Source organism: Zeugodacus cucurbitae, chromosome 3 (assembly GCF_028554725.1).
Source record: "Zeugodacus cucurbitae isolate PBARC_wt_2022May chromosome 3, idZeuCucr1.2, whole genome shotgun sequence".
NCBI lineage: Eukaryota > Metazoa > Arthropoda > Insecta > Diptera > Tephritidae > Zeugodacus > Zeugodacus cucurbitae.
In genome coordinates, this window is record NC_071668.1 from 30,213,859 (window position 1) to 30,285,947 (window position 72,089).

The 72,089-nt window shown below is 34.1% G+C and overlaps 6 protein-coding genes across 6 annotated transcripts; 5 read left to right on the top strand and 1 right to left on the bottom strand.

Annotated features, from left to right (window-relative positions):
• Positions 1-800: 800 nt before the first annotated feature.
• Positions 801-9,563, top strand: LOC105219368 (uncharacterized). The gene is made up of 3 exons (XM_054228023.1): positions 801-838; positions 8,609-8,822; positions 8,891-9,563. Exons 2-3 carry the CDS (start codon positions 8,613-8,615, stop codon positions 8,984-8,986), a joined length of 306 nt encoding a protein of 101 aa, XP_054083998.1. The 5' UTR covers positions 801-838; positions 8,609-8,612; the 3' UTR covers positions 8,987-9,563.
• Positions 9,114-28,672, bottom strand: LOC105219370 (WD repeat-containing protein 75). Its single transcript, XM_011195467.3, has 11 exons — positions 28,221-28,672; positions 27,781-28,164; positions 27,607-27,714; positions 27,267-27,399; positions 26,770-27,180; positions 26,526-26,704; positions 25,413-26,466; positions 25,207-25,348; positions 24,965-25,125; positions 24,698-24,901; positions 9,114-10,121 (listed from the first exon to the last, which is right to left on the bottom strand). The coding sequence occupies exons 1-11, from the start codon at positions 28,310-28,312 to the stop codon at positions 9,654-9,656; spliced, it is 3,336 nt and encodes a 1,111-aa protein (XP_011193769.1). The 5' UTR covers positions 28,313-28,672; the 3' UTR covers positions 9,114-9,653.
• LOC105219369 (uncharacterized) lies at positions 19,109-22,772 on the top strand. Its single transcript, XM_011195465.3, has 2 exons — positions 19,109-19,916; positions 21,782-22,772. Exons 1-2 carry the CDS (start codon positions 19,818-19,820, stop codon positions 21,902-21,904), a joined length of 222 nt encoding a protein of 73 aa, XP_011193767.1. The 5' UTR covers positions 19,109-19,817; the 3' UTR covers positions 21,905-22,772.
• Positions 28,673-30,394: 1,722 nt separating the features above from the next.
• LOC105219365 (malectin-A) lies at positions 30,395-32,415 on the top strand. Its single transcript, XM_011195462.3, has 2 exons — positions 30,395-31,068; positions 31,273-32,415. The coding sequence occupies exons 1-2, from the start codon at positions 30,694-30,696 to the stop codon at positions 31,852-31,854; spliced, it is 957 nt and encodes a 318-aa protein (XP_011193764.1). The 5' UTR covers positions 30,395-30,693; the 3' UTR covers positions 31,855-32,415.
• Positions 32,416-32,649: 234 nt separating this feature from the next.
• On the top strand, positions 32,650-34,259 carry LOC105219364 (leucine-rich repeat protein 1). Its single transcript, XM_011195461.3, has 2 exons — positions 32,650-33,372; positions 33,438-34,259. The coding sequence occupies exons 1-2, from the start codon at positions 32,800-32,802 to the stop codon at positions 34,119-34,121; spliced, it is 1,257 nt and encodes a 418-aa protein (XP_011193763.1). The 5' UTR covers positions 32,650-32,799; the 3' UTR covers positions 34,122-34,259.
• A 28,408-nt stretch (positions 34,260-62,667) lies between these two features.
• Lip1_0 (lipase 3) lies at positions 62,668-69,236 on the top strand. Its single transcript, XM_011195460.3, has 5 exons — positions 62,668-63,623; positions 63,711-63,888; positions 67,787-68,148; positions 68,215-68,373; positions 68,492-69,236. The coding sequence occupies exons 1-5, from the start codon at positions 63,375-63,377 to the stop codon at positions 68,882-68,884; spliced, it is 1,341 nt and encodes a 446-aa protein (XP_011193762.2). The 5' UTR covers positions 62,668-63,374; the 3' UTR covers positions 68,885-69,236.
• Positions 69,237-72,089: the final 2,853 nt, after the last annotated feature.

Below are 72,089 nucleotides of genomic sequence, written 5' to 3' on the forward strand. Positions count from 1 at the left end.
ATGGCAGTCGAAGAATTATCGTGCATTATAAATATGCTCCGCTTATAAATCAGTCGATTGAAAAATTAAAAATGTACGAATGAAATGTATTTCATTCGACTTATAGTACTCATAAACTGTCACAACTCAATAAATTATCCTTGAAAACGACAAAACTTTGAGCGCAAGATATAATCACTTTAATCTGAATTGGGCATTTAAAAAAATGGGTGAAAACGTATTGCAGCCTCTAAAAACTGTCAAAATCGCTCTATATCTTTCCCTAACCCGTGAAATCATTATATAAATAGAATATATGTATAACATTGGTACACATACTTCCCTAGCACCTATATCCCCAACAAGATGTTCTTTCCTATGGGTAACAAAGTTCGATTGTTATATTTACTGTTGCACATACAGTATGCAAAATCCGTATTCGTACACCCCTAACTGATACCTGTAATCAATAATACAAATCAAAATTAGTACTTAGTGAGATATAATTTTTGTTTAATAACTTTGTGCAATCACCTTTGCATTGATTTCCACAACTTTTTCGTAAATTTTGGGTATAACTTCTGGCACTTCCTTTACAAAGTTGTTCACGTCCCTAATATTGTAAATTTTCAACCAATTTTTAACGATAGACCATAAATTTTCAATAGGGTTTAAATCTGGGCTTGGCGGTGTTGTTTTTAGGTAAAATGGACAGTAGTAGAAAATCCAAAGACGATATCCCGCGCTAAATTTTTGGGGTTAATATTTCAAAATATAATTTCATTCAGTTCACCAATCGCTCAAAGAAGATTATTACCACAAACCGGAAGAAAAGCTCGCACCGAAAGCATTGGCGTTGGTATTAATGAATTAATTTGCCTTTCAGCAAACATTTTTTAAACGAAGATATTATACATATACAAATCCATGAGACCAACCACCATCGATTGTTTTCTTAAATTTGTTTATTTAACATTCAATGAGCATACTGCAATTGGTTATTTAGGGTTTCACCTTAACCTAATTGTAAATCGATTACAATCAACTTCGCGGTAATGTGAGTAACATAACAATCGTTAGGTCCGAGTTGAAAAATATTTTTACGACAAGTGTCTTGTTGTGTGTATTTATGTTGTAGCATGTAGATTTAGTTGACCGCAAATTTAGGTAAAATAAAATCTAAACAAAAAAGTAACTGAAGAGCAAAGCTAAAATGCATTGCGAACTGTAGATACTTATGTATAAACAATTTAACAGCAATCGACATTCGTGGAATACACAGTTAGTGATTGCAAATTGACGTTTAATGTTCGCTATTTGTCACAACAACAATGCTGCGGTACACACTACACAAGTCAATTTATATATAGACATAATACCAGAAGTGCCCAAAGTGGCGCAAAAGTCAAGTGAGGTCGCCGAATGTTTACTTCGGTGGCAAAATAGCTAATTTATTTGTGTTTTCCGACATCGCCAACAAATGCTATTATGTATTTTGGCTGGTAGGCTTATAAATGTTAAACAACTTTGTGGATAATTAAGATTCAGGGGGTGATAAAATTCATAAACAAAGTTCGTACTTTGCTGTCATTTCTTTGAATGAGAATGCGTGTAATTGAATAAGACGGGAGCAAACAACACATTGAACAAGCTCGTTGTACAATAAAACTATTTGGTTCGACATTATGCATTGACCTTGCAAAACATTTTTAAATTTAAAATTAATTATTCACCAAGCTTTTGGCAGCGGCTGAAGTCTTCAAAATTCACTTTGCATTTGACAAGCCCGCTTACAATAAAAAATTTACTTGCGGGCTCTTGGAATTTAGTACTTAGGAAGGTTGATATATCGTCTTGTCCACATTCACCACCTGACCCATTCGCTTCGCTTCCTTATCCAGTCTGGAAAAAGCAGAACTAATGTTGCAGTTGTTGCTTCCAATGACATCAATATCATCGGCGTACGTCACCAGCTGTACACTCTCATAGAAGATTGTACCTTCAGATTGTGGGGTCTCCTTTTTTGTGAATTCGGCAGAGTACATTTAGGTTCCAATCGTCGGAAATTCTTTCGTCAGACCATATTCTGCAATGAAGCTGATACATACACTTTATCAGTTCTTTGAATAGCTCGATATAATAATTAATATTCGAATTTCTTCATGGTCAACTTAGCTCAATTAACAAGTGGTCATACTTTTTTTAACATTTTAAATTAAATAACAAAAGAAGAACCGATGAAGATCAGACAGCGTCATTTAATATTATTGAGATATCTTGTATACTGATCACTTAACGGATGGAATCAATTTCGGTATTTCGATCTACCGAATGTCCGGCCAAAATCGGGTCTATACTACCTGATATACGGATTTTTTAACTTCCGGTGGACTTTATATTGTGTATATCGGTTCGAATATATAATGTAATATAATACGATTGCTGCTATATATATTTCTGGCCTAATAATGAAAATAGGAATATTTATCAACGAAAATGGTTTTAAAATATTCTCCATCAAGATTTATATACTTTTGCATGCGCTCAAACCAATTTTCGAAGCACTTTTTTGAGCCTTTTTTTGAGCGATTGTCAAATTGTGCGGGATCTAACGAGAACAAACCTTTTTTACGGCCAGGTGTTCATGCAATATCGAATGTATGCTGGTGGGAGAAATGCATAGGCAAGCCTCTATCTGAAGGTATGTTACATGACGGTCGTGTATTATCAGTTCACGTACGGCATCGATGTTTTCTGGCACAACGGCTGTTTTTGGAAGACCTTCACGGAATTCGTCTTTGAGCGAGCGTCGGCCACGATTGAATTCGTTGTACCAGTTTTTCACAGTGCTATAGGATGGTGCTTCATAGCCATACAAAGATTTTAGTTCATCGATGCACTCTTGTCGCGAAAATGTTCACGAGTTAATTCCATTTTTTGGCCGAGATTTTTTTAATTTCCTGTAAATAAAACAATTCACTATTAAATGACAAAACGTTCTGAGTGATGTTATGCTAAAAAATGTCAAACTTTCCAATGGGAATGTCAGATTGCACCTGGCAACACTTAGTGTTGCCTAGGCCAGAAATGTATATAGCAGCCCTCGTATATATATAGAAAAATTAAGTGAATGTATAATCTTGGATATACTGTATCTTGATGCCGAAAATGAGAGATACCGGTCCTGGAATTACCACAGTACACCCGAACTTAACATTTTCATACTTGTTTTATTTAACAGTGAATCTCGATCAATACTCGGAGTCTATAGAGTAAGAGGTTTACAAATATTAATCTACTGAGTTTCCTTCTGTTAATCGATACTTGTATATTCTTACCTGTCTTGACTATTCTAAGTTATTACAAACAATCCTTCCTCTTGGAATGCCAAAATCTCGTAATACTCCTTTAATAGATAATACATAGATTATTCTAGATTTTTTTAAATATGAATATCATGATTGCTTTTAACTAAAGGGGGTTTCAATAAGAGCGCTACAAAAGTTCTTTATTCCTGTGAAAGTACATTCGATGCCCTATGGAACTCATTGCTTTGGCATGGCCACCACGGTCACGCTGAACCCAATTTTCGACGGTTTTCAAGCATAAATTTTGCTGCAATTTCACGTTCAATATTCGTTCGAGGTTCGATTGTGATATTCGCTGTGTGGCTTGTGGCGCCGTCCTGTTGAAACCACATATTGTCCAAGTCCATATTATCCATTTCGGGCCAAAAATATTCAGTTATCATTGAGCGGTAGCGATTCCCATTCACAGTAACGTGCCGGTCTTGATTAACACGGAAGAAGTACGCCCAATAGCGCATATTTTACTTATTGACGAAGCCGTTAGCCTCATCGCTACGTAGGACGTACCGCTCTTAAAGTTGATTCAATTGACTCCGAATTTCGGTCCTAATTTTTAATATTTTGGATCGTATATCTTTCCATGATGAAATGGCAAAATTAAGAGAAATGTGAAAAGAGCGGGAAAAAATATGACGTCGTTTGCTGTCCCTATCGATCTACTTTTGCAGCGTCCCTTTTGAAAACCCGTTTATTTATATGGATGAGTATATATACATACATATGCTCAATCACCTTCCTATAATGTAAGAAACTTTTTTAATTACTCACGCACTAAGGCGTCTGTCATAGTAGCTGTGGCATTGTGACAGTAACCAAGAAAGTGACAATTACATAATCAACTCGTTATTCAATATTCGCATATATATACATGCGTACGTATATAGAAAATGCATATTTGTCCATATCTCTTTGCAACAAGGAAACCTAACAATGCAGTAAGTCGACAAGTGCTTAGCGTCTGGCGAGATAGCGTCGGTCATGCCACCAATACCTGTTAAACGAGTGGAAATGGCAACCGGCATCACTTGCCACACATACTTTTTTCTTTTCCGCTGCAAAATCGAATTATAATAGCGAATGCGAGTACAACTTCTCTTTCGGACTTATTGGCCTTATGACAACAAGTTGCCGCTTGTCACATGACATGCGATCTGGTTGCTTTCGCATGACAACTTGTTGCACGTGACTCTGTTACGCATGAATGTGCCACGCAGAAGGAAGCCAGACGGTAAACAAGTAATGATCTAAAAGATGACGTTGGATACAATCTTTCTCAAGTTATTTGTCTCAAAGTGAACACCGTGTAAAACTGATGTTTAAAAACCCCGTTGATAGAAAAATAATGAATTAATGAGAGTTAGAGGAACTTTGTGCGCGATGGGTGCCTCGTCATGAAACAAGGATTCTTCATTACAAACATGAGACCAATCGACAATCCATTAGATGGTTGTTGCTCGGGGAAAGTCACCCAAAGTCTGTCCACAAGATTTAGCCAGTATTTTTAATTTATTCACATGTATTATGATATGTATAAATACGGATACGTTTTGCATGGTGCTCGGTTGATATCGCGTGCAAAAGACATGAACCTTTCTTACACATTCTTCATGATAACCCGACCATTTCAGCAAACTTAGCACAACTTATCTATTCTCAATTCCAACATGGTTATTTGGATATATCTTTCTTTATAAAAATTATACGTAAAATTATTGATCATCGAAATTCTTCATGACAACACATCTACTCTCAATTCCAACATGGAACTTATCGACTTTTCAAAAGCAACTTGAAGTCATTTTTGCACCCTGCTGGCTCAAAATATCCACTAACAGAAAACGTGTACCTACCCATATAACCATTCATGCCATCATCATGTTGCCAACTTGTCTATCAGCTGACACAATATCAGCCAGCAACGTACAGTTCATCAGCTGTTTGGCAAGGAAAATCTATTGCCTTAATCAGCTGAACAGTCAACAGTGTAAATATGACAGGGAAGTGACTTTAGCTTTTGGTCAACATTTGGCTAGCTGACATGCAATGCGGAAATGTTTTGTAGCAAAACCAAACTCAAATGCTATTTGCCTCAATTTTTTGTCGAATGAAAACTCGACTATTCAAATATTTGCATACGCACTGGTATGAAAGTAAATACATATGCCAAACGCTGTAGAGTTTAATAGACACATCACATCGAGATAGTATAAAAGTGATACCCCTTATTATGTACATATTTTAGCAACAGTACCCACTGATGCATGCCACACTTGAAGTGAAAACGCAATTTTGAACACTTGTTTCTTCAACTGCTTTCTAGTATGTCACACTCTGCTAAGTTTATTTTTATAGTTGTTCCATTGTTTTATGCGCCAGTTGCCGGCTTTCGACTGCGGCGCACATGTAGTGCACCCTCAATAATGTGAACTCATTTATGTGGGTTCGTATTCACTTTTGAGAATGTCTTACTTTCATAAACATACCGTTATTTTTAAAATCCCTTTTCAGGTAATCTAAGATTTCCAGTTTAACTCTTAATCACAAAACTTTCTGTAGCTCCTACAGTTAAAGCTATTAAACCTCCACGTGCCCCTACTAAAGGTTATGAATTTATACTTATTTTAATAACTCAACTCAAAACTCTAAAAAGGGAGATCATTCCAGACCTGTTCACCGTTTAAATTGTTGAATACAAAGTTTTCATATTTTCGAGTTTTCATATTATGCTATGTTCACAATACCGAGAGTGCACTGTTCATATGTGTGTATATATGGCTATGAATGTAGGTAAATTGTATTATTTTTTCCGGCGCTTTGTGGCTATTGTTCTTTTTGTTTTTAATAATTGTTTGCGGTTTACTTAAGTGTCACCACACACAACAAACAATATATATTATTAATATTAATAATTTAGATGTGTCTTCATTGAAAAAAAGGCAAAATCAAATGTGCCCCAACGTCAAATCTACCTCACCTTACCCTACATATCTACATTGTCGGCAGTGGTGTTCGCACAGTGTTCTAGTGCAGGCTTACAAATGAATTCTTTAAAGAGCCGACACAACAAAATTCTATTTAATTTAAGATTTAATAATAGGAATCGCACCTCCCAAGCTTTCGTACAAATTTGCTTCCATAACTCAAACCTCTGTAACGCGAAATTCTCCATAACTCGAACTCTTAAATTGGAAATAGAATTCAAATTTCATAGAAATTTCCTTCCATAAATCAAACTTTTCGACCAGGGCATAATACAAAATTTAGAATTTTACTATCAAGGAACAATTTTAAAGGAGTCCCTATATTTGTATGAAAGCGAACAAAGAATATGATATTACACTTGTGAATTCCATAAATCGTGTAACAAAAGCATGAGATACAGACGTCATAAGCCAACAATAGCAAAGTGCAACAAACAAAATTATAGAATACATGTTTTAATGTATTTAAATAAAACTCTTTTCTCGAAGTCTCTCTCTAACTCGTAGTTTTTTTGAGGATTATGGTTATTCGAGTTAGAGAAGTTCCACTGTATAATAAGTGTGTTAGCTACAGGACATCTAAACCAGCCTTCTTGATTAGCATATTATAATTATTTGGATAATAGACAAAATATTTATGATACACTCAATATTTTATAGCACTTTATATAAATCTAATATAAAACAAGTAAGGTAAGGCTAAGTTCGGGTGCAACCGAACATTTTATACTCTCGCAATTTATTGCAATATTTATATTAAGATAACACACAATTTGACCCATATATTCGGTATAACGTACAATAGAAAAACGAAAATCATCATATGTGATATATAAGGGCTGAGCTCATTTAATTTGGCTAAGATATTTCATATATTACCAGATTTATAAGCTATTAAGTCCAACGTATTTTTGAAAATCCTATAATTAGGTATATGAGAGCTAGGGGAAGTTATGGCCCGATTTTAACCATTTCCGGAGCATTGAAAAGTGATAGTCCGATTTCGACAATTTTTTCACAAGTGATGCCATGGATCATATAAAGTATTTGTGTAAAGTTTTATTTCGTTACCTTCCTTGGTTCCTTATGTATATATTATAAAGTGAAGGAATAAGATGGAATTCAAAATTGAGTTATATGGTAAGTTGTCGTGGTTGTGAACCGATTTCATTCACGTGTCATCAGTGTGCCAAGAAAATATTATATACCGAAATTCATTGAAATCGGTCGAGTAATTATTGAGATATGGTTTTTGACCTATAAGTGGGCGACGCCACACCCATTTTCTATTTAAACAAATTTGAGTTGTTTCAGTGTTTTTGACATTTTCCATTAGTGATTTAACTCACTTTTAGTAATTTTCGAGATTTGCGGGCGTTTCCCACTTTCCCAAAAAAATTACATCTAAATATGCCCATTCCTAGTGAGATGCTTTGTACCAAATTTTACTTTTCTTTTACTTACTTTTGTTGCGAGAGTATAATAATATTAAGGTTGTCATTGTTGCGTTGTTAAGAAATGTTTTTAGCTACAAACTTGAAATGGAATTACATACTTATGTGAAACAAGACAATATCTATATCTACGAGAATACACCAATGTTAATGATTTAAACTGAACGATTCAAAGACAAATTCCGAGAGATTTGTGCTCATATAAATCTATGGATCTTGTTGAATGAAAACGAAGCAGTGAATTATCCAGATTTGCTGGATTTGCCTGGCATGCCGCCGTATCATTTGCGTCTCAAAGTGGGATCTTCGTAATCTTCATGCGCCGATTGTGTAATGGAACCCAACTGATTGTGACGCAGCTATCGAATAATGTGATATCTGCAAGACTTTTGAAAGTGACTACAAGGGGGCAGAATAAAGGGGCCTTAATTCCACGAAGTTCTTTGAGTTCCAATGATTTGCCGCTTCAGCTCAAACGTATTTAGTTCCCTATCAAACTTGAATTTGTAACGATAATCACCAGGTCACAGGGACAGTCGCTGGAAGTGTGTGGCATAAATCTGTAAATGGCGTGTTCAAGTGTTGAAACCCCATCTTCTCTGTACATTTACGCACCGGAACCATAAAAAATTAAAAAAAATCGTAAATAAATGGTTTTCAACACAATATAAATTCAACTTACTTTTCACACAGAGCAACCTCTGAGGTGTCAGCTAGTAATATATGTTATACATTTTTGATACATTAAAAAAAATGTTGGATAGAATATGCTGAAAATTTAAACCAGACTTTAAAACTAACACTCTTTAATTTGTATATCTAATAGGTTTATGCAGCATAAATTCCTTTTTTGGGTTGCCATTCTACTCATTGTCACACTGACGTGGGCACGCCCCCAGCGGTATGCACATATCGCCGTAATCGAAAATGATGCATATGAACAAACCTTACCCAACTCGCTGAGAAACCCTTTCTATAAGACGCCGCGAGTGCGAGAGGCATTAGCCAAATCAAGCTGGTTCGGACCGGGCGAGGAGCCAGTAATTAAATGCGCCAAAATTGATTACCAATTACAATTTTATGTTTTAATGAATAATTCTACTTTCAGGTATATGATCGACAGGCGGAAAAAATACCACGCGCCGAAATCTATAACGTCCTCTCACATGCCGGGCTCATCAATCGGAGAGGAAAATTAATTTAAGTTGGTACAGTGTGTACTTATACTGTACAGTGTGTACTTATACTCGTAGTATGCATCCAAGGCTTGCAGGCAAATTATGTATGTGTAAACAGGGGGTTTCCACCACACGAATGCCATTCAAAACAAATCATGTTTTAGAAACGTAAAATTACGATTTTATTACTAAGTTTGCAATATTACTTTTCATTTGTTAAGCAAGTTACAACTGCCTTGGTGTTACTGACTCTTATTATATTTGTTATTAGTGTTTTTTATTCTGTTGTAAGCGCGCACATGGAAATCTATATTTTACATAAATAATATTTTTTAACAAGTGCGTGGCTTGTTTAGCTTAAGGATTCGTTGACAACAAACAAAAAAATGTATGTGTTTAATATTACAGCGGATTTACTTTAAATTTTAAAAATATTTCATTGCAGTCATTAACTTTAAGTATTGCCCAGTTGCAAAGTAAGGCAAACAGATTCCTCTTTCGAATGTTTACATTTACATATTATACATATATAGAATTGTATATATTTAAACTGGATTTAAATAAATTGTTACTTAGAAAGAACTAAGCTTTTAGATAATATTACTTCTGCACTCTTTTTAATTTATCAATAAAAGTTGGTTTTAATTTGATTCTAATATTTCACTTACTAATCCTTTTCAACTAATTATAGTTTCAAAACTCTAACTCTATACTATATGCCGCAATGCGCTTCAGCTGTGACTCGTTGTCGTGTCTCTGCTGGGCTAGAGAATTTTTCGCCGCGTTGGCGCTGATTTCTTCGCTTTTCACAATTAAACTTTTACGTTTCTCCAAAGCAGTTGCCTCATCAATCATCTCGACATCCTCTTCATTTGTGGTTGTGCGCTTCGCTGCATTCACTTTCACTTTCGCCCCTTTGTCATCCTCTTCGTCGGCACTTTCGTCATCGTCCGAGTGACCGGCATCATGTCCATTCATAAAAGCAGTCGCGCCACCATTCAGCATTTTCCTTCTATTATACAAAGGTTTGTCCTCCTTCTCCGACGTCACTTCTTCAGTTGCATTCTTCTCTTGCGAGTCTGCAGATTTTAAGAGAGACTTTACAAAATCGGCAGCGAGCAGACTTAGTGGCGGCATTGTGTGTGTAGACATGTCAATTAGCTGGAAAAGAAAAGAAGTTCCATAAGATTAAATATATTTTATACATATTCGTATAGGTAAATGTATTTCATATGTATATGTATTGATATATGTGAGTACAGTGGTGGCCATTATCATATGCAACTAAAACACGATTTTAGAAAAATCATGTATATCTTACCATTAAACTTGGGAGACTGTTGATTGGTAATGAAATTATTTTAATTTGGTATTTTTACTATTATTTAGCGCCTATAAATCAAAAGATTTGCATTCTTAAAAAAAAATACGAATACCATTTTGATTTCACCTCTTAAATTACGTGGACAAAACATATGCAACTTTTTGGAAGCAATAGTAAAAAATAAGTTTTACTAATATTTTTTTACAAATCCATTGTTTTTTTATCACTTCACGACATCTTCTTGGCATTTAGGCAATTAAGTTATCAAAGATTTTCATCAGAATCGATTTTCAGGCTCTTTGAAGTCTACCTAAAAGTTATCGGTATTTTCAATGTTAGTCCTATCTATGCGCCTTTTAATCAGCTTTTACAAGTTCTCAAAAGGTTTTAGATCTAGGGCTATTCCAAAACATTGATAATATTTGCTTAAACACAAGATTTGGCATATTTGAACGTGTCCTTTGGTTCGTTTTCCGGTTCGACCACCCAACACAATGGCATTTCCTATTCAGAATAAGGTAAAATTAAACTTTTTTAAATCCATTTGTACTCGGACTGACTCATAATTTCATAAATTGTATATAATAGCCCAACTGCGTTAGCAGAAAAGCAGTCCCACCATTACATGGCCTCCACCATGCTTAATTGTCGGGATCATATCTCTTATGGAAAGGACATCGCACATAGAACATTCCATCACTGCCTATTAAGTTGAATTTTTACTCATCGCGGAATAGAATCGTTTTCCATTTACTGATTAGCCAATTTAGATGCTCTTTAACGAATTTTAAACACTTGGCTTTTATCTTTAACAAATCCATCGGTTTTTATACGGGACGATAACCTCATAGTGAAGCTTTTAGGGTCATGTATTGGTGTCGGGCTACTTTTCTGCTAACGGAGTTAGACTATTATATAGAATTTATTGAATTATGAATCAGTACGACTACAAATGCATTTTACAAAGTGTAATTTTGGTCTATTGTGAGTGGGAAATGCCATGAAGTTGGGTCTTCGAACCGGAAAACGACCCAAAGGACACGTTCAAATATGCCAAATCTTGTGTTTAATCAAATATTATCAATGTTTTGGAATAGCCCTAGATCTAAAACCTTTTGAGAACTTGTAAAAGCTGATTAAAAGGCGCATAGATAGGACTAACATTGAAAATACCGATAACTTTTAGGTAGACTTCAAAGAGCCTGAAAATCGATTCTGATGAAAATCTTTGATAACTTAATTGCCTAAATGCCAAGAAGATGTCGTGAAGTGATAAAAAAACAATGGATTTGTAAAAAAATATTAGTAAAACTTATTTTTTACTATTGCTTCCAAAAAGTTGCATATGTTTTGTCCACGTAATTTAAGAGGTGAAATCAAAATGGTATTCGTATTTTTTTTTAAGAATGCAAATCTTTTCGTTTATAAGCGCTAAATAATAGTAAAAATACCAAATTAAAATAATTTCATTACCAATCAACAGTCTCCCAAGTTTAATGGTAAGATATACATACTTTTTCTAAAATCGTGTTTTAGTTGCATATGATATGGCCACCACTGTACGTATTTTGAAGTTTTGACATTTATTTATTTAGCTTTAGTAAACAAGTGCCTGAATATACTGTGGTTTACCGAATTTAAGGACTTTTTAACACCTCCCCCCTCCTTGTCACAAGTTGTCACATTTTGAACTCAGCCCCCCCTGACGTGACGTCACCCATTTTGCAATTTTATGGATTTATCATAAATTAAAAAAAGCAGGTTATTCTATTTATTCTTATATTTATTGAATAATCTTTAATAAAATTAACATTTAGTTAAATATTAAAGTACAGAGACGACGAATGACTAGTCAAGAAATAATAGATACTTAATTATGATGCTGCGTGATCGGCGTGGTACAGAGCAGCCAGTCGTCCAGCACCCAGGAGCGCAGCAGAGCGGGAAACGATATTGCCCTAAATTTTGAAATGTGATGTCACAAAGCTTCTGAATGATAACCTCCCCCCCCCCCCCTTCAAGGTGTGACGTAATTTATGGTCACTCATTAACACTGGTTACCAGAAATTAAAAATTTATTTTTATTTAAAATTACAGTCCACGCAACTTTGAAAATCATGTATTTTAAAGTGTTAATCTTCAAATTAACAAATAATACTAAATGGATCAAAGTTGCAAAAAAATCGGCTCTATTTTCAAGGCCACCAGGATATGCTTTAAATGAACTACTTACAGTTACTTTATAGTATCTGCATCAAAATGAAAGGAAACCAGATTCGAATTTTTAAATGGAATTTTATTAATATAATTTTTATTACAAGAATAAAATTTCAAATATTATATTTCGAAACCTTAATTTGAAAAAATATATGGGCACTTTTCGTAATGTAATTTGGTATAATCAAAGTGTATTCAACAAAGTGAACCAGGTATATGACATATCACAATTTTTTACCCGAATGTGACATGTTTGTTGCCATTGATTTAACCCATACATTTATTCAAAAATTCAAATTTTGAAATTCAAAAGTAAACAAATTTCAAACCAAAAAAAAATATTTTTTAAATGAAAAGAAAATGCCGAATACTTTCTGATTATGCAAAACAACTCATGGAAGCAATTTACTAATGTTTTGTGCTCCAACTGAAAAATTGCAAACAATTTTATCAATATATATTATATTGTTAAAGTTAAAAAAGACGGGTTAATGTAAACAAATACATGTATTGTTTACTATTTTATTGTCAAAAGCGGGTATGTCAAATACTTAGTTCACTTTGTTGAATACACTTTGGGTATAATAATACATAGATATTTCGAAATAAATGTATATACATACATACATTACATACAGGTACATATGTACATATATACAATATTTGAAAACAAAACTGTTCGGGTCACTTTACATGCAATTCCACCAGCGCAGATTACGAGAAATATAATGTACGCGAATTGATCGAAGGAGACTTTTATTGCAACCAGATTATTTAATATTAAAACACAATTCTAAGAAGTCAATAAGTGCATTTTTTGCTACTCTGCCATTAGATGTTTTTCGCTTAGAGTCGGTATATTGAGAAAAAATCCAATACAAAAACAATTTGCGACTTAAAATAAACAAATCCGCTATCAATTGCAAGCAATTAATTTGGGGGCGCACCTGGGAGCAACTAATAACAACCATATTGACAATAATAAAAATATCCGGGAAATTAAATTGTTCAAAGGTGCAAATGCATTATTTGTGAGAGAGATCGAAGAGTATATATAACGAAAGTAAAAAAACAGACAAATTAGAGTATTTTGTGATTTCAATTACTTCTTGTCTAACGAACTTCTATAATTATGGTATTTAATTGGACTTTGAGGTTTCAAGTTTCTGTGTTTTTTGTGAGTCGGGCAATTGACTGATGAGAAGTTTTGATTTACATATGTTGAAATTAGATTGACATTGGAAAAAACCGATTTAAGATTGCCTAATAACGAGAAAAGGAGAAGTTCTGGAGGAAAAAAAAGATATAATTTTTGTGTTGGTTTACCAAAAATAAATTTAGTACTAAAATTTACTCCATTGCATTGCCGTGACTTACTGTGACTTAGAGCAAATTGTTCCTGAACCTAACCCCTCCTCATATGCTGGTAGGTACTATAGCCATAAGACTTTACTGGTCTTGATGATACCAGGACTTGGAAACAGCAAGGTGATAAGCACCCGAATATTTGGGGATCATCGGTTTAAAACTTCCAATTGCTCTCCATCCAAGAGAATATATTACCACACGGGTACACTTTGAGAAACGATTCAGAATAGTTCTGATAAATAAGAGGTAATTGGAGGATTCCACTCTCAAGGAATTCATAAGTAGAAGCATCCAGCAATGGTACACGGACGCGTCTAAGACAGCAGATGGTATGAGTGCCTGGCTAACTGAAACACGACTCAAAATGTTTGTGCCCATGAGACAATTTCCCAGCATCTTTCAAACAAATGTGCTGACGTCTTATTGGACAAGAACTACCATGGTGAAGGGATAGCCATCATCAGTTATAGTAAGCGGCTTTCCAGGCAATATCATCGTTTGAAATACATAGATTCGGGCTGGTAAGGGACTGCATTAAAAAACTTAACAGGATTAACAACAGCAGTATAACCTTAATCTGTGTACCAGGACATAAAGGTACACGAGGTTATGAACTTGCGGACCAACTGGCATAAAATACCGCGGCTGCCAGGCCGGTAGGGCCGTAGCCTTTCATTGCAGTTGGACATAGAACAATATAACCGAGAATATTTTTTATGGAATAAAATAAATTTTTTGGGACGCATAAGAGAATCACTGGTTAAACTTTTGCATGTAGCTTATTAAAAACAAGAACTTTCTAAACTTTGGACAGCTTCACAATAACAAATATGTAAACATGTTTGTCATATTCGTCGAAATAAATATGTATTTACACAAGTGGTAGATAATTCTAAAAATACATCAAGTAGCAAATTAAATTGTTTTGAAGCTGTCCAACAGATGTTTGGAACATTATAAGTAGACATGTAGTATATTAGATTTGCAAGAAGGAACCGATGAGTAACGGTTAAAGTTCAAGAAGTGATAGTGGGCGATAAGCCTATCAGAACTCACACGTTCAATTTTTATTGCTTAACTATAAATAAAATATATTTTTAATAAATTTCACTTTGTTTTTCAATTACACTGGATCACAAATTTGAATTTGTTTTTTGTTCCACTGATGTCACTATCCAATTTGTATGTGAAATGGCTCGCTGATTTCGAAAATCGAGTTAATTTTTTTTTATGGATACGTTTTTGAGATATTTGCAATTTACCGTTATTTGACCAAAAAAAAAGGTGTCTTCATTTAATCATGTATATCTCTCTGACCAGTTGAGCAATCTTACTGCAAATTATAGAAAATAAAAGTGAATGAAATTTCCTAAAAATATTGCCTACTTCATTTTCGCGCAAAGTCAATGTATACGTATATGCGTATGTAGTGCGTAAAGTAGGGGTGGGATATCTAGCTATGCGCTGTTTCTGTTAAGTAAAAGGTCAATTTTCATGTCGTTTTTAGTTTTTATAAACTCATTTATTTATATATTCGTAATATATATTAAAACAATGTGTTATTTTTGTCTAAAGTTGCTACATTTTTGAGCACAGTTATAATATACCGTTGCAATTTACAGTGGGTCTCTAGGCGAAAATTTAGTGCTAAAAACATTGAACTGAAACGCGTGTTTTACTCAAATTTATTTTGTCCCTAATTATGTGGCCGCCAGTGTACGTATACATTGACTTTGCACGACTTGGATATATTTATTTGATCATGTACAACTTTCCTATTTATCCATGGATTTTATTCATTGGTAGCTTAATTTTTTATAAAGAAACAGGACTTCATATAAAATAAAAAAAAAATTAAAAGATATCTTTTGTTTTAAAATTTTTTTCTTGCCAAAGTTTATTTTTTTTCATAAAAAAATTTAAAAACTCGAAGTAATTAATCAATTTCTCAGAAATTATAAGGCTTATGGAAAAATGAAGTAGGCAATATTTTTAGGAAATTTCATTCACTTTTATTTTCTATAATAGATTGCTCAACTGGTCAAAGAGATATACATGATTAAATGAAGACACCTTTTTTTTTGGTCGAATAACGGTAAATTGCAAATATCTCAAAAACGTATCCATAAAAAAAAATTAACTCGATTTTCGAAATCAGCGAACCATTTCACATACAAATTGGATAGTGACGTTCATGGAACATTTTTGCTGTAAACCAGTGTTATCAATACAATCAATAAATATGCTTGCTGAGTTCTACGCATGGAGAGTTGAAAGAACCAAAGCTATTAAGAAGCCAACAGTGCAAGCGAGCGAAACATTTTATTATAAACAAAAATTACAAAAAAAATATTAATGTAAAATTAATGTAAGCGATAGCAAATACACTTTGAAGCGATAAGGGTTCAGGAAAAAATCGTTAAGCGGGAATGAAGTGCACACGAACTTTGAGAAAATTGCCAGCACTCGAATTGGCCGGTTGCTGGTTAAAACTGGACTAATCATGTTGGCACATACGGAAGCTGTTGACGGGCGCACAGAAAAAAGCTGTCCAAACAAAAAACGATGATGCAGACGGCATTACTGGGGGTCAACGGCACAAAGACCCGAGTTCGGTGCGGGTATGGGAGAGATTTCGCTTATGGAAATGTATGTAATGAAAACACGACTGAAAAACAACAAATCACTCACACATGAGTCAGCCTAATTAAAACGAAAACGCAACAACAGCAAAGAAGACCACACAATATGCACTTCAAAGTATAACTGTATAATAAGGTAGGTTTACACATAGTGGCGATATGCTCGCCAACCCCACAAATAAAATAATTAATTTTCCAAATAGACTTAGTACGAACCGGCTATCAAATTATCTATGTATGTATTTCCCCAATCATTTGTAGCTGACTAAAAGTTGAAGACACTCTACAGTGAGCAGAGGAGAAATGCCTTGACGACACATTCAAATGAGTAATGCTCATACTTTTATTGATGATGAAAAAAAACGGACAGCCATAAAATGCGTTTGACCTGCTATATAAGTAATTAAGAACAAGCTCAAGCAAGTCAGGGACTGCAGCATTTAAATAGTTAGCTGGAATTACAATTACAATGACCAGCAAAAGCGAATAAAAATGGAAATATAAAGTCAATTATGACGAAGATATGCGTGCATCTGTTTGTTAACCTAGCTGTTCCGGAATATACACCATAGCGCCGTCGCTTCGCTGCAAAGAGAATTGTTTTTGGTTTTGTTAGCAAATACACGCAGGCTATTAGTTAAACGAAAAAATGATGACAAACTGCGTGTGGTGTCAAAAATAAGAATATATTGACCATAAACCCGCTAGTAATCGCAAAATGTCATGTGCTAAACACATAGAAGACGACAAGCGACGAGCGACATCTGTCAAATATTAAAATACACGCGTTCTTATGGGCACAGATTTTTTGACAACAGCACGACTTCACGACAAAAGGGTTGAAGTCTTCGCTGTCGCCAAATTAGAAATGTTTCTAATTTTGCCGACGACAATGGCCGCTGTAGAGCTGCCACTAATAAGTGAAATGTAAAATTATTCAAAGTTCTCACAAGTATGACGTTATTTTGCCAGCAGAAACCTAAAATAACTTTGATATATCATTTATAATAACAATCGATTATTTAAAACAAATAAATCGACCATTTTTACATTTTTTGCACAAATAATTTCACTTTAACCTAAATATGTAAATTTTATTGAAGTGAAAGATTTTAATACGGCAACAATGAAATTGCTGTTTGATATGTCGCTGCCGTCTTCAAAATGTTCAAGACGCTGTCTTCAAAGCGACATTTGTGATCAGCCGTCGCTACGTCGTGTCGTGTCGTCGTCTTTGTGTTCAGCACTTCACTGTATAATCAACAAAGAAGCACAAACGACAGTGCGCATAGAATATTTCTTTGAAATATGCCAAGTCAAGGAGAAGCATTCATGTATATTTTAGTCCAGAAAGTACAATCTTTACTTAAGACACTTAGACTGAGGGAATCCTCCCTACTGGTTATCTGTAATATGGGACATTCTAGTATACTCAGTAGGTTCCCATTCATAACCTATAATACGTATTTTTATAATCCAGTAGAATTAAATATTAATTAAGCTTTCAACATTCCCTCTCCTCTATAGAGGAGTGGGATATGGACGAGATGGATAAAGACATCTATGCGGACGGATCCAAACTGGATAAACGAGTGGGAGGAGATGTCTTTTCATCAAAGTCTACCAGATCACTGTAGTGTCTTTCATGCGGAGGTTATTGCAATTAAAGAAGGCCTTCTTGTTTTGACACAGATGAGGCTTATAACAAAAAACATATTTATATTCACTATAATGCCTGGAGCTATGTTGCCAGATTAGATATCATGTTTAGGCAACTTGTAAACACCTAATCGACAAATATGTATTAAAGTTGGCTGAGTCTCAGTGGAAGGAAAAAAAAGGAACGATATAAGAAGTCTGGTAGGAGTTCTAACGGGCCACTGTTTGATTAGCAGATATGCCTGCAGATTGGGGATGATAACAATAATAACTGCAGAAGCTGCCAAAAATAGAAGAAGAAGAAATTGTAAAACATTTTCTATGCGGATGCAAAGCTTTATATAGGAAAAATGGCAACTATCGGTCGCGGTTTCCTTGAAGATATATTGGAAGTTTCACAGATAAAACTTTTTAAGTTAATTAAATTTATCAAGAGCACTATTCACGGTTCAATGAGAACATAGTAATGTGAGGGGGTTCCAGTCCCGGTGGTGCGTTATTCGACAACTAGCATACTTACCTACTTAAGGAATTTAAGAAGACAAGAATGCGACTTTACCAGAAGAAATGTCTCAGAAAATATCACCAGAGCTTTATCAATTCATTCGTCAATATCGTTAGAAATTGTCGAATTTAAAAGACATATTTTATACATTTATGTGACTACTCTTATATCATAATATAAAGTAGGGAAAAACATTGAAGCAGCTCCCACTGACAAAGTGATAAGCAAATAAACATGTTATGGTTGCAAAATATCGCTGAAGTACTGCGATCCGAACGAAGTAAACAAGTGGCGAAAACAAAAAGAAATCTTTTTGAAAACAACATGGTGAAAGCACAGAAACAGAAACCAATGAAAACCGATTTAAAATTGAAAAAAAGAACTTCGTTTAAGCACATAGAAGAGAAAAACATGGATGCAGTGTGTTGGCTATTTACTGGCAGTAGTGCTATGCAACTCACAGCTATTGGAGCTTAGATCAGCGAATATGCAATTCGCTATAGTTGCCGCCGCAGACTACCACAGCACGCGTTACAAGGCGCACTTACTGCCGCAACGAAGCATCGCTTTGGCGAACTGTAGATGTCGATTGTGGAGTAGAAAGCAGGGACGACAGTTATCACCGCCGTCGTTCTGTTCGTCGTGCGAAGAATGCGAACACCGCTGCTCGCATATAAATGAGGATGCAGGCGACACCATGCCCGATAATTTCAAATTGTCATTCGCACTCGCCAGAACATACACAAGACCAAACGCGGCACACGCGGCGTATGAGCAAGCAAAAATTAATAAAGAAACTACTTAAAACGAAAATAAGAGCGCAATCGGTGTACAGTTACAGTGAATAGCATTAAGAACTAACAATTTTACAATAAATAATCAAAAAATAATTATTTTTATAGAGGAGAAGACATTTAAAAGTAACTGCAGAAAATTGCAGAAATCATCGAGTTGCAAAAGCGGTGCACAAGTGTAAAGAAGGAAGTGAAAAGATTAGTCATATTTTTAAATAGTACACAACAACAAATACAACACGAGGAATAAGTGCAATAAGTGCTAAAATTTATTAATATTTTTCGAGAATAGTTAACTAAACTATTCAAATTCAAAAACAAATAAAAACTGTAAATAAAACAACGGAAATGCTACCAAAAATATTTCACAAAATTGTTATTGCCGTGCTGGTTTTATTTGTGCTAATGCCAAGCAGCCAGTGTGGACCGTTGCCAAAAGTGGATGAGGTAAGGATTTTGGTTTGAGAGTAAAAAATAATAAAATAAGTTTACAGCAGCTTACTATCGTGCTAACAAATGGACATAAATGAAAAACTACTTGTATTTAAATAAATATTATATAATTTAATAAATATTAAATAATAAATTGTACCATTGAATGCAAAATATTTGAAAAAAAAACAATTTTTTTTATATAAATTGCAAATCAACATTCAACCATAGGAGAAAATTCCACCTATTGTTGGAAAATTCTTCAATTAGCAGCTTTCATTTAAATTAATTAAATGAATTAAATAATAACAACAATATTTAAGCTGATAGTGATAAATAAAAAAAGTGATTTAATATTTTTCATAAAGAAATTTAATGTCAAATTATATTTTTAAACTCTTTATAGTTCTAGACATAAAGCTGATTACAGAGACAAAACTGTTATCAGTGGAAATATACATTCATGACCTTCATCATTCCTAGTTGTACATGATTAACTTATAAATTGACAAAAAAAGACTTATTTAAAAAACGTGTCGCACTAAGGCACAAGACAATAAATAAACATAATAATAATGAAATTGAATTCAGAATTAAAATTAGAAAGTATGCATACATACATATGGATGTACATATATAAATAAAACACAGGCCTACATATGCACATAAATGGTTTGAGATGGTAAAACATATATATAAGTAAATACGGAACACAAACATACGAGTATTAATTTAGGATTTCATTTCGGCGCCCAAAGATTGCACAATAAACATTATAATACTTGCAAGTGCATAGTACAATAACGGTATATACTATTGTAGACTGGTTTTATAATACCAAAATACGTAACCTGTACTACGGTTCAAGAGGTTCTAACCTCATGACATGAAATAAAATCACCGATTTACAATAAAATCTGTCAAACGTGATGGTGCCAAAATCGTGATATTGAGTAGCTTTACACATAGGGCTGTTGCCCCATTCTCTTGATGGAAGGCGTCAATGAACTGATATCAAAAAACTGTTTCTTAACGGAAACCAACCAATTTAAGAGTTTTGTCGGTTGTAGTGAACTAATTTTGTGACGGACGACCATTTAAATGTTGCCTGGTTCTCATAGTCTATATGCTTAGGAGGGCATGAAGGTCCGTTAAAAAATTAAATATTTTCAATGAAATATGAATTATTTTATTAAGCATTAAAAATATTTGCATTTACATTTTTAAAATTATCTCGTTCTACATGGAAAAGTCCTCTTTTTTTGTGGAACTAATTTTTGAGTTTATTTAACATAACCGCGATATAAAATTGTGTTTACCTTTAATTGCAACAAATGGGCTGTGGAAATATTAATACATAATTACTGATTAGATTCTGTAAAATTTTTAATTATATTATCATTTTTATTATTGAAAATTTAAAGATTCCGTTTGTCCATGAGCTCACTCCTATTATTTTAAGGGCAACTGTATGTATTTGTGAAGAACTCTTCCTATATACATACATATGTATGTAAGCGTAACACTAGTTTAAAAAACACCAGTACAAAAAAACATTAGAATATAGGCCTATCACATGACTTGAGGCACGTAGACTAAACGGCCACTTATTTAAATAAAAATCCAATTATATACATACATATATACATTGTACATATAAATATAATTTTGGATATATTAGAAAATTCTAGCGTGTGCACATACCTGTGCACATGTACAAATGTCCAAATATATGTATGTCTGTATGCCACGTGCAACATTTGTTTAGAAAATGTGTAGCAAAATAAAAACGCTGGCAACTGTTTGTACACAAATGAATTTAAATTAACTTTCGCAATTGAATTAAATTCTATTTTATGTTTGGTTGTATTTCACTGTAGCAACAACTTTCGAAAATACCGCAATGGCATTGTTTGCGCTACTTTAAACACGATTTGTTGATGATGCGCCGCTGCCGGCATTTGCATGTGCCAACGGCTCCTCGCTCGGGTAATGTCAAATGAGTTCTAATGTTCGGAAGACCCTGGCCTCCACCACCAACACAATGGAATGGCTTCGTTGCGGACTAGTTAGCTGAATAACTTAAATGAGGCATGAGTACGATTTGTTTTGTATACCATAGCGGAGTCATATGATTATCACACAATGACAACAACAACAGCGGTAATACCAGTCGTAAACAGATATATGTATAATACTTATGGTATATTGATCAAGGATTTACATTGTTATGCACTCAATGGTATGTTCATATGACAAAAAAAAACTTGCGCACCCACTGACTGATTTTCAACCAAATATACATATATACATATGTATGGTATATAGAGTAAGCGTGATTGATCAAGATAATCAAATATACGGAAGTGCCGGCAAAAATGTATAGATTATTTAATTTTGTTTAAATCTCTCATTTTGATAATCAAATGTTTAAACAGCACACTCACAGCGTCTACCGTGTATATGTATGTATGTATGTAAGTACATATACACACAATCCATGCACATAAGGAACTGTTTTGCAGTGGTCGAACTCAGGAAATTTCCTCCAACTCAATGAGACTTATTATAACGATATGTAAACATGTACACATGTATTTTCAATTAGGTTTCAGTGGCATTGAATCAAAAATAATTTCCTTATGTGCATCGCTTTCAACTAAGTAATAAAAAAATAAATATTAGCAATAATTACAATAATTTTAAGAAAAATTCTAAATATAAAAAATAATAAGCTTAAGCCAAATGTACTTCATATATAATGATTATACGTACACATGTGTACATACATACATATAAAGAATTGTTCTTTGAATTTTTTAAGCTTAAGATTTTATATATTTTAAATTTCAATAAAATGAAGAAATATTATATTTTTGTTTTACTGGTTACTTAAATTAGAGGTTTATAAGTAGCAAATTTAAATAAAAATTTCTAGTTTATGAGTCAGAAGTCATCCAATTAAACAAAATGATGATTATTAGTAGTTGGCAATAAATGAAAAGCTGAGCATGGATCTCTATAACCAATATAACCTCTTTTGAAGTGGAAATTTATGTGTGATTTAGGAACCAATCTAAGCCGATTCCAGTAAGTAGTCAGTAGGTTGAAGTCACGCCCGAGACATACATAATATAAAATTAAGTGTAAGTAAATTTAAACCATTTTTATCTAAGCAAGTTTGTGTCAACCATACTGGAAAATGTCATAATTAATGAATTCTTTGGGTTATCGAAACGTATTGGTTAGATCAGGACAGCTAAAGGCATGGGTCCATTGTGATGTCAAAATACTCCGGAGTATGGATCGCAAAGAAGACCCTTATGTATCGCCGAAGCGTTTTGAGTCTATCATACATTTTATGAGGCAGCTAATTTCAATTCCGGACAGTGGAGAAGAAAATGACTTACAGCCGATTTCACAAAATTTTTTCATTGAGAATTAAGTTATATTTAACTTAAATTCTAAATTCAAAGAAATTAAAAGGCATGGATGTTAGAAAGAAGAAAAGCAGATTTATGTAAACAAAAATTGTATTTATTTCTCTAAATGGAAAAAAATATTGAAAATCAGCTGATAGAAAAACGTAAACATTGTTGCATATGACAGTATTTAAATAAAAATCAAAGTGTATTCAACAAAGTGAACTAAGTATTTGACATACCCGTTTTTGACAATAAAATAGTAAACAATTAATGTATTTGTTTACATTAACCCGTCTTTTTTATCTTGAACAATATAATATATATTGTTAAATTGTTTGCAATTTGTCAGTTTGAGCACCAAACATTAGTAAATTGCTTCCATGAGTTGTTTTGCATAAGCAGAAAGTATTCGGCATTTTCCTTAATTCATTTAAAAAATATTTTTTTTAGTTTGAAATTTGTTTACTTTTGAATTTCAAAATTTGAATTTTTGAATAAATGGGTTAAATATGTGGCAACAAACATGTCAAATTCGGGTAAAAAAAAATTAAATGTCATATAATTAGTTCACTTTGTTGAATACAATAGTGTATGTTGAATACACTTTGGTTGAATACACTTGGCAAAACGAAATATTTGTTTCGTAAAACCGGCTGTTAATGTTTTAACCTCGCCTTTTTACACACTTTTGGAAGTTTGCGTCTGACAGGATTTCTAACCTCATCGAATATGATTTCGAAACGGTGTAAGTTCTGATTGTTAACCAGTAGTTTGCATGGGGTCCAATGAAGAGGAGAATGAGTGAAATATGGGTTCACGAGACGTGTAAATCAAATTCGAATCGTGTAAGTGGAATTCGATATTTTAAATACATATAGGATACGGTTATAGCGTTTTATTTTCTCAGTGAAAATGCTGCCTTTTTATATTTCAACATTATACAAATACTGCGTTACCCCTTTGAATGTGTTCCATTTTTTACATGATAAAAGAACAATAAAATGTCTTCCTATTATGCTGTTCAACTCTCGCTCACAATTTGAAAACCGAGTACAGGGCAGAATAAATGTTTCATTTTTTAGTGTCATAGGGGACTCCTTGCATGCGGACATATGGCTTCTACGAAAGATGCCAACAGAAACTGCTTGTAGAGCACTTCACTATGCTCTTTAACAGGAAGCATACAAGCCTTGTTGTGAAAGTGCTCGACCGGAGATGACCTATGACTGCCCGAAGTGCAGTATTCTGACAAGCCTTAAAAAAATTGCTAAAAAAGGATTTTTTCGGCTTCTAACGCAGACTACTGCCTTAATATGTCTATCACAAAATGTAAACCAATGCACTTTTATATAGTATATTAAAAATACTCACCGATTTCACAGCCAATTTGCTTGAATTACCGATAACCAGTGGACCGATCGGTTGTCGTGAACTGGTCTGCATATCTGAATGTTGTTGTGTAGCAAAAGTGCCAAATGTACTGTATTGCAGCGCTTGATTGGCCGGGTTGCTAAAGGTAATTGGGGGCGGCGCATCATCGTCCACACTATCTGGTACAGCCAAGTAATTAATTTCCTGAAATCAAAATATAAAAACATAAGTAAATATATATATGTTATATGCAATGCCTTAATTCACCTGGTCTTCTGTTAAAAAGTATAATGTAGACATTGCCTGCCAGTCGACATTAACTGAACGGTTCTTGGGATGTCGCCTAGGGAGCCATGACGCGCCGTACAAACGAGGCAAATTACGACGTTGATATATGGGTAGGGGCACATTTGGTTGGAAAACGTGCACTACAAAATATTTAAAATTTTGGAGAAATTGTAACACAATATTATTCAAAATTGTCTCTACTTATGTTCGTTGTAACTTACATTCGTTGTACTTTGTAAACGCGGCACACAAGTTGCTGATTGGGTCGAAAGCGAAATGTTCGACAGATAGCTTGCACGCCGCATGTAAACGTAGCGTAAGTAAATTAAACACTAAAACACGCCTCTCTGTGCAGACAATGACCTGAAAGCAGAAAAACATTTGCTTTTATATGAACTTTGAAAATGCGTGTAAACACTTTGCTTACCAAATGCGCCCATTCTCCAGCAGCAAACTGAACCTTTGATATTTGAGCAATTACTGGGTCAAGGTCGCCAATATCTTCAATCAGATCTCTATCGTCTGATTGTTCGGTCGTAGTAGTGTGATCTTGTGTATGGCTGCCGTTTGTGAGAGGCGCATTTTTACAATCATCTCCAAAATTGAGCACCTCCATCAGTGGCAGTAGTTTCTTTTGCACCTCCTCATCATATTTGCTTCGTCTTTTTTGATATTCGTACAAACGACTCTTAGCCTTATAACGTTCTCTTGTACTCATACGATTGACTTCGTTTTCCATTTCACGGAAACGCTTTCGTTCTCCCGCCGGTAATATTGTATCGTACAAATAGGCAAGTAAACGTTCGCGCCCTTCAGGACGTATATTTACTCGGATACCTAGCCGCTGAAAGAGCAACACTTTGTGGAAGAAGTTCAGCTCATGCATGTCCATTATTTTGTTGTACAGTTGTTTTCTCGTTGCTTCGTCAATTTCATCCGCCGACACTTCCTTGGGATTGAATTCAATTTTTTCACATTTCTCAGCGAACTTCTCGAGTTCCTTTATGATAGTTTCGTCATTCTTTTCTACAAAGTCATTGAAGAGTTGCAACCACCTTTTCTGTTTTTCTGGCGTGAATTCATCTTTAAGCGGAGACTCCTTTCCTTTGGACCGTAAGCTCACTTGTATGTGTGGCGCAACGCCATCATAACCGGGAGGTGGTGTTAGCGCCGCTTTTAGTTTTAAGTTTTCAGCTCTATATATACACAGCGTGTTGCCATAACCTGCCGCAAGTACTGACCCATCTTGTGAAAATGAAATCGATTCAACAGTTAAGTTGCGGTAGCATGTCTCTGCTACACAACACCAAACTTTGCCTTTGTTATATATATTATCCGATTCCTCAAGCGACCACATCTTGATTTTATTATCTTCACCGACGGTGGCACACAACAAATTATTCACTTGATTTGAACTGGAGAATTCGATGGCTTTGAATCCACCTTCATGCGGCAGCTCTATATTTGTATTTAATGTGTAACTAAAACAATAAATTATTTAGTTACATTATAACAATCTAATTAAATTCATATTGCTCACTTTTTCGCAGCCTCATCATACTTCCAGAATTTTAAACGCAACTCCGGCAAATGTTCGTTGTCGTTGAAAACCTCACCGGTGGCCATCCAATCGATATTGAACGCAGCCTTTGTCACAATTATGTTATAGAGCACTTTATCAGTCTCCATAGAAAGACAGTTTTGCATCACAATGTCAATCTGCAGAAAAATAAAAATTCATTAAATTGCAAAATAAGCGCAACCAAATAGACTGGCGCACTTACGTTATATAACATGTTTTTTGTGTATGCTGAGTAAAACTGCAAATGCCCGTATTTGCCATTTAGCACCAGCGTGTTTGTGCGCGGATTTAAACGTAGTCCGACCGGAAATTTAGAATTACCGGTTTTATCATTTTCCATGTATGTGAAGTCCTGTAGGGTGCTTATCACTTGATTGTCCGTGCCAACGAAGTGTACGCCATTATCTGCTGTACAAACAGCAATTTGTGAATTATCATCATTGGCAGCAAGATGACAAATAACAGACCCCATGCGTGGTAGAAAATTGCGCAAATCTGGGCGTTTAGTGTTCCAATACACAAGCACCGACTCATAGCCACTGCTGTAGAAACCTGCACCGCTGGGTGTGAACGCTATGCTGGAGACAGCGGTGTGGTGCCAATGGTAAAGTGTCTGCAAACAATTAAGGAGATTAATACATTTCATAATTTTAATTATATACCAAGTCTAAGACTAAGTTTCAAAGGTTAAGCACTTACAGTCTTCACTGAACTCGGATTCATAAACTCTCGCCACAAAAATATTTTGCCAGTTTCGTCACCTGTTATTATCGCTTCTTCAAAAGGATGAGACCTAACGACCGTAATTGGAACATGGTGTGCGTTAAATAACCTGCAAAGGGAAAAAATGTAATTTACGTGTACACATAGTAGTATCACAATTCTCAAAAGCACTAAACAAAAAATTATTCTATTCTCTATTTTATTAAAATAGAGAATCAAATCAAAAAAAAAAAAAAAACACCATGCAGCCTTTGCTTAAATTGTCATAAAATAGTTATTGAAAACCTTTGAAAAGTATATAAAAAATAGAACTTACCGCCTCCATGACCAGGATTTATAACTAAGGAAATATACAAAAAAACCTTGTACTATAGCGATATACTTGAACTTCTTTGTGTCCACTGCAATAAGTGGTTCGTCGGACCTGTATAATAAATAAATAATAATAAAATAACAATATTCAATAACAAATATAATTTCACATACTTACAGCAATTTCAATTTACATGGTACGTTCAATCGTTCTGCGCTGCTTGTATCTACAACAAACCACTTGACTTGCTCCTCATCGGCAGTGCGAAAAGTAACAAATGCGCACGCTGTTTTGGAATTGCCGTATAAGTTTATGAGGTTAAAGCTTAAGATTTGTTCATCTTTGTTTAATTTTAAATCTAGTGTCTCTTGAAGACGACCACTTTGCCAAAACCAACGAAGTACTTCTCCTTTAGTTGTACATGCAACTAGCGTCTCACTGTCACGCAATTCCAATTCCATAGACACTAGATTACCATTTCCTCCTGAAAGTTTGCGTGCTAGCTCACCGGTTACCGAAGAATAAACCCGCACAACATCCTTGGAACGTATAAATATAAATCTACAATTTGAAAAACTTTAGAGTTGAAACACTTATTACACGTTTTTATAACTCACTCTCCTCCAGGCGCAAAAAGAGGCGTGTGCTCAACAAGATTGGCACCGGCCAAATATTGTAGTTTAAGTTTATCAAGTTCGTCAAAATCCATTGTTTATATATTTTTTAAACAGGAAATATTTTTATCACTCTCTATAGTTTTTGTAGCCAAGTTATCAGTTCACACACGTCTTGATCTTCCGCGTTGTTTGTTATAGCGCAATGTTTTGCTGCTGTGTCTTTCTAAAGAGCTTGTTGGCAACAAACCATTACCTTAAACACAATAGGAGTGGAAATACAGAGCTCCAACAATTTGCCAAATATTTATATTTAAATTAATATAAATCTTAATTTTTAATAGGGCACTTCCACTGTTGTGCCGCACGTGTTGAATCTGTCAAATCACAGTACATACAGTAGAAAACCTTATTCGTGGGGAATTCTCGGTGGTAAGATAGCTGCCATCTTGGACAAACGCAGTGCTGTATATATTGAGTACTTGATTTTAGTAAAACTTTAGTTATAAAATAGCAAATATTATGTATATAGCTGTCTTATATAAAGCGAAATTATTTATTTATACTATATTTCAATTATAGAAGATTTTAACATCAATGTGTGCCATATTATTGCAAAAAAAATATTAAATGTTGATGAGATATTTCATAAGTGGTGAGAATAAAATACAGCTCTCATACAAGTACTTCTCTGTGGTACGTTATTTTTGGCCACGTTTATTTAAACTTAACTGGCACAAAATTAGCAAAAAATCCATTTTTGCTAGTTTTTACTTAAATTATTACAAACAATTATATTTAAAATACTTTGAATTGCACAGCTTGGAAGTACACAATAGTTTTATAACCTTCAAATGATACGAGGTTGCCTCCTTATTAAACATTTTTAAAATAAAATATGTCATGATCCTATTGAATAGGCATTTCAAACCATCGGGTCCAAGGTAACAAGAATCAAAATCGTCATTTAATACTAATATACGTTTTTTATGAAATTTATAAAAAGCTCAAGAGCTTTTACTTGAGTTTGACGAATCCTACACTTTTTATTTTGTAAAAGTATAGGCGTCTTCAGAGATCTATCCTTTCTCGAATAATGTTAAAGACAGCAAACAATTGTGCATTTTAAAATATTCATTATACATATAACCATATAAATATGAAAATGAATTTCGCTGAAGGAAATCGTTTTCAATTATATCAATTTCCATACAATGTCTAATAGATTGCTGACTATCTATGGAAGACATTGCCAATGCTTAAAAAGTTTGCCAAGAACTATCTTGAACCAGACAAACATACTCTTTCAAGGTTATTTAGTGAAAATTATTCAAATTGTTTAATAGTAATATTAAATCTTTTAAAATTTGAAAGCGCCAAATACAGTGTCACCAACTCAGGGATGTATTTATTTTAATACAATATTTAAAAATTAGTTGAATCGCGTTATACACTTGTACATAAAATATAACTAACTTATCAATAAGTAACACTTAATACCACATAAAATTAAATAAATATCCGAAATAATTTAAAATAATTCCAATAATAATGAAAAAATTTATTTTATTTAATAATTGTTTAAGTACTGTTCATCGGACTTTAAAAGTTTTGTGAAGATTAAATGCTAGCACAACACCCTAATTACCACAATTGTAGCAAAAAAAGCGTAGCACACAACCCAAGTACGCCTCGGTGGTGTGTTAAAAGATGAAAATTAATGTAAGAAAAAAAAGGTTTTCTACTGAATATACTGAGTGTCAAATGGCACAATCCATTGCATGTGTTGTGCTACAAATTCGCTTTCATATCACATGGGCTCTAAAACTGTTTTGAATATACCGCATTTACGTTTTTAGTTTTAATGTCAGAAATTAGTTTTCGAATGAAAAGTGAAAAAATATTATAATTTATGATAAATCACCTTATTACCACTCTGAATCCAGTTTGATTTACATTTCCAATAAACATCAATATCTTTTAAATGAGGTCATCAGATGTAATGATATTTCATTAAAACTAATTAAAAAGCTTTTTCATTACGGTAAGGCTTTTTATTTAACTGAAATTGTGTTATTAATTTATTAAGTACGTAGTATTTCTTATATTTTCAGTTAATTTTTTAATACTATCCGATAACTTTATATCGATAACTGTAGTGTAGTCAAAACTGTCAACCACTAATATTGTATTTGAACAGCTGTTGCCTGCGTGGGTCATTGATTTTTTTCGTTCATATAAAAGTACACGCGAATGGGAGTTAAAAAACATTATAATATTTTATAAATTTGTGCACATTTCTCACAGAAAACTCAATGCAAACGCAGTTCAAAAACGTGTCAAAATTCGAGTGAAACATTTGAGAAATTAAGCGGTACTTTTAATGATTGTGAGAGTATTAAGCAATTGACAACAAAACTAATTGCGGGCTCATTGTGTATACGTAGCAATTTATTTATAACACAATAAATGTAAAATGCCTCCGAATTCTACATTAATCACTCCGATATGTTTATTGTATGTGTGTGTGCTTCTGACCTGCTTTTGTCCAAGTGTGGTGCTGGGGAACCTCAAGGTCATTTATGCAGTGAATGCTGGGGGTCAAGAACATACTGACAAACATGGCATACATTATAGTGCCGATCCTTTGCATGGACGTATTGGCACAGCTTCCGATTACGGTAATCACCTGCTATTGATAGGACGTGTGCCGGAACAAGATGAAGTGCTTTATCGCACTGAACGTTATCACACAGCAACATTCGGCTACACATTGCCAATAGACGGCGATGGCGAGTATGCGTTGATAATGAAATTCTGTGAAGTCTACTTTAATGAGCCAAATAAAAAGGTAAACTACGATTGATTATCAAAATATTACATACTTGTTATTAGAATATGAGAAATCAAGTGGGCGTTTTCTTTTTAGATAGAAAGTGTTTTGCATAAATCTAGACTGAGTAATAATAACTAACTTATGTATATCACGGCCAGTCTTTGGATGTATATTGTTTGCGGTTTGTGGTTATAATTATTTCTTTTTGTATAATTCAAGGTTTTCGACGTAGTCTTGAACAACAAACATACTGTAGTGAGGGAATTGGACATATTTCATCAAGTGGGTCGTGGTACTGCTCACGAAGAGTATGTTTATTTCATAGTCTCCAATGATCGCCTTTACTACAAAGATGAACAGTCAGACATCCGGAATGGCGTAGTGCGCCTTGATTTCATTAAAGGTCATTATGATAATCCAAAAATTAATGCATTTGCGTTACTCAAAGGTGACGTGGCAAATATCCCACGATTGCCTCCCACATCGGATGATATTCTCCCAATAGATGCCGATATGGCAGTTTTTAATGATCGCGTTTCTGCGGAGGGTGGTAGCAGTGAATTGTCATCAGACCAAATAACGGACAACCAACAGCGTAGCAGGAATGCGGCTTCCTCAATAGATGATGATATATTCGATGAAGATGAAGATAACGAAGAGGAACCATCCACAAAAAGGCGTAAGGTTAGTGGTCCACGGCAACCGGACCCATACTCTATGGATGATTCTTCAGTTATGTTGCCAGTGTTCATAGCGATTGGTGCATTTATACCGTTGCTATTTTGTCTCTGCAAGTTGTGATGTGTTGTTGAAGACTATCAATTACGTTGTAGACGTAAATTATTAAAGACGAAATGGTTCGAAGTGGAGCGTATTTGTGATCTACGCGACTTCAGTCGACTGTCGCATATACTGAAGTCTCTCATTTGTTGAAACACCGAATATTTTTTCTAAGAACAATAGCTACATATAAGTTCTACAAATGTTTAAATGTTGCATCCTGATCTCCTTGGCGTAGTTTTTTTGACAATATTTTCTTTTTTTGACACATTTGCTTTAATATCCTGTAATGCTTTTATTATTTTGAATTTAAGGTATAAATATAAATTTAACGTATAAAAAAGTTTTTGGTTGTGAAGTATAGAAATACGTACTTATTTTTTTATGCGTTATCAATAAAAAGGTCCACTGCTCAATGAATGTTCAATAAAACGCACATTGTGTTTTAACATTTCCTAGTTTATTTTTCCTAAAAAATATTATTGTGAAAATTTAAGACTAGAAAATAATTTCGAATTATAATAATATATTATAATTACAAACCTATACTTTAATGAATGTGTTAGTTAAAGAAATTTTAAAAAATAAATTTGTGTCAAATTACAATACATCTTTTATTTTGTTAGTGTGCGCAAGTGGGAATGTATTATTTTAAAATACCAATAACAAAGAACATTATTTTGTTATTAGATATTTTTAAATCTTCATGTTTGATTGATAGTAATTTTCCGCATATATTTTTATTAAATGTCTCATTTGATATTCACCTCGATTGATTTCGTCTTATTTAGTTTGTAGTTACTTTACAACACTAATGAAAATAATTTCACCAACATAAAGTTTGAAGGCCATTGTAAATTGTTCTGATACATCTGGAGCACAAAAGGTAAATAATTCGAGGAGAGTCGCAAATTTTTAAAGCAAGAATTCATATAAAATATATATCCAATGTAATTTACCTTAAAAATGAAAATCCTTTGTGAGACAGTCGTGCAAGATCGTGTAACGCAACGTAATCGTTCACCTCGTTACGTTAAATCCACTCTGGCAGTTGGATATAATAATTCCGCCAAAGATGCAGAAGGAAACTCAACAAAGCAATTAGAAATAATGCATTTCACACCACAGAATCAAGCGGGAGAAAGATTTAAAGTAACTAATAATATTGAGAAAATATTCTCCAAGTTTCTGCGAGATGGCAAAGTTACCATTGGATTCAAGGAACCAGCGATAAATCTAATGATAAACTGCGATCCTATACAGTTGAAAGGTTTCCTACAAACTATAAAACTTGGTTTGGAGGGAAAGGACTCAATAAATTTAAGACTGAATATAGCAGCTGCATCGGCTATACCACAACGCTCCAAACCACAGGAAAAATTGACGGTTTTGCGTCGAGGTGATTATCCAGTCAAAGGGTTTCCACGCACATTGAAGTCACTGAAAATTTCGAACATACAGCTGCTGAAGATATCCTTTGAAATTTGCTCTCTGCGCAATATGACTATGCTTGATTTAAGTGACAATCAAATTTCTAAAGCAAGTAGTTAAATGTTTTTCTGTTCATTTATTGTTTAAAATAATTTGAGTATATTTTACAAAAGGTGCCGCGTGAGATGGGACGTTTATCACTTGTGTCTTTTACCATTAACAACAACCAGTTAGGTACAATTAATGATTGGGAATGGTTGCGCGGAAAAGAAATACGTAAATCACTACGTGAATTAGATTTATCTGCAAATGAATTAAACTATTTCCCACTTGACTTAATACGCCTTGAACAGCTGATTGGACTTAAATTAAGCAATAATAAAATTAAACGGTTACCGTTTGGATTTCGACGTCTTCGTAACTTACGCAACTTATATATAGCTTCAAACTTGCTAACTTCATTGCCATCGGATTTTAATCAAATGTGTGTTTCTGTTCTCGACGTTTGGGGAAATAAATTCGGAATGAAGATGGAGCATAATTTAAGTGGAGCTTCTAATATACTCAATTCTTCGCCACTGTGGCTTTTATCAGCACGAGCAGTTTGTCAAAATAAACTGCCTTATTCAGCGGGTACATTACCTTGGTTGCTCCTCGATATCTTGGCGGAATCACCGCTTTGCGCTTGTGGAAAACTATGTTTTGACACTCCCATTTATGAGCGTGCTGTCATGGCTACGCTGGATTACGTAAAGACTTTGGTTGTCAGTAGGGAGCACTTAATTTATGCTGATATTGTGTTGTGTGGGACGAACTGCGGAGGACGGAAGCAAATGCTAACTTATGAGCATTCTTAGCAGAGTAATGATAGTATTTAAATTCCATTAAGGTATTTCGTTTCATTACGTTGTAGAATTCTTGTTAAAATTGCTAAATTATTTGAAAAAATATTATTTTTATTTTCAAAAATAATAAACATTTCCTTACAAATCTGATGTAGCTTTTTTAAGAAATTCTTATTATTTAAATTTGCATTCTTCTGAAAGAAGACGATACGAAACATCGTAAAAAGCCACCATAAATACATACACACTCTCATTGTTTTAGTAAAATCAAAGAGTACAGTTATTCCGTCTAGTGTTCAATCAATCCATTACGGAGTTTACATATTATGTTCTCCTTTCTTTGGTAATTTACCTCAGTGTTAGAATCTATTTGCTATTTTTATCTTGTTCTTATATTGTGGCTTGTCGAAACCAACGGTTTGTAGCGAGAGGGAATGATTGTCTAATTTCGAAGTTTTCAAAAATATCAAAAAGTCGGAACAAATTTAATTGTAATCAATTAGATGAATTGCGAGATATGAAATTTCACCTTCTCGTTATTGTTGCCGCAGAAACTTTCCCAAAAAAAAAAATAAATTAGTAATGCTGTTGATTTGACAGCCTTAGACCGGTTAATATCCAGGTCCGTTCCAGTTTCTTAAACGCGAATATTTTGAAAGCTATACTATTAACTATAACTATACCATGTCGTATTGATAAAATTTCTGATGTTTGGTTTAAGTTCTGATGATATGAAAGAGAATGAGAGAAAAACCCGAACAGAGTTGTCGAACACAAATTCCTTGTTTGAACGCAATGGGCGACAGCAAAAGAGAATCGCAACAGGAGTAGACTCGTGTAAATGCGCACAAAGGAAACGGTACTTTTTTCAACTGTTACGCAAATATTGAATCAAATAAGGAAGGTCTAAAATAGAATAGACATTTAGAGTCTATGTCTACGAAAACTCCATCAGTCCCAGCACTCTTATGAATTCCAATATGGTGCTGGGAGTCGATGCGTTCCTCAGTTGGGTTGCTAAGTCCCAATAATTTACTCCTACTTCTGTGAAGTGCCACATATTCTAGTAGACCAATCTCATACTAAGAGATTGGTTTAAGTACCGCTTGGTTGTCACTTATAATAGCAATGTGTTCATTCTGTTACCTGCGTTCAATGTTTAGCTCGACGCACCGGTTAATTGCATAAGCTTCTGCCTGGAATATGCCATTGGCACTGAATGTTTAATGCGCGCCATGCAATGATACCTGTACCGATGCCTTCAGATGTTTTAGAGACATCAGTGAACCAGTGCAGAGAGCACTTTTCAAGTAACTACTCAAATGCAGAACTGTCCCAGTTACCTATACTAGGGTGATTTCGAATTTCCTAACAAGGTTTGAGATATCATCCCTCCACTGATCTCCATCATATTATGGGTTAATATAACCTTACCGTTACCATAGCCATCTGCAATCATATGCCGAATTGTTTGGTTCGCACAGTGCTTAATCACTATATATAGCGGTGTGAGGTCCAGGATTGCCTCTCGTGGTCAATGATTTCTATGGGTAAACAAGAAGGTCCGCAATGCCAGAGCTCCATGACGTGGTAAGGCTACCGCTACTTCCCAAGGCGGCTCGGTGTTGGGGAGGCTCAATTAGAATACAGCCGCATTTACCTCCTGGCTGCAAACCATCCAATGAGCACCGAAGTCGCATAACACCCTGGATTAGGAGGTGGCAGCTCTTGGTCATCGCCCTCCCAAGTCAGTTAAATAGTTTTGGCAGTTTTGGGTGTTGTCCCGTCACCCTAACCACTGCTATATATATAACTCTATACCAACCAGTTTCCTTTTATGTGGTGTTACAAACAACCGTTGTATGTAACACCCAAAACTAAACGAGTTACATATAGAGTTAATGAACAACGCAGACAAAATGGCGAAAAGCGAAAACATATTAAGTACCATAATTAAGCCATAAATATAGTTATAAAAGTAAAATTTGGTACAAAGGATCGCACTATGAAGTGGAAAGCCATATCGATCAATTACAACGAAGTTCGGTTCGTAACATTATCTGGGCATCCTTATACTATAGTTTGAAAATTAGCGAAATCGGTTCACAACCACACCTATTATCCCTAAACCCCAATTTTTAGGTCCATATGATTCTTTTCCTTTATAATCTATAAATTAAGCACCGGTGAAGGTATCGAAACAGAACTTTGTACAAGTACGCACGGGCGATGTCCCTTCTTAAAATCTTCGAAAACGGACCATAAATGTTTTAAATAAAATATTCGTTTACCCCCGAACTTAGCCCTTTCTTACTTGTTACGTTATACACTTTTTGATTCTGGGAAAGAGGAAACAATTATCGGTGTGCCATTTATAAAAATTAAAGCGAAATATGACCTACGTACTCCTTTCCATACCAGCACATCAACCACATTTTAGACCACGTTTTTTGTTTGTAGCATTCTTCAAAATTGTTGAAAGGTTGGGTCAATTCCACACCTTAAAGTTATGGAAATAACTATAAATGAAAGCGATTTATTGTATTAAGGATCCTTCTGCAAAGAGAATAATAATGATATTCTTCTCAGTCTTTTAATTTGATATTTATCATAGAACTTTGACAACTTTGAGTAGTACGAATAGCATTACTTAAAGATTGTTTAAGGGGTAAAGTTTTAAGGAGCCAAACATTTCAATTGGGTCAACAACAAATAAACGCCTTTGAGAAGACAAAGCGGAATATAGTATCCACCTTAAAGGTATTTTAATGTTGAAATCTACATAGTTTAGTAAAAACTTGTTGAAACGTTTTGAAAGATCTCTGAGCCGAACACTTAACCAACATGACGGAACTTTTTTTTATGTTTTGTTCGACGATTTCTGTTAATTTCAAATAGATTAAGGTTTATAGGCAAAATAAATATTTTGCAAGCTTAACAAATAGACTATTAAGGTATTTTGGGATTATGTTCGGAATATATTTGCAGGTAGAGAAAAAATAGCGTGCATTATACCGTTATTAAAAATTGCAAAAAATCCGCTTTTTTATATTTCCAACATTTTTTCATAGACACAAGCCAAAATTTTCACTTGTAATCTTTTCATTTTTACTGGAAATGGGCTCCGAGCTCCAGTTTTAACTTCATTTTCATGTCATGCCTTTACTCTCTCCGTTATTCAGCTTTTTGTTTACTTTGCATTGCTTACATGCCATACAGACATACAAACATACATGGAACATAGGCACATGGCAGATAACTGGATATTTTTTATGATTCTAAGCATATGGAAAATATTTTTATGAGCGGACATAGCGGTGTGTCCTTAAAGTGGACGTTTGTAAGCTCATGATATAAAAATAACAACAACAAATAAGCCTGCAAGCTATTGTCAAACAAATTTGATATTTGCAAAACGATTCCAAGGCTTCAATATTCTTCCAATGCATAGCTGTATCCGACATTTTTACATACTAAGTTATATGTAAATACACATGGGCGTTTGTGGAGGTGGTGATCTAAATAATGAAATCGTCAGTCGGGTCAGCTAGTGCATATACATATACATATACATGTGTATGTATTGACAAATGGAAATCAAAAGGGAGCATTGGCAACACTGAGCTGCTTGTAGGTAGCCTGCTGTGCCAGCAAGGCAACTCGCTTGCAGCCTTGTCCAGTCAGTACGAAAAATTCATTTGAGCAATAAAAATAATAATACCCACACTCATGAGTCATGATAAACAGCTAAACAAGCATTGAAATGGGAAATCTACTTACATACATGTGTACATAAACTCGAATGTTAAGTGGATCAGTGTTTAACGATACTAAAATGTGTGTTAGAGCTTTACACTATGTGACGATTACGGTTTTGACTATTTTCTTATGAAATATTCTCAAATTTTACTATCTAATATGTATGTATGTGTCAGAAATATTTTAAACTTTAGTTATTCATACGTCACGTACGCTAGTACTTAGAAATAAGAACATTGTTGAAACACTCTCGAAGGTCTTCAATAAAAGGTATTTTCAAATCTCTCTTCACCACACTATTGATTAAGCAGTATTAATTGAAAGTAAAAGAAATGTATAAGCCTTACTCTTCTACTAATTCGAAAAACTCGAATTCGAATATTTGTTTGTTTGGTATCGAATCTTTTAAGCACTACATCATTGGTCACCAAGTTCTGCTCAATATTTTTTTTCTTAGGGACATATACTTGATTACAATATTTGTATAAATATATAGAGAATCCGCGGGGAAGCAAGGGGCCACAATGATTTTGTGCTACCCTCTTCATTTGAATGCAATTTTGTTGGACCTCCGATATTTCATTGTCTAAATTTCTTCTCTTGATTAGAGCGGATCGGCTTTTTCTTCGGCTACCTTGTGGATTACAGTAGATCGCGTTCCGGCTTGCAGCCTTTGGATGTCGGAGGATATAGAAGGGTTGACTACTTTTTTTCGTTATGGCACCAAAGATGTCGGCTACATAGTCTAGTCTTCGAACTGTCTATTACGGTATCTCGGTACCAAAGCGTTCGATAGACGTGTGTTGATAATTTGCACGATTATTTTATTTACCATGCTACTCAATACCGTAATATCACGGTGATCGATGATACATAAAGGTGATGGCACCTTTTTTTTTGTGTTTTAATGTTTTAAGTTCGGTTATAATTTCTTCCTTGCTTGGACAGTCTGTTAAGATTTGTTCATCTACAAAGTGCGTAGTAAGTCAGAAATGCATTATATGCCTGTGGGTACTGACGAGATCATACGGGTGTAACATTCTTCCCAGACCCTTTTTCCCTTAACTTTTTGGAAATGGTTGCTACACATTCCCTTGAAGAGATTTTAAGTGATCTACCAGCTGGGTGATTGTTGTTACTGTTGATTAGTTCGCGCACCACCTTATTCAAATCACTACTACGTTTGGTTTCAGCCACTGATTGGAAATCCTTTGTCACGCGAACATTGATTTTGACTTCCTTGTCTAGGGAATGATAGATAGACTAGCGCTCCGCTTTTCATTTCTTGTTCTAGCTGCAATCAATTCAACTTTCACTTGCTTCCTTCGTTGTATAATTCCCTCGTTACGTCAGATAATCGGATTATACGGTCATGTTCCGAGTAATCCATACACAAAAAAGTTTTTAAGGTTTTAGAGCATTTGTGGCTGTTTGGAGAGCTTCCGTATATTTTTTACATATCGACAGGCTTTGTAGCTTTCTGACGTTGAATTTCTGGACTTGCGCTAGGTGTATTTTGTTTAATGCTGCGACTTTTAATCGTACTTCGCCGAGAACCAGATGGTGATCACTAGCTCATTTAGCCCATCGTTTATTTCTTACATCCAGTAGGAAGCTACGCAAGGTGCGACTAATCGATCTGATGATAGATAACAGGCATAGTTATATTTGGAGACATTTGAATGAATCTTTTCCAAAAAATGTATGAGATAAAGTCGTATAAAATTATTTATTTATATTATATTCAAATCCCTAAAGACATATACAACATTTGATTAAGTCAATGAGATATATGACAATTTGAAGACAGGCATATTGTGTTTAAAATAAAAATATATTTAAATTATCTTTGTTTACTAAAAAATAAAAAGAATGCGTACGATTTATCTTAAAAAAATAATTAAAAATAATAATAAAAGCACTTTAATACCTCTCTCTTGTATCGAACACTCTTGTAGCGAATTTAACTCGCTAACTTTGTTATTGCTTTTGCAAGTGCTAATGTACAGGATTTAAGCTTAAGGAACAGAGAAATGGCGAATCGATGAAGACAATTGTTTATAAACAAGTTATTATATAGCAGCGTTCTATTGCAACAACATTAATTTCAACTTTCTACGTAAAAATCACTTCAAGAGCAAAATAATGGTGCGAAAGTATTACAAAATCGCTAAGGAACCATTGCAATCAACGATATTTATAATATTCATTAGAATTTCTTTACATCGTAGATCTCATGTAATTTGTTGTTGTTACATACTAAATGTACCAACAATGCACTTATTACATTTGTTGTCTATTTATTTATTGTTGCTGTTGTCGTAATATGTTAGTGCACTTTACCGATTACTTGCGAACATGGCAAAAATTGTTATCAGAGTTTTTATTTGATTTGCACACGCGCCCAGCTTTTTATTTTATTTCTAATATAAATGAAGGGAGAGCTTCCCCTCCCGCACGCCCACTGCAATGTATTGCGACAATCAAGCGGGCAAGTAAAACAAAAACATTTACGCTTCACCCTATTGCCTCAGCAATGAAAATGAAGTAAATACAATTTTTATGCGTTTGTTGTATGAGGGAAGTTGTTGCGTGCTCTCAAAATCAAAGTACTTCAGTATTTGCCATTAAATTTGTTTTTGCTTTGCATTAATATAAAGAGTGTGCGAAATCACGGTAATTTTTCGACTGGCCGACAGCACTGTGGGGAGATTAGAGAATGATAATGCTGTCGTGCAAGTGGAGCGCTATCAATCGCGCACTTTTCAAAAAGTTCAGAGTTATTTACTCCATTTTGTCGTATGGCCTTTTTATAACAGTCTTCCTTTTCCGGCTTTTTCTTTTTCTTTATGGAGTTAATGTCTTTGGCACGAGTTTATTTCCCGTCTGTCACACGGTGTGCCACGATTTATTTCACCCCTCATGGGGTTGGTTGGCGGTGGCATTACCTTGCATGGGGTTGCTCCAAGAGTTGGCTGAACTTGCCCGGAAAAGCAGGCCACATGTCAAGGTATGAATGGCAACCGCCTTGGAGCTGTCACTTAACAACAGTCGGCTTTGTCTAGGTGCACTCCCAGCAGCTGTGGTCGCAGACAGCGCGCTTTCCCTTCCATGGTAGGCGGAAAAATGTACATACAACATTTGCTTGCATTCTGAGCGTTTGCTGGAATTTAATGCGTTTCACTTGTGCGGCAGCCAAGTCACTGATAAGCAACTCAAAGGCGCTCACAATGTCTTGCTGCCGTCCAAATGCCATTAGTAAACTGGCGCGCAGCACACCCTCATTCCTTCAACTGTGACTACTCCTCCCACGAAACCACGAAATGTCATAAAGTTTTGCCGACGCACGCAAATTGTGAATAAATTGTGTTTGCCGGTATGTAAGTTGAAATTGTTCTTGTTATTACCATGCAGCTGATACATCGGCAGTGAAATTCCTATGTTTGGGTAAGTCTGTGATTTGCTGGTGCTTTGACGTGTAGCAACCACCATTTGCCCTAACGCCCTCGTAGGTCAATGCTTGCAGGACTTGCAAGGGCAGGACTTCTTGGCTTATAACACGATTTTTTAATACAGTTAATATCTGTTTTATCCACAAAGGGCAGTGGGTAGAGAGATAACAAATATTTACACAAAAATATCGGAAAAACACTATGCAGTAGAAAAAATGTAGGAAGGCAAATGATCATTTGTTGCATTCCTTAAGAGCTATGCCAAAAGGTCAGAACTGTCGCTCTTAATCGGAAGGGAGTCTCTCAGACATTTTTATATTTTTTTGAAAGCCACTTGCTTACTTTATTAGGGGTGCTTTAGCTTATTGCCGATGTGTAGTGCAGCATGCAACCCCAACGAAACTCTTGATATTGGCAAGTATTTGGAAAAATCTTCAAAGCTGCTCCCACAAGATAAAATTAATGTGGATGTATTTATTTGTTTCTGATGTTATTTAGATAATCCTTTCTCTCGAAAACTCCCAGAGTCGTCTCATAAGATGTTGTGCTTATGCACCATATATCAGGACGGGAATCATGAGCGATTTATAGAGTTTGGTTTTGGTTCATCGTGAGAGAACTTTACTTTTCAAGTGTATTTTCAATTCAAAGTCCAAAGTAACCATGGCAATAGTGATTCTGCTTTCTGTTTGATTACAAGGTATCAACAACAGCTGGTTATTGGAAAATAGCTTTGGACTAAAATCACGATTAATCATAATTTTCTCAAGCAAAAAGAGAATATCCGCAGAACTATGGTCTATTACTCTAAAGTCTACTTAATCAAAAACTGCTTCTTTTATTTTAAATTCATATTATTGGAATAGCATAAAGAAATTAGAAAAACGATTGAAGTGATATAGTTTTGTTTTCAAATTTGCTACAGACGGTCACTTGGATGAGAGCATATGTGTGGCCCACCTTCTTAATATACTAATTACACGAAAGTCAGGCTATCTCGAGACAACTTTGTGGAACGTTGATATCACCATATTGCTATGGTGATCTATACAAAATTATTAAAAATACGAAACTTCAAAATTGCATTCATAAGAGCTACTGAAAGATCAATAATTCTTTAAACAGAGCCGAAACTTGGGGAGAACACGGAAGAATGTTTTATAATTAGAAAGGATATATGGTAATCTTAAAGAGTAGTAAAAATTGTTTTTGATGAAAAGTATTAATGACAATTTTACCAAAAACTAATCGAAGGATTCATAAGAAGTCTCGGTAATCTTTGCTTTGTGAAAATAATATTTCGTAATAATTGTAGCCACAATCTTCACTCAAAGTTGGAATGTTTAATGAGATAAAATTAGGTCGAAAGGGGTAAATATAACAATACGTGAAAACCGACCAATGCAGTGTTTATACGGAATTCATTAATGAACTATGCTTTTGTTTATTTATTCAAATTAGAGTACGAATTTCTTGACAATCTCGTTAGACAAGTTAGTTATTTAATTCAAAATTGTGTGCTTTAGAATGAAACATATGTATGTTTTCAACCAGTTTGAAATGACCGAACAGGGACGCACTACTGTCTATCTAAGATTTAGTACAATGTGTACATATGTAGTTTGTATTTACCTATATATATTTTATATATACAAGTATATATGTCCAACTGGTGGCACTTTGTCAACAATCACTTCGAAAATGAAATTCTCTATAAAAGCATAAGCAACTAAAGTGATTATTGTGACTAATGTAAGGAAATTAGATGGTAAATGCCATAAGAAAATTGATATAATTTCCAATTTGTTGCAACGGCTGATGTCATTTGATGTCATTTGATGTCAACATTCTTGTATAAAGGTATTCAGTAGCGTATTTATGGCAGTAGGTACAAAAGTCAATATCATCAAAGGAGCTGCACAGGTACATATTTAATCGAATTAAGTGCTACCACACTGTAACTGAGGAACAATGTAATGGAGGTGTTTCATACCTCACATATTTTCATATACTTACATATGTAGGTATGTGGAACAATGGTTAATGGAATGTAATTCACTCAGTTATGAGGTATGCTTTTGAAGAGCAAACTCAATTCAACTAAAATTTGTTAAGTGGAAGGCAACTAATAATTCGAAATTAAATGTATTTAATTATATGCATAAAGTAACTCTAGTAATTGAAAGAGTCATCAGTGAAAATATTTCCATTCTATTTCAATAAAAAAGCAGATATCAACTGCTATATCTTCTTCTTAACCCTTTCATGCCAAATGTTGCCTATAGGCAACATTGTACTTATCGGCTTCTAACTCTCGTTATTTAAATATTTTTGACCAGCGGTTTTTTCAATTATGTAGACTTATGTGTTGTGCAAGCTTACAGTTACATTTTTTGTAATGAGCTGTGCACGTATTCATTCAGTAGGCCTTCTCCGCAGAGTGGAATTGTCAAAATCGGTTTCACGAAAAAGTTATACTGAAGTGTTTATACAAAAAGTGCTCAAAAACATAAAAAAAAAATTGTTTTATTTTAAAACAAAATGAACTATATAAATAAGTAAAGATAAGAGAGTTATTTAAAAAAAAATTTTCACGAAAAAAGTGTTTAGTTTTTTTATAATAATCTAATTTGTGCCTATAAGCAACATCCTGTAACTAATGAACCAGGATACATAGGACTTTGAAATTTTTATCACTTCATATTTGAGTTAAGACTAATATATATCTGTCCTAAAAAAAAATGTTAGCTCCGCCCATTTTAATTCTGACATGAAAGGGTTAAAATATAATAATGTTTGTAAATTTTGACAAGGGTGAAAATTTACATAATTAGGTAGGGTCTGACCGCTTCACAAAATATACAAAATCAGTTAGCATTCAAAAATTCGTTAATTATAAAAGTGTTATGGAGACGAGGTCAAGGTTTACACCAATTTTATCACTATATTGTTTATTAGGGTGGAGCGATTTTAATAATTTATGATTTTGCTTAGGCATATCTGTAGAAAATTGCTGTAGTAGGAAAAAATTAAATACAAGAAAAATTTGTATGTTCATGCTATGTTTAGAGGTGTCCCCATTGACAAGAAATTGTGAAAATTTATGCCAAACACTCATAAATTCGCAAACATTTTATAAACGCTAATTGATGTTCTAAGCAATGCTATATAATTATAACACGTGCGTGGGGTATTACTTTCTTTTCCCCCACCGATAGAATGACAGTGCGTTTAGAGTTTTCGCGCACTTACAGCCGTTCATTTGTTCGCCCTTTCATTTATCACATCGAATTTTACAGCAGGGATCGAGATATTCTGTAAGTAGTATTTTTCATTAATATACATACGACGCTTGTAGTTTAGTTTATAACTATAAGTAAACCTTCTTAGCTGACAGTTCTTGAAATATCTGAAACATTAGGAATTGTGTCTTACTCAACCAAAGATCAACTAGACAAATTGGCGGTGTCGATGCAGTTGCAACTGTAAAGAATAAGAAAAAACAAGATAGAAAAGAAAAAAGTAACACCGAGGTACACTATTTTGACAAATCCTGTTGTTCTTGTGCTTTGGCTGATGAATTTTCAATTGAAAACAGCATGTCATTTGATAGTATTCTCGTACCATCTAGTTCTAACCAAAAATACCCAGAACAGGTCAAGGGAAAATTACTGTCGGGAGCCTCCGACAGACCCGCTAAAAGACAGCGTGTGATTGATCGTTCAAAGTTGCGCCGTTAAAGAACTAAGGTCAGAACAACTTAACAAGGTTTGTATTAGGTTTACAGCTTTGCTTCCGCCGTTTTTTTTGTTTTTTGTAAATTTAAGGCTTTTTCACTTAGGACAGCCTCACCGTATGTATCCGAAAGCATTCGATGAACCTCAGCCGCACTTTTCTTGGAATTAAAAAAGAAAAGCAAAATTTCCCGCAAATATCGAGAATTCTGCTCAAAAAGTGACATTTTCAGTTGAGAATAAGTTTGGAATGCAAACAGATCTCCACAAATTTTTGTTGGGTTAATGTTGACACAAATGTCCAAGATCGATATACAAAATCGATTTAATCGACCCGTGCTTGACCCTGGAGACATCAGGATAAGAAGGAAGAAAAGAAGCAACTAGTATTTTGGTCATATCACCTGTGAGTCGGAGACACCTAAAAATATTAAATTTAGGTAAATGTGAGTGAATTAGCTGCGTGCGATGGAACTGTAGTGAATACAGGTTTAAAAGGTGGTGTTATTCGTCTGATGGAGGAGGGATTCAATAGGCCATCAAAGTGGTTTATCTGTCAATTACATTCAAATGAGTTACCACTAAGTCATCTTATATTATATTTAGACGGAAAAACTACTGGACCTAAATGTTTTTCGGGCGCCATCGGATCTCAATTACAAATTTGTCACGAAATGCCGGTAATCGAATTTACAGGTATACCTACAATATTACTTGAAATTACTAGGGAAGAGCTTAGTACCGACCAAAATTATTTATTTGACATACTGACCGCTATCAGTACTGGTATATATTCTTCTGATTTAGCTAATATGGAATCTGAAGCCCTTAACTATTCTAGATTGCTAACAAAGCTAGTCGAATTCTAAGATTGTATGCCACTTAAACTGACCAAGAAAAAAAGGTGGTTGTATTAGCCACGTACGTTATGAAAATTTATGAAGCAATGTGGTTTACAATAAAATGTAATTCCTCGTGCATTAACGGAGGAAAAAAATCAGTGGCAAACCATTAACCCAAGTCGTTATTTGAACTTCGATATATCAGTCGTTGACAAAGTAATTCAACGAGATGGATATTTTAGTCACCCAGAAAATCTTCTCATTGGCATCCTTGGTGACGACAGCAACATCAGTGAATGCTCGAAAAATTCGAACATGAAAAGTACCTGCATTCAACTTCGATGCCAAAGGTTACACTGACATAATTATGTGGCGAGACTGGGATACTGAACTGGACCACCTCTAACTTTAAATATGTCTGATGAAACCTAGAAAGACATTGTCAAAAACGGTCTTGGTACATGCCACACCCAAGCCCTGTGTCAAGTTGGTACAGAAGCATCGCGTGCAGTTTGTGGGGAAATAAACGAGATAATTTTATTAGGGTAAGGCTGCTATCGCGTCAACGAATTATAAGGATGTTATTATTTAGAGTTGTCTCGCCAACAATGAGTATGGACTATGACTCGGTTTGCCTCATCCTCATCAACATAATGTCGTAAATCATTCACCTTCGGTATTCACTGTTGACGATAATTATGCTAAATCTTCAGTTTTAAAAAAGTATGGGAGAATTCTAATAACTTGTTTTAAATAGCAGAGAGCTTAGATAGCTTCATTAATCTGGAACTACAATAGGACAATTTGTAAACTAGCAAGTGACTGCGTTCAACTGAGGTAGTGAACAGGGAGTGACATATGCAAACTTTGTGCGAGGTAAAAATTGAAAATCTGTGATGTGGAAATGTAAATAATCTTGCGGTCATTGATGTAATGCAATACAGTGATTTGGAAAATAATGAAAAAATATAACAAGTTAATGCAAGCGTGTGATTAGACCATATATGTATATGTAAACACATAGAATTGGCGGCGCAATAATTTTATAAACATAAAACATTAAAACAGGAATGTCAGTACAACTGTTTAGACAGTATTCTACAAAAGTAATCAATCAACCGCCAAAAAAAAAAAAAATTCTACGTTTGAGTTGAGTAAGCTATGGTTGTGGATATGGACTTAAACCCTTTAAAAATAACTGTAATAAAAAGACATCACGGCGCGAGCGCACTACTCCAATTTTGACTTTGGAAAATGTATCGATTTATTATTATTTTTAAGTCTACTCTCTACTCCTCCACTGAACATTCTCTTTCGGCAACAAGTGATGTCTATATCGTCGTAGCAACAGAAATTGCTGAAAGTGACCCACATATCATGGGCTTATAACACTCAGCATCGACTTGTATCTTGCTTGCTTCTATATTAAAACTTGTACTGATTTCCGTCATACTATTATATATGTTTTTGTGTTGAAGGTACTATGTTCAAAAATATCCACAAAACGAAACAACGTACCAATTTTGAAGCGAATCGTTACCCCGCACTTTATTGCCTTAAACGTTTTTTAAAATTGAAAAGAAGTGTGCAACACACACATACATATATATATGTACATATATAGTCAAAATTCATACACATAAAAACAAACATGTATTGAACTCGAATCGAAAATTTCGATCTTGGGCGTTTGCTACTGTTGTTGTTGGTTTGATTGCTTACAGCACATCGCTCGCTCGCCCTCCCATTACTGCGTGCATTACAAATTTGAAATGTTGATTTATGAGCGCTAATATTGTTTAAAGAAAGTAAAAGTAACGCATGAAAAGTGTGCACAATTCTGCTTTTGTTTGGAGTGTGTGTGTGTGGACGGATCCACTGAGACCCTTTATTGATGGTTCGTTATGAGTCGAGGGGTGCGTTTATATTGCGATTTTTTTACATTCTCATGTAGACTCTGCTTGTAATTCGATACTTAATGGCATTGATACACGTAGCCGGTGGGCTCTCCGTTCGTTCGCTTATTGTATAAATATGTATATATGTATGTAAAATAAGAAGAAGAAGAGAATTTAACTGGTGAATAGGTAATATTTTATCCACTGCCATTATGCAAACCAACCCTGTGTTTTTGTTTTTGTACGCAGGTTGCCATTGGAATAGTGATAAAAAATGTCAGCGGTGTGAGCGCTCCCTTCTGTTAGGAGCGTATTTTTCGCCCATTTAAACATTATTCGATCATTGCATTTTATGAAACGATGAAACGAATATTATTAAAATTCATGAATTTTTTATGGTCTTCGACTTCGCTCCGTTACAATCGCAAAGTTTGTCATGCTTGTATATAAAAAACGAAATCATAGCTAAAAGTTGGCGTTTTTCTTTTCTTCTCTTTACTCTCATTCTTTATTCAACATTGCTTTTAATTCAGGCAAAAGGTAAAGATTCACTGCGGTTGCAAGGGAGGGTGGAAGGGCGAAATGACGTGAGGAAAAGTTGAAGTTGACGCAGGTTGGAAATTCCTTTGCATTTCCCTGAACTTGTCTGCAGAAAAGTAGAGTAAGTTTACGTAAAAAATGAAAATAAAAAAGTTAAGTTAATGAGCCAAAGTCAGTTTATGTGGCAGGCTACAGTACCAAAAGAAACGGTTAGATCAACCATACCATCCCCTCAAGAAATGGAACTCAAACTTCAACTTCGAGTTATAAACTCCCATAACAGCTGATTGGCAATAATATTTCCTTTTTGGTCAAATAAAATTGGATAGAAAGCAAATATTGCGATTGTTAGCCGCACAACTAGTACAAAATCACTAATTATTAAAAAAAAATAGACATAAATAAGTTATTATTAGAACTTCCATTTTAGAAAAAAATTAGTATGCGTATTTTTATACTCTCGCAACAAAAGTTGCTAAGAGAGTATTATAGTTTTGTCCACATAACGGTTGTTTGTAAGTCCTAAAACTAAACGAGTTAGATATAAGATTATATATACCAAAGTGATCAGGGTGACGAGTAAAGTTCAAATCCGGATGACTGTCTGTCCGTCCGTCCGTCCGTCTGTGTAAGCTGTAACTTGAGTAAAAATTGAGATATCTTTATGAAACTTGGAACACGTGTTCCTTGGCACCATAAGAAGGTTAAGTTCGAAGATGGGCGGAATCGGACCACTGCCACGCCCACAAAATGGCGATAACCAAAAACACATAAACAGCTAAACCTAAGCCATAAATAAAGTTATGAAAATAAAATTTGGAACATATGATCGCATTAGGGAGGGGCACCTTTGAATGTAATTTTTTTGTAAAAGTGGGCGTGACCCCGCCCCCAAATAGGTTTTTTGTATATATCTTGCAAACCCATAAATCTATATAAACCAAACTTTCTGCAGTCGTTCCTTTTAGCCGTTTCCTTATACAGTCTAAAAATGAAAGAAATCGGATAATAACCACGCCCACCTCCCATACAAAGGTTTTGTTGAAAATGACTAAAAGTGCGTTAACTCACTAACGAGAGACGTCAGAAACACCAAATTTTACATAAGAAATGGCAGAAGGAAGCTGCACTCAGCTTTTCTTACAAAATGGAAAATGGGCGTTGCATCGACCACTTATGGGTCAAAAACCTTATGTCAGGAACTACTCGACCGATTCGAATGAAATTCGTTATATAATATTTTCTTGACACCCTGATGACACTGGTGGAATATGGGCGGTTCACAACTACGCCTACTTCCCATATAACTCAATTTTTAATTCTTCTGATTCGTTCACTTTATAATGTATACATAAGGAACCGATAAAGATAGCGAAATAAAACTTTACACAAATACTGTATTTGAGCTGTGACATCACTTGTGGAAAAATTGTCGCCGTCTGTCAGGGGTATAAGTCATTATTGAGTGTATATCTATTCCAAATATTTTTCTTATCTTCTCAGATTTCAGTAGCATTTCGTGCTCATTTTCCATTTGTGCCTCTTTGAACTTTTTTCTGTCTGAAAGATGTGCATATGTATAGATGTGTGTATATAGAACATATAAGTATGTTTTTATAAAAATGTATTTGTATGTTTCTTTATGCTAAGTCATACGAAGTCACTTTTTAATTAGTCCTCCTTTGTTGCGGGTTAAGGGATACTATACTGCAGCTTACTCTTCCAACAGTAAACTCTTGCAAAGCCAAAGTTCATCATTAATTTGCGGAAGTTAAGTTTCTCTGACGTTTGTGTTGATGAAAAAATAGTTAAAATATCCGAGGAAAGCGGAATTGAATAAACTTTAAGAAATCTGTATACATACATTTAATGTGATAATTTCTAACATCTTTAAAAGTAGTCAATTTAAAACAACTATTTTTATACTCTCGCAACAAAAGTTGGACTTGGAACACATGTTCCTTATGACTGTGAGGGGATTGCTTTCGAAAATGGGCAAAATCGGATCACTGCCACGCCCACAAAATGTCGAAAATCGAAAAAACATAAATTGTCATAACTAAGCCATAAATAAAGTTATAAAAGTAAAATTTGGAACAAAGGATGACACTAGGAAGGGGCATATTTGGATGTAATTTTTTTGAGGAAGTGGGCGTGGCCCTGCGCCCGCATCGGTTATTTGCATATATCTCGCAAATCAATGAAGCTATATAAACCAAACTTTCTGCAGTCGGTTCTTTTGACGTACCCCATCACACACCATGAAAATAGTTGAAAGATAATAACCACGCCCACCTCCCATACAAAGGTTAGGTTGAAAATTATTAAAAGTGAGTTAACTCAGTAACGAAAAACGTCAGAAACACTAAATTTTACAGAAGAAATTGCAGAATGAAGCTGCACTCAGATTGTTGGAATTTGTCGAAATCGGACTATAACTTTTGAAGGCCTCGAATGTCGAATATGAAGAATTCAGTGCCCCATGGCAATTTTTCACCGAAAATTTCGGTGAAACTCTCAGATATTTTAATTTAATTCAGAGGAAATATTTTTCTTCTAATAGTGTGTCTCTGTACCAGAAATGGTTAAAACTTCTCCTAGCTCTCATATACCTAAGTATAGGATTTTCAAATTGTGTGTTATCTTAATAAAAATATATCAATAAATTGCGAGAGTATAAAATGTTCGGTTGCACCCGAACTTAGCCTTTCCTTACTTGTTAGCAATGGCTTTATTAGAGTTATGGTCAATATCTGCTAGAATATTAAACTGTCAAGTACTGGTTTGCTGGATTTCGTCATCATTGCAGCACATATTAAGAACACCGTTCACGAATGGGAAAAGAGTCCCTAATGCCAGAAAACATCGTGAATTTGATTTGGCCATACACTCGGACTCAAAAAATACAGTGGAAAAAGATTTCTCTCAAATGAGGATATCAAAATGGAAACAAGCTTTACACTCTAGAAATGGTATTGAAATGTTTTAGGAACGTTACGACAAAATCATTAGCCTAAATGAAAATTATTTTATCTCTCAAAAATCGTTCTATCGTTACTTGGCCAAATACTTTTCACCACATATAGTAAATATGTATATTATACATAAATGGGACATAATTGGCTTACCATACCATATGGTAAGGATTTTCGATCGGAAACTTTCATCCGAAATGATAACATATTTTACCATAAAGTGAAAAATTAAACTGAATTGTTGACAATTTTTGGTTTCGTTTCTGTAGATTTGCTTTAAATTTATGTTATAGTGAAAATTTTATAAAATTTCGTTTAGAACGCAGGATACTCAGTATTTAGTTAGTTAGCTATTCCAAATTTAAAATAAGGTCGAACCTGCAAATAAAACGCTTTAATAGCCACTAATATATATGTACATATGATGATTTATCATATCTTCTTCCATCCAGGAGGGCCCCAGTGTTTAACATTTTTGAAATAGTGCTCTTTTCGAAAATCCTTTTGCTATTTCGTGGTGCTATTCACCTCAATTTGATTTTTGAATTTGAAATTTATTTTCAATGAGTTATGGTCAATATCTGATATTGTCGATCGTATCGACACATTTTTCGATCGAAACGTATTTAATGATTACACCCAATATTTTTATACATAGTGATCGTAGGTAGCTGCTGATCATCCATATGTCAACAGTGCTTTTGAAGTCCAGATATATGTATATAACCTTAATGGTAAACATATCATTGATGTCGTTTTTAGACTCTTATATTTAATGGATCTTAAATTAAAATATCATTCATGTAAATAATAGTATTTTTTTTTCAAAATCAATTTTGTTAGAGCTACGAATCCTTTCACAATTGCTCATTCATATATGTATATGTTCAGATTTAAATCTTTATATCATTTCTATACGAATGATTTATCTGAATAGTCCAATTTGAACGCGAACTAATGCTTTCTACCAATACTGACTTCATAAGTAGTGGAAAGAGTTCAGTTTTTATTCGAATGCCTACATATCCATACAAATGATTGCATGAATGCAGTAATGGCATTTAAATTTGCTATCAAACCGTCTTAGAATTAATTTTGATTTACGTATGCATGCGCGAGCACAAGTACTCATAAATGAATATCTAGCAGCTGAAACGACCACATGAAAAGCGCGGCCACTGAATTAAAAAGCGCTTTGATGGAAGTATTTCATAGTCATTTAATGTGGAATACGATTTCCAATCAATTTTTAATGCAAAATGTTATGTGAAATTTATTTATATTAAAGGGGATAATTAAAAAAGTTTTATTAAAAAAAATTGGAATTTTAGAAATAATTCAAATATGAACTTGGTAAATTTTGAGAGCATCCTATTTTGGAATATATCATAAGATTATCCGACAAAGGAATGACCGTTAAGGTCCACATCATCATCGAATATCTAGCTGGTATTAACGCTCTCAACCTACGTGGTACTTCATTGTTGCTTGCAAAATTGAATCTGGAGAACTTAAAATCAAGTAAAAAAGTACGATCATTTCATCGAATAAGACAATCCCCATATTTTCGAAAAGTTTTCATATATTGTTATACATATTTAAAAAATTAAAATATAAAAAAATTTGGTTTTGGATAAATTGTGAAGAGTATGGCCGAATCCATCCAAAGCGTATTATTTTTGAATAATTTTGAGTAGTATGGCAACACTATCTACCTAAACGGAAAGCCAATCTGCACGCCAATTCAAGCAAAGTGCCCTCTCCCACATTCGGTTGATGATGGTACTTGTCTACACTCGTAAAGATAAAACCAAGGATAAGGCTAACAAGCATTTCTACGTTTCTCCCTTAAACTCCTTCGAAGTTTAGTTGCCTCCTATTGCAGGTTTGCCGTCTGCCCAATGCCTGTGCTGCCTCCATGCCAATTTAGTTGTGCTCTGCATTAACTGGCATTAGTTGTCAGAAATAGAGTGTTACTAGTCAAACAAATTGTGTATTTAAATCATAGATTGAACGATGTGCTTCGGTTCAGGTAACCGTACAAATGGTAAAAATCATTCTAAGCACTTGTACTTGAATCTAAGTGCCTTGTCAGTAGTCAAGGGTCTATGATTAATTCGCAAAATCAAAGCATTCGCTTATATTCGTACTCGTATGTATTTATGTATGTGTACAAACTAATAATTACACATAAACACGAATTCTCTGTGATTACTTTTATTGATTGGAGATTTTAAAGCAATTCTATTTCGAATTGCAGAATAAGCAAATTCGTATGTTTCAGGACAAGTTGTAAGAGTTTACTTTGCGTAAATCTAAAAAAATTGCTTATAAAAGTTGCAATTACCAATAAAGCCACTCAAACTAAGTTAAGAAATGTTGTGTTTCCGCTGTGTACTTTAGTCTACATACGAGTCTCGTTCATATGTAATATTAACAAACAATATGCTGAAAAAAACCTTTAAATGGTGTATATGAATGTACATTTTACATACATATGTACTATATCTGAGAAATACGTAAATAATTAGCAAATTCAACAAAAATGTATTTATAAATTCAACGAATTTCAATTACGGCATTCACCTATAAGATAAATAGTATAAGGAAATAAATGTGTAGTAACTAAAGCGTAGTGATAAAACCCTGTTTTCTGAAGCGAAGGCGAAAAGGTCGAACCCAAGAATTAGGGGTTATGTTGGTTTCAAAATTTCAAAATTTGAAATTTTTTTGTCTTATTAAAAGATTCAATATGTTAAAAATATTATCCAAAAATATCAAATCGATCCGAGTAAAATTCTAAAAGATAGACCCTTTGAAAGTTCCGCCCATCAGGTCACGTCAGTTTGAATGTAAAACTTTACTTTACGCGATATAACGAAAAGTTATGAAGCGTTTCTGTAAAAACTTTGCACACATCTTTGAAATAACATTATCCAGTTAACAAACAAAAGATTTTTGTCTACTTTTATTACAATAATGTTTTTCGAGCCAATATACATATGTCGAAAATTTTACCAAAAAAGTGATTCTGTCAAATATACAAATTTTAATTTTTTCCCTTTTTCTTCGTTCATTAACTAGAAATATTCATTTATGCTTGGTTTATTGATTTTAGATCATGAATTATGATGTCCACGGCAAGAGCCGTTTTTGAACACGAGTGAACACGTTGACAGAGTAAATACATGTCACTACAATTATTCACTTTACTAATTACCATCTTGGAATTACTTTCTGAATTATAATCTTGATATCCCAGATTTAAGCACAACTTTAAAAACTTTCCAATTTTTTAAATTTTTCTAATTCTTCCAATTTTTTTAAATAAGTAAGGATGAGCTATCTTCTGCTGGAATCAAGCATTAAAAACTCTCATATACTGCAACAATTTATAAAACGTTAAAGTTCCCCCTTTGTCTGCAAAAAGTTTTATGCAGACATTTTGACAATAAATAAATTTCATTTTGAAATAATAAACCAATCACAAGCATATATTGATACCAAAATTTATTAAATTTTTTCCCTTAATATTATTAGAATACAATCAATATGGAGCGATCAATAGAGGAACAAAATAGGTCCCAATTTGCCATTGAGAACGGATAAATTTTGTAATTGTATTCAGACTTATATCTATAATGGAATTCTTATCAAAATTTCTCTCTTCGTCCAATTTATGTAAAAACTGAAACTTGCTTGTTAATTTTTATTTAATTTTTAAGATAATGTTATGTAGAAATTAATTATTTTACTGCAATTACCTAAGAGGGTTTTAACCTTGTTCCGAGCCTTGTTTTCCATCAAACGTATAAAACGTTATATTTTGTTTATTTCCCTACAAAACAAACAATTATGCACCAAAATACAATTATTACAAATTTGTATTAAACTAACTTTAAGTTTTGCATTATTACTGCATGAAAATTTGTTTGTGCTAATTAATACATAAGCCGTCCCAATAATGGCATGGTACTTAATCCGCTAATTGAATTGCAACGTCGCGTATCGGAACAGTTCCCACTTTTCTTCGGTTATGCTGCAACATCAAATATTCTGGCTTATTATATGAAACACCTAAATCTCTTTGCAACAATGCCCACCTTTCGCGTTGCATCGAATAAATACCCTTCCCAACTAACCCTGCACCGTGGCAGGTGTCCATTATTTTGCTTTCAGTTCGGCATAATCTTTCCACGCATCACTTGGCTGTTTAATTAACACTTTCCTCATTAAATCCGGTTGATGCTTTTAAATATTAAGTAAAGAGTTTGTTGTACTCTCACGCACATATACATACATACATATATACAGACAGTGGCACCTACTAACATCTCGAGTAATTTGGAGTGGATGTTTTAACGGGAATTATGGTCGCACATTAATCTACATATACAACATCTAATGTTGGCCATACCGGTGTGTATAGTGGTGATCTGTTGGTTCCATTTTACTGATATGAAATGTTTACTTTGCACAATACTACGGTACAATAAGAGAAGATTTTAAAAGAAAGAGTGGATCGGTTCCATGGAATCTGTTTAATAAATACGGAAGTATCTGCGCCATTTGTCGTGGATATAATTGTGTCATGACTGCCGTTATTGTCTCAAGACAAATTCCTTGACGTGTCACCTGTTACTGTACACTTTACAATAATATCATATTTATCTTGAGGAGGTATTAATATCCTAAGTTAGATTGGGTTAGGCTCTGTACGTGTATCTGATCTCTATTATGGGAATAACACCAGGACAGTACTATGTGAAGCCAGAACAAACTTCGATAATTAGATCTTATGTATAGAATTTTCCTTGAACCCAATACAAATTATGCAATGACCAATTAAAGCCTTTACAACTAGGGAAAGATAAGCCTTGTTAATGGCTAAGAACACATTAAACTTCTTGTGACTGCAGCACTAGCTATTAAGTTAAAAAATTCAGCTTCTTTGAGTCTAAAGGCAACAGTTGGTTTGTGCAGTATGGCATTGAGTAAGTTGCATCACAAATGCTGATTAAATATCAAGGGAGGTCTAAGAAGGTCTTCACTGATTTTTTTTCAAATCTGATAACATTTTCTAGCCATGTTTACAATAAGCACGTTGCGGATAATAGCGTCAATATGTTTCTCCAACGTTTTCATTAGGAAGGAGGGGAGCTTATAGATCAAAAGTTCTTGACAACGAGTTATATATGAGCTCTTACAGTTCGTCTGGATGAATGCAAATCTAATATGCTTCATAACCCACTCAAACCTCATGGTATCGTTTCAGCTGCAAATCCGTCTTGTAGATTGTAGGGTCGCATTTTTTTCCACTGGGAGAACCTCTTCCGTGACGTTCAAAGGATACTGTATCGAATTCAAAGTTTTAGTGTTTTCGTCCACTCGGACAACTCTCGCTGAACTATGTATGTCAATGTCGTCGTATAACTCAAACTCAGCACATTGTTCCATCGTCAGCGGTATGTTCAAATGACCATAAATCTTCCGCAAAAACTTTCTCTCGACAACTTCTAGTGCTTTTAGAGTTTGGCTTTTATTCGTCGAGAGAAGACTTTACTTTTCCATTGCCTTCTCAGTCCATAGTCGCACCTGTTGGCAAGAGTGGTTCTGCGTTGGATTTCTAGGCTGACATAGTGCGCTGAGAAAAATTTTCTTCAGTTATTTTATGCAGCGACAAACATACATCCGAAAAATCGTTATTATGATAATTTTGATATATGTACATATGTACGTAACTATATACGTATGTACAGAAGTTCCTATTTAAGTTGGTATTGCCAAAAACCGTCATGAATGCAAAATTATAATGATATTTTATGAATGAAGAGAGATGCATTTTTGTAGGATGAAGCCATATTTTCCTGAGCATGATGTATTTTGAAGTCAAGTGTAGATTTAATCGATCCATACTCAGTTCCATATATTATTTCGATATTAAACTTCCTTTATATTATATTTCAATTAAACAAAGTAACGATAGTATTGTGTGATTTGATGGTAAATATTGCTGATATCCATACTCCGAATGTGGTCAATAATGGGAATTAAGGAAATTCGGACAACTTTAAAGAACATATATAATTGTTAGCATATGTCGAGAGTGTCTAATGCTCGGCATCACCCGAACTAACACTTTCTTACTTGTTTAAAATATTTCCTTGTTAAAGAAGCATATTTTGTTCATTATACATATGTTATAAAGCGATAACTTAATAATTTTTTATGGGATATGGGCGTCAGAATTTAAGAATCACGTCATATATGCCGTATTTATTTATGGCTTTGAAAATTAAGCGCTCAATTAACTTTTGCATGATTACATATAAAAATTCTTCAAGCATTAAATATCGCTTTAAGCGATAAACGCTTCCCCTGTAAAAGAAAGTTAAAATTGAAGTAAAAAAAATAAAACGGTGATTTTAAAAGTTATACGTTCATATAGAAACACGAATCCATCTCTCCCTAGACATAGTATGTATGAATGTATATATTATAATACTTATGTATGTACATTATGTATTTATACATACGTGTACATTGCTTATAAGAATTTATGTATTAAAGACTTTTAAATACAATATGTGAACGAAAAATTGTCTGGTCATACAAATATGAACATGGATATAAGGGTGTATATCCGCATCTTATATACACCTTTAAGTCTCTTTTATACAAGTACTTGAAGTCAAGACTACGTGAAGTAATTTGAATGCGCAAAAAGAAATCATTTTTGATATGTACATACATACATACATTGAGCAAATTATAATTAATAAAAATTTAAAAATATAAATGTATAATGCAGTGAAGCACATTAACACGGATTCACATCCATTTGCTTTCTTGCACTGTAGAATTATCGCATTTTATACTTTGTTCACTATTTACTTGCTCCGTTGCTCCTCAGGAAGATTTCACACTGTGCTCCAATTAACATCACCGGCCTATCTGACTTTACAATTACAAATTGCTTGACATTCATAATGACTGAATTAACGCCCAGCACATATCCTCAAATGTACGAATGTGTGTGCAACTCCCCTTCTTCCCATCTCCACTTGCGAGACATCCAGCCACCCAGGCAATAGCGACAACAAACAGCTGGCAGCGACAACTTCTCGCCACAGTCAATTTGGCAGCACAATACGAGTAATTGCTTAGACAAGTATGGTAAGTGGTGGCGAACGCAGAAAGGGCGAGACAAGGCTACCGGAACTCGGCAGAAGTCACTCAGCATTGCTCGGGTGCGCGTGGAAGCATCAATCCGATATGGTTGCTTGGCAGCTAACCGCTCCCTTATTTTATATTTCATACTATAATTCTCATATGTGTATTCTGCTGCAGAAATTCTGGCTTACTCGTTGTAGTTGTTTTTACATCTGTTGCTGACAATTTAAGAACGTGTCAATGAATACAAAATTTTACTAAAAACTGTTTAAAGGTTGAAATAAAAGTAAACTGAATGATAAAGTGAGTGCGTGGGAGTTATAGTTTGGATTGAACTTGACCCTTACCTTAATAGCACATTTATTATTAGAGAAGTCAACTATATTTTTTGAAAGCCTACCAATTTCCATAGAATATAAGCTATACATTTTCTACTATCATTTCTTAAATGACTGTATATTATCAACACGTTTACAAGAACGTGTACCTAACTGTATACATATGAACACGTACTATGGCCATTTCCGTAGGTTGCGCAATTAGCGTGTTGTCATTAATTTTTAAACATTAACAACGCTTCATTGACTGTTGAAATTAAAGTGATGATTGTTTCTAAACATTACAATAAAAACACAAGTAAGGAAAGCCTGCCTTCGCATGCAGTGAGAGCGGGTGAGTTCTCGAAAATGTTTAAAGCACAAATACCCCTCCGATTATACCGGTTTGGATATATCTAAATTTTATCTCAAGTTGTGGCTTGCATGAACGGGAGCAGATATGTATGTACTATAATTCTATATCTGCCTCGTTAAATTTCTCGTGTTAGAAACAACCGCTAAGTGAACAAACCTATTAAACTCTGTGTAAACTATTTTACTCTGTTAAAATGCTAATGAATTTTTTCGAATTACCGAATACTACAATTTCGATAACACTAACACAACGGCCCGTTATTTGCGAACTCATGAGATTACCTAAAATAAAAAACGTTTAGAACCTGAAGACCGTAAGTATTTCCAAAGTATTACCGCTTGGAGAAATTTATATGGGGGACCACACAGATATGCATAAAATGGTGATAGGATGTTGAAATGTCACTTAAAACTCAGTTCAGAGACAATGTGTTTCATATTTGAGAGAAAACAGAGAGGACATTATTCGAAGACACCTTAAATACGCAACTATGGAAGAAAGTAGAATTGACTCCAAGATACTTTGATACTGCAAAAATTTAGAAACATATGTAGCTATAAATAGTTCGATTAACGTGCAAAGATTAAATTCGGCGTCAATTGCAACATTATTTTTTCGACGTGCTCTCCTTCTAGAATGAAGTTTATTCTTATTGTTTTGCTAATGGCGCACTTTACTTGCGTTTAGTCATTCGCGCACAAAGTTCAGAACAATTTCAAGCTTTTTATTTTTGAAAGTCTAGTTCTGTTGCATTTTATTGCTTAGCTGATAAAATGTTAATGAGGCGTTTTTGTGATACTTGTCGAATCGAATAATGTGTTTGAATTCTAGCTGTATAAGCTATTTTCTGTATACGATTATTAGTCATATTATGAGCTTATTTTTTCACTCATATCTACCTTTGTATATAAAAGTATATACATATATAATAGTAAGGGTGATGCTTTTTTCTCACAAAAGTCTAAAACGGTAAAGATAATTACATTTGCTAGTTTCCTATTGTGAATCAGTTACGTAAATGTAATCAATAATCGGTAAAAAAAGATTTCATGGGCAGTTTATCACACGATAATTTGATTCTAAATTACACCTCGTTTGCTTTCACAAGCAAAAATCGGTAAAATGTTTAAACGAATTGAGGAACTTGCAATCAGGTCAATTGGACTTTGACATTAGACTTTTCTTTTGACTACTCTTTTTGCATAATACTCGTACACAAATACTCTTCACAAACCTATTGATTCTATACATTAACCGCATCCGTATAAGTGTCCACCCTAACATAAATCAATTGAGGAATGTCTAGTGGCACCGCTCGACACTTATTACTCATTATTTCAAGTAAAAGATATATTTATGAACGTTGCGTCGTCAACTAATCTTTTTGTTTTGTTTTGCGGGTAGTAAAAATATGTTTAATGCGTGTTTACAGTATTTCTGCATGATAGTGACAATTTCAAGCCACAGGAATATCGAAACAATTTGAGTTAAATAATATTACATAATATAACATAACATACGTATATTCCGGTTACGGATGAATGAATGCACTCAACGGAAACCAGTTTTAATATGGAGAAAAAATATAGTAATAATAACCAATGATACGAATCATGTTTATCAGCGTTCAAGATATCTATTTTAAAGTTTTTCAACATGTGAAACGTGTGTCAGATTTTAATAATAATTAAATTTTTCTTTCCCGACTAATTTTTTATACTCTCGCAACAACTTCTACACATGATCCCTTCCTCCTAAGTTGCGAGCGTATAAAATGCTCGGTCACAACCGAGCTTAGCCCTTCCTTACTTGTTTTATAATATTAAACTTATGTATACATATTATACTATTTCGAGGTCTAGGAAAATTATGGAAATTTGTTCCGAAGTTTGTTTTCACAGCAATTATTTTCGATCAGAAGAATTGTTAATATTGCTCGGTGTGTGTTTTTGATTAAAAATGTGATACATCTATTAATTGACCTCAGTTGATCCATATTCCCTGGTACACGGTTCTTTGAAGGAATTAATATAGATAATAGTCTAAAAGTTTTTTACTTTTGGATAACGCTTACGTTATTATAAACCGAAGCGATTACCCACTTCCCGCCCAAACGACGCGTGGGGCGCAACCCGCGATGTCAAGAGATTTTTAAGCGTCTAGATCTCAAACTGCTCAGTTACAGAAAAAAATATCAGAAACTAAGATTTAAAAATTACAAAAAAGTGTTGAAAATTTTTTGAATATTACTTATTAACAAAATATTTTTTTTTAAGCTAAAGATTGTGTCAGATAAATCAAATGTGCTGGAATGAGAATTAAAATCATGACATATTCGGCAGAATGGTTCGTTAAATTTGTTCTAAAAGTTTTTAAAACTGCCTAGATAAACGAAATGGGACATTACATTTTTTAAATCAGACAAAAGAAAATAGGTATAGGAATCATACTCCCTAAGAAAAGTGATGTTGTAAAAAGAATTTATATATAAATATATTATATAGGGATCACTAAATTCATTAGACCAACATTTAAATTAAATTAAATTTAGAATTTAGTTTAGGGTCCCTAGTAACTCCTAAATCAACAAAGATAAATACTTACTCCAAATTGAAGTTATTTATTACATAGGTAGAAGGGTCAACAGGTCTATGAGAAAAGTACATCGTTTTACATTTTTTAAGATTCAGCGGCATATCATTTTTGTGACACCAAGTAACTAAATTATTTAAGTCCTTTTGTAACTTAGTTAATTCGTTTAAAAGGTATCGGACTTCTTTCTATATATATAAATATTTAATCCAAACTTTTCTGAACATATGTACATATGTACATATATACAATCGTATATTTGTTGTCTTTGAAGACAAGTTACGCTATTTTTTAGAAGCCTCCTTAAATTAAATTCCTTTAAACTGAATACCCTATAATAACATTTTTTGGAAACTGAAAAAATAGCGTTAGATAATGATTATCAGGTTAAGAATTACTGTATGTTAATATACCTCTATATATAGATAAATAATCATGTGAGTTTCTTGAAGCAAAAAGCATTTACATACATATATACTTCCGTACACCACTTTTCAAATTCTTGAACTTGAGTAGCTACAAATTCAGTGATTAGTTGACTATAAACAAAATTATACGATTGCAGACGTCGAAAGATGCTTTGACATAACAAAAGATCAACGCTATAATAAAAAGTGAAACTAGTGGAATTAACTTTGAGAATACCGTATCGATGCGAAATGAGTTAAAAAAATGCTCTTTCTTTGTTTAGAATATGAATAAGAGCCAAAGTTGTATAATGCTTTTGAATAAATTAATAAAAATTATTATACATAGCATATGAGTACAAAATGTTGCCAACAACATATTGCAGCAACATAAATATGTATATAACATTCAGTGATTTGTAGCAGTGGGAGCATGCGAATCTTAATCAAAGCGTAAGTAGTTGAGCTGAGCTTTATCAACATTCGGGCACAACAAAACAAAACAGTCTGCAATCGGCGACTGTAAAGAACGAACGCTTACGAATATGTTGTGTTTTCATTAAATCCGCATTTGAGAAGTCCGACTTGAAGCTGAATCTACAACGCGATACTAACGAGTATACTCACACATACATATATTCATGTATATAAATAAATAAATAATAAGATAGCGGCAAATTTATTCGTACATAGAGCATCGTACGCTTGATTAACGGAACGGATCGGAACTACCACTAGTGGGACAATCGCCTTTGTGCGTCATGCGTCGTCCGCTGATAAGCGTAGCTTCCATTGACCAACACTTTCGTTTATCATTGGCGCGTATTTTAAAATAACAAAAACAAAAAAAAAAAAAAAAACCACACACAGAATCTATATTGTATAAATCGTTTCTTATCAACTCGTATAATATTGGTCAGTGTCACGCTGCTTGGGATCTAACTGTAATCGCATTCAATGTTTAATCATCAAACAGGGGAGTTGTGAAAAACATTTCTATTGTGAAGCGCTGAAAAGTGATTTTAAAAACTCGCGTGTCATAGACACTCATAGTATATATAACAAGTGGCGAGCCCCTTTTTGCTTGACAGCACTACATAGTTTGAATATTGATAAAAAACAAGTGGATAAACAGACTTTCAACACGTTTCTTAGCTTCACAGCGTTCAGTTTCCAGTTGCCCGCCAAGCGTTCCACAACATGTCGCGCTTCAAAAGTTTAGTTCTCACAGTCAGTGTACTTTGCGCTTGTTTAGGTGGCAATGCGCAGGAGGATAATACTTGGTCATTGAATTTTGGTGGTCTCTCGTTATTGAATATTCCCCAATTCGGCCGCTCGATCATTGAAGCTGTTGGTGTGATCACTGAGAATCCCTTAAACACAGTGGACATTTTGCCACGACGTCCCGGTGCGAAATCAAATATTCCAGAGGATGCACATCTTACAACGGTAAAGCACTTACTCGTAGTTTAAAGTGAAATTAATATACATATGTATAGTGTGAATTAAGAATATCAACGTGTTATTTTCGTTTAGCCGGAATTGATAAAGAAGTATGGATTTCCTATTGAAATTCATCACGTGGTCACCGATGACGGTTATATTTTGGAACTACATCGTATTGCTCGACAAGGTGCTACGCCAGTTTTGCTAATGCACGGTTTATTAGACTCGTCAGCAACATGGGTTATGATGGGACCTGATAAAGGGCTTGGTAAGTAGTTATTTCGAATCATTAATTTTTCGGGTGAATGTTTATAATGTGCGATAATTGTTTGAGAGTGATTAAGTTTTTTAGAAAATTTGAATTCAAACGTGATAGTTTGTTAAAAGTAAATACTAATTGAGTGATATAGTACGGTGGATATCCAAATTTCACGGACTACGTAAATTGGATTATCTTTTTTTGTACTCTCCCAATATGTTGCACAGAGTATTATAGTTTTGTTCACATAACGGTTATTTGTTACACCTAAAACTAAACGAGTTAGATATAGGGTTATATATACCAAAGTTATCAGGGTGACGAGTATATTTGAAATCTGGATGTCTGTCTGTCCGTCAGTGCAAGCGATAACTTGAGTAAAAATAGAGATATCTTAATATCTTAATGAAACACATATTCCTTGGCACATAAAACACTAAGCCATAAATACAGCTATGAAAGTAAAATTTGGTACAATGGATCGCGCTATGAAGAAGCATATTTGGATGTAATTTTTTTGAGGAAGGGGGCATAATCCGGCCCTCTACTAAGTTTTTTGTACATATCTCGTTAACTACTAAAGCTAGAACAACGAGTAATTTTAGAGCAATTTTTTAGGTACTACTTTATACATCCCAAAAAATTGAGGAAATCGGAATGTAACCACGCCTACCTCCCATACGAAAGTTATGTTGAAAATTACTAAAAAATGCTTTAACTCAGTAAGGAAAAATACGAGAAGATTTAAATTTTATTATAAAGATGGTACGAAAGGGCTGTACTGAAATTGGTATGTATGTATGTATGTGATTGGCGTTGCAACCGTTTAGCCGGTTATAGCCGAATCGACGATAGTGCGCCACCTGTCTCTCTCCTTCGCAGTTCGGCGCCAGTTGGAGATCCCAAGTGTAACCAGGTCGCTCTCCACCTGGTCCCTCCAACGGAGTGGAGGCCTTCCCCTTCCTCGGCTTCCTCCGGCGGGTACTGCATCGAACACTTTCAGGGCTGGAGTGTTTTCGTCCATTCGGACAACATGACCTAGCCAGCGTAGCCGCTGTCTTTTTATTCGCTGAACTATGTCAATGTCGTCGTATAACTCGTACAGCTCATCGTTCCATCGTCTGCGGTATTCGCCGTTGCCAATGTTCTGAGGACCATAAATCTTGCGCAAAATTTTCCTCTCGAAAACTCCTAGTGTCGTCTCATCTGATGTTGACATCGTCCAAGCTTCTGCACCGTAAAGCAGGACGGGAATGATAAGCGACTTGTAGAGCTTGATTTTGGTTTGAAATTGGTATACAATGTTTTAAATGGGCGTGACTCCGCCCACTTATGGGTCAAAAACTATATCTCCGAAACTCCGCGACCAATTTCAATGAAATTAGGTTCGTAAGATTTCTCTGGCATCGAAATGAAAATAGACCAAATCGATAGACAACCACGCCTACATCCTATATACCAGAACTGTGAAGTCAATCTGAATGATTTACTTTACATTATATAAGTTAAGCGCTAGTGAAGATATCGGAACAGAACTTTGTACAAATACTGCATTTTTAATGTGGCATAACCCTTATAAAAATCGTTGAAATCGTACCGTAAATTTACAAGGCCCCATATATGCAACATAAAGACCTCAGTGCTTCTAATAATTTTTTTACCGAAAATATGGGTAAGTCCCTCATACATTTTTAGTAATTTTAAAAGAAATATTTTTCTTCCAATAATATGTCTCCGTGCCAAAAATTAGTGAAATCGAGTCATAACTTCTCTTAGCTTTCATATACCTAATATTAGGGTATCAATGAACTTTATACTATATATATGACGAATATGTTGGTCAAATTGTGTGTTATATTTATATTAATAATTCGGTTACATCCGAACTTACTTGTTTATTTTGTTTATTTTGTTATGTTGGCATACTAGTCTCGAACATGCATATATATGTGTGTTCACAGTTGTGAAGTTGTGAAAGGTACAAGTTAGACGTGTTTTGCGTGTTCGACGATTTCTTTTGTCGACTAAATTTTGGCTCTCCAGAATTGCTTAAAAGGGTTAAGAACCTTGTGACTGGTGACGAATCATGGGTATATGGTTATGACATCCAAACCAAAGTCCAATCGGAAGAGCCCAGGAATCGATAATACGTTGCCGGTGAAATTTGAAAATTCACTTTATTTTTGGAACAGTCCTCGTATATAGATAATGGACCTTACAACATTTCAGATATCGCGTTGCATTTTATCCATGATTTATTTAGTTTGTTTAATTTCTTATCGGTCGTGAACTAATCGAATTTGAATAATCGATTTTCGTTAAATACAAGTTTCAAATGCAACATGAGTAACAAAAATTATATTACATAATTTCCTATAATGTCCCCTGTTATTAATTATTTAACGACTGCTATTTAACGCTCTTTCTGTTCTGTAATATGTAAGTATGTATAGGTATATTAACGTTAGCAGAGTGCTCACTCTCCGATGTGGTGTGCAGTGCATTTATGTGGTCTAAGTTAGCAACATAAATTCTTTAAAATTCTCTTTTAACGAAACATTGTAATTTTGACTAAAACTTGAGCAAATTACAATATTTACAAACTCCACACAAAACGATGCTGTTTTAGAGTTTTGCGAACACAAAAATAATTTGAAATTATATATTGTAAAAGTGATGAAACATATTTGCTTGCTTTGTATTATATTATTATTTGCTCGGAAAAAGTTAGTCATAAAAAAATTAAAATCCGTAGACCCAGAATCGAATCGAGAATTCATATACTCCGCATGAATAATGACTGATATTTTAACAAGTAATTTTCTAAAATAATAAACGATGAAGGTTTTTCGGACTCTTTATATTTAACGAGGCGTTGAAAGTAGCTCCATATACCTTGATCTAATAACCGAGGAGGTTTTAACATTACTGCTATATCGACTCATCGTATTTTTACGATTTCTACACAAACTACTGACTTATTCAATATTCCAGCAGAAGATTGAGCTCCATATAATTTGGGTCAAGGGCACGGTGAATAACGGCTTAAAAGATTCCACAATGCTAATAATCACTTTAGTTCATTGCACAAAGTATGCAACGCTTAAGCTTAAATAAAACTAACCGTTTTTCATCTGCTGAGTAATAGCTCCATTGTTTTACTTTTCTCCCACGCGTTAAGATCACTAACTGTAAATTATTTCCAACCTCTCTTGACAAGAGTATTCGGTTTTTATAACTACGAAATTAAGGATTTAAATATAAAATTAGTGAATATACCGTAATCTGTTACGAAATACACAAACAAAACTACTAAGTTTTAGTTGCTATTGTACATCAAATGAGCTTCACTCTGCGGGAATCATTTTATTTAATTAATATGATTTATTTCTTTTAAATTCCCCCTTTTGATAACCTTTCGCAATAGTCGAAAGGCCTGATGTCAATGGAAAAGTGGAAGTAAACAAAAAAATAACCCGAGTAACGAATGGAATCTGTAAAAGTAGACGGTTTAGAAATATAATCTTACATATGTACATATGTATGTCTTCAAAACTATTTGAAAACAAATTATATAGTATATTTATATACGTGTATGTATGTATGTATATTATACTTTAGACTACTTTTTAATGTGAATTCCTATAGAGTGCGGATGTACTTATGGTACTTTCAAGTATTGCAGCCTTGCAAATATTTAATTTCAATAAAAAGGAGAACATTTAATGTAACACTTATTTAAAAGGTAAGGTGTCAAACAATTGCCAAATGGTTAGAAAAAACAGAAATTTTTAAGTGTATTTTTTTGTTACTCTGAGTGTTGTCATGCTTTAGATATTTCAAATATATAACTTCTATATTATTATATAAAAAAAAAACCTTCAAACTCACTCTCAATATCTTATAGGTTATCTTCTCTACAATACTGGCTATGACGTATGGATGCCAAATGTAAGGGGCAACACCTACTCCCGCAATCACACCAAGTACAGCACAAGGCATGCCAAATTCTGGGATTACACATTCCATGAAATGGGCAAATATGATCTTCCCGCAAGCATTGATTACATTTTGGCGCAAACGGGTCACGATCAATTACATTATATTGGTCACTCACAGGGCACCATGACCTTTTGGATATTGTGTAGTGAGCATCCTGAGTATACTGAGAAGATCATTTTGATGCAAGCATTGGCGCCAGTCGCTTACGTAAAGCACTCCAAAAGTCCGGTGGTCGAATTTTTGGCCTTCTTCCAGGATCCTCTTAGTGTGCGTAGAATTATATTAATTTTATAGAAAAATATTTAAAATATCGCTGTTTTATTATTCCCTTAGATGCTCTTGAAACTGATTGGTGCGCATGAGTTCTTGCCCAGTAACGAGTTCATGACAATGTTCAGTGAAATGGTCTGCGACGAAGACACTTTTACATTGGATATTTGTTCGGATGTGCTATTTTTGATGGCCGGTTTTGATAAAGCACAGGCGAACGAGGTAAGGAAATAAGGAAACCCTCTCATATTTTTATAATTTGTTATCTTCATACCAAACAAGACGAAGTCCAAGTTATACATGCTCTGAAAAATAAATATTTTTTAACTTTTTTCTTTAGACAATGCTCCCAGTTGCACTCGGTCATTCGCCGGCCGGTGCTTCTACAAAGCAAATGCAGCACTTCGGTCAATTGAAACGATCAGGACATTTCCGTCAGTTCGACCACGGTTGGATACGTAACTACTGGATTTACAACAATGTGTTACCGCCGGAGTATCACTTTGAGAATGTCCGCAACAAGGTGGCGCTACATTACTCTCAAAACGATTGGCTGGCTACTCCGACCGACGTCGAACAACTACATCTTCAGCTGCCAAATGTGATTGGCAAATTTTTGGTGAGCTATCCAAGTTTCAATCATTTGGACTTTGTTTGGGGTGTGGATGCGCGCGAATTGCTTTACGATCGTGTCTTGCGATTAATGAGTTTAGTCGAGCGTGGCGAACTTTAAAATACATTACAGTTATATTTTTTATTATTTTATTAAATTAAGTTAGTTGGTAAGGTAGTAACAAATGTGAACTGAAGTGGAAGTGAGAAGTTGCATGTACCTAAAGTTTGAAGGTATGGAGTATATCTTCTATGTTGGTATTATGGTTTTGTTTATACATAATTTTAGTATTTGTTATTTTTTATCAAGTACCTAATATTGACAGTGTTAGTCGCCATGGATATAGTTATTTATTTTACACATGTATATTTTATGTTGGTGAGAAAATTGAATGTCAAACCAAAATATCTACAATAAAGCATTCCAAGTGAAATAATGAAAATGTATAAGTAAACTGTACATAAGAGTAAAACATGGTTTTATTGCATTCAAAGTTTTAGAACTGAAATATTAAATGTTAAAAATTCACATGAGGTTTGGTCAAACATCACATGAATGAATGCTTCTGTCTTCGAACATATATTTATACAACTCCGACATATACATATGCAAATTAGAATGGATTCATTAGTGGTACTCATTTAACTTCGCAATTATATAAAAACGGTAAATTTGCAATATGGCAACTCAAGTTAAATGAGCGCTCTTTGGCAATATTGTGGCAATATCAGCTGATTGCGAATTAATTGTTAGCATGCCATGAATGCCACTGAAAATGGTCTCGCATATTTGCAATATTGTCGTAAAATAAAATGCATGTATTGCAATTTTGCGAAGTTGCCATACGTTTACGATGTTAAATGAATACCACTATTATATTATAATGTGAGGCATGCATTGCGATCTGTGGTCTATTGTGCCTCCCCCTTGTTTCACCACTTCGTTTAACCTTATCGTGTTAAAGAATCTTAATATCAGGAAGTAGATGGTCTTTTATCTCCTCTATAGTATCGCAGAACCCACAGTTAATCTGCAGTGACTGTATATTCCACTTGTCTGCTATCTGACAGGATTCTATAATTGTGCAGTTTTAATGGTATTTCAATTTTCAATATTTATTACAAAGCTTTGGAAACTAAGAGTGACATATGGGCATTTCTTTGAAAATAAATACAATTTTTATCAAAGCCAAACAAACTTTTTAATCAATAATAAAAAATTTTAATTCATATCGATATTCAATATCATTGCTTTAGTAAACTTTGATGTGGTATACACTTTAAACATTAAACGGATTAGAAAATTCCTTATTTTTGTAACATTACTATGAGAGATAAATCATATAGATAAAATATGCACTTACATATACACACATATGTATGTATGTATGTATTTGTTCACGAAGCAGCTTCGATAGTTTTAATTTCTTTATTCCCATATCCTTCCTACAGATTTAATATCTTACTTTCCTATGATAAACTAAGAATAATAGAACTAGATACTACGATAGTTTCTCTCTACTTATTGTTCAAATCGTCAATGATTTCTTCATCTGTTATTATTTGGAATACAAGATCTTCATTTCCGCTGTTAAGTTACTCCTTAATATTTTCTAAGTCGCACTTATGGGTAAAAAACCATATCTGAGGAACTACTCGACCGAATGAAATTCGGAATATAATATTTTCTTGACTCCTTAATGACACCGATGGAAAATGGGCGAAATCGGTTGACAAACACGACAACTTCCCATATAACTCAATTTTGAATTCATCTGATTCCCTCACTTTATAATGTATACAAAAGAAACTAATGAAATAGCGTAATAAAATTTCACACAAATACTGTTCTGTACTGTACTGATCTGTTACATCACTTGTGAAAAAATTGTCGAAATCGGACTACAACTTTTCTTTGCCCCTGATATCGAACCTGAAGAACTCAGAGCCTTAGAGTAATTTTTTACCGGAAATATAGTTAAATCTCTCAGATATTTGTATTTAATTCAGAGGGAATCTTTTTCTTCTAATAGTGTGTCTCTGTACCAAAAATGTACCTAGCTCTTATATATGTACCTAATTATAGGGTTTTCAAAAATACGGTTGGCTTTATACTGCATATCTCGGTTAATATGAGAGATATATTAGCAAATTTAAGTGAACATATAGTCCTGGATATAGCGTACCTTGGTGGTGAAAATGAGTGAAATCGGTTCAGGAATTATCTCAGCCCTTATATGCTATACATATATGAGTATTTTCGTTGTTCTGTTGGACTTTATGCCGAATATATGGGTCAAATTGTGTGTACTCTTAATAAAACTATATAAATAAATTGCGATATTATAAAATTTTTGGTTGCCTTTCCTTACTTGTTTATATAGATATGTTCTTGTTGACTATTTTAATTTAAACGATTTAAAAGTTTATAGGTTTTAGGTTTATGGGACTCGAGTTATATCTCGAATGATTACATATATTTTTGACAAGCATTATACCAAGCCAACATTATCCTTTAGTTTTATTGAGACAATATCCTTATTAATTGCTTTTTCCGGAAAAATATCAATCATTAATTCTTTCAGTCTATGAGGCCTTGAAGAGTTATAAATGGCGATACACGTTTTTAGATGAAATCCATATTTCAAAATATATAATTTTCTTTCTACATTTAGATGTTTAACATTTCTTGCAAGGATATGCGGGATTTATACTTCTTTAAATATATATTATCGATATGATCTTTAGTAGGAGGTACAACTGTTATATGAACAATACTATTATTATATACCATCTAATACTATCTACAACAAATAAAAAGGATGCAATAGATATAGAAAATAAAAAGGTTGAAGATCGAGTTTTGTGATGGAACAAATCCTACACCTTGCATAATGACACAACTTCTTTTAAATTCAAGTGTAGAAGGATTTAAATTTTCTTTATTTACTATTTATTAATATTAAAAACTTTTCACATAATAACGTAAAAACATAGTATTGCTATTAATATTAGGTTGGCAAATATCTCTCTTCCGCTTTTTTGCTTTATAAAAAGTGTTATAGTGATCGGGTTTAGTTCAAATATCTGTTGCCATCTAGACGGCAACTTTATACTACCCCCCTCGTAAAACCCCCAACACCACCAAGGGCGTTCGCCTTGGACAGGAACAGGTGGTAATCACTTGGCGATATGTCAAGGCTATATGGTGGTGTCGTTTTGCAGGTTATGTCAAGACCTTTCAAAGATGTATAGTATTAGATAGATACGAGCTCTGTAGCGCTTTATACATAGCCGCGAAATTCAAAAAGGCGGAAGGGAGATAT

Excerpts from the sequence above, each read along its gene's own strand:
- LOC105219368 (XM_054228023.1), top strand. The coding sequence starts at position 8,613 with ATGCAGCATAAATTCCTTTTTTGGGTTGCCATTCTACTCATTGTCACA. Across the intron at positions 8,823-8,890 it reads TCGGACCGGGCGAGGAGCCA|GTATATGATCGACAGGCGGA; the intron begins GTAATTAAATGC and ends TTCTACTTTCAG.
- Lip1_0 (XM_011195460.3), top strand. The coding sequence starts at position 63,375 with ATGTCGCGCTTCAAAAGTTTAGTTCTCACAGTCAGTGTACTTTGCGCT. Across the intron at positions 63,624-63,710 it reads AGGATGCACATCTTACAACG|CCGGAATTGATAAAGAAGTA; the intron begins GTAAAGCACTTA and ends ATTTTCGTTTAG. Across the intron at positions 63,889-67,786 it reads GGGACCTGATAAAGGGCTTG|GTTATCTTCTCTACAATACT; the intron begins GTAAGTAGTTAT and ends AATATCTTATAG.
- LOC105219365 (XM_011195462.3), top strand. The coding sequence starts at position 30,694 with ATGCCTCCGAATTCTACATTAATCACTCCGATATGTTTATTGTATGTG. Across the intron at positions 31,069-31,272 it reads TTAATGAGCCAAATAAAAAG|GTTTTCGACGTAGTCTTGAA; the intron begins GTAAACTACGAT and ends GTATAATTCAAG.
- LOC105219370 (XM_011195467.3), bottom strand. The coding sequence starts at position 28,312 with ATGGATTTTGACGAACTTGATAAACTTAAACTACAATATTTGGCCGGT. Across the intron at positions 27,181-27,266 it reads ATCCGAGTTCAGTGAAGACT|ACACTTTACCATTGGCACCA; the intron begins GTAAGTGCTTAA and ends AATTGTTTGCAG. Across the intron at positions 26,705-26,769 it reads CAAAAAACATGTTATATAAC|ATTGACATTGTGATGCAAAA; the intron begins GTAAGTGCGCCA and ends ATTTTTCTGCAG.
- LOC105219364 (XM_011195461.3), top strand. The coding sequence starts at position 32,800 with ATGAAAATCCTTTGTGAGACAGTCGTGCAAGATCGTGTAACGCAACGT. Across the intron at positions 33,373-33,437 it reads GTGACAATCAAATTTCTAAA|GTGCCGCGTGAGATGGGACG; the intron begins GCAAGTAGTTAA and ends ATTTTACAAAAG.
- LOC105219369 (XM_011195465.3), top strand. The coding sequence starts at position 19,818 with ATGCTACCAAAAATATTTCACAAAATTGTTATTGCCGTGCTGGTTTTA. Across the intron at positions 19,917-21,781 it reads CGTTGCCAAAAGTGGATGAG|CAACAACTTTCGAAAATACC; the intron begins GTAAGGATTTTG and ends ATTTCACTGTAG.